This window comes from Colius striatus, chromosome 1 (assembly GCF_028858725.1).
Source record: "Colius striatus isolate bColStr4 chromosome 1, bColStr4.1.hap1, whole genome shotgun sequence".
Lineage (NCBI taxonomy): Eukaryota > Metazoa > Chordata > Aves > Coliiformes > Coliidae > Colius > Colius striatus.
Window position 1 is genome coordinate 70259015 of NC_084759.1, and position 71700 is coordinate 70330714.

A 71700-nucleotide genomic window follows, 5' to 3' on the forward strand; every position below is an offset into this window, starting at 1 on the left:
GGATGATGAGGACTATAATTTCCTTCAGGCAATTTGTTCAAGTACTACCTTTAAATTAGATTTAAAAAAAAAAAAGAAAAAAAGTCTTCTAGATGTGACTCCTCTTTACTCAGTCTGGAGCCTAGGACTCCCGAGTTACCCACCCTGAACACAGAGAATGAGCTTTTTCCTATATAAGCCGCATGAACGCTCTTCTCCAGGCTAGACAAACTCAGTCTCTTTAAACTACAAAGACTGAACAAATACTACTACAAATCAAACACTCCTGCCAGTGAAACAATCTGTGAAATGAGTTATTTTGATGCTAATGACTTATAAATTCTTAAGAAAGAAATTACTATCTTACCTGAATTTTTTAACACACATTGGATTTCTTCAGTCTTTTCACCAAACGCATTTCTGCTGTAGAATGCCAACAAAAAACTTGTAACTGTAACACCTACTTCCTCTTTTCATTTCTTTTAATCACTGACAAAGATATGTTAGAATATTTGCTGAAAAAACTTTTTTTTTCCCCAATTTAAAAATCTGTTTTTGGTAGGTGCACTCATTACTCATGGAGCACTCTATGGCTGTTTCACTCACCTTGCATCACAAATGCTGGAGTCACCACCAGAGGTATTTTTCTAGAACTGACATATGGTTTTTTTTGCAATGCTGACATTCCAATGTATATTCACATTCTCTTTAAAGCAAGGAAAGCTGCAAGAATTTCTTAAAACATTAAGTGTAATCCAAGCAGAAAATGGACACAAGCATAAGGGAATCAATATGTTTGTCTCTGTATTCCAAGCCTGATCTATCTCAATCATTCATGAATTAATTTTCCATAGTGGAAAAAATAGGTAATCTGTTTCAATACTAGTGCTTATTTGAGATTAGCTATGTGAATCACACACAGAATCACAGAATCTTAAGAGTTGAAAGAGAACTCAAATGATCATCTAGTCCAATCCCCCTGCCAGAGCAGGACCAACTAAAGTAGGTCACACAGGAACTCATCTAGGTGAGTTTTGAATGTCTCCAAAAACAGGAGATTCAACAACTCATCTGTGCAGTCTATTCCAGTGCTCCATCACCCCCGCAATGAAGTTTTGCCTTGTATTTCTTTGGAATCTCTTATGTTCCAGTTTATACTCATTGCCCCTTGTCCTGTTAATGGACATCACTGAGAAGAGCCTGGCTCCATCCTCCTGGCACTCATCCTTTACATATTTGTAAACATTAATGAGATCACCCCTCAGTTTCCTCTTCAAACTGAAGAGTCCCAGCTCCCTCAATCTTTCACCAGAAGAGAGATGCCTTCATCTTTGTGGCCTTGTGTGGAACTCTCTCCAGCAACTCCCCGTCTTTCTTGAACTGAGGGGCCCAGAACTGGACACGATATTTCAGATGCAGTCTCAAAGGACAGAGTAGAGGAAGAGGAGAACCTCTCTTGACCTATACCCCAGGATGCCATTGGCCTTCTTGGTCATAAGGGCACATTACTGACTCATGCTCATCCTGCTGCCCACCAGGACCCCCAGGTCCCTTTCCCCTACACTGCTCTCTAATAGTTCAAAAACTGTACCAAGACTTATTCTCTGCAGCTGGCCAGAGAGACATCCAATGCAGAGTGGATCCAATATGACACAGAGCAGTGGTCCTGAAGCTTCTTTTATCATGCACCTCAATAGTAAAAAATTATTGAACACACTTCCCTCCACTATATATATGCTTATTTATAATTTATGTACAAATACTACTCTGCAAAGATATTAAACACATCATAAAACCTACCAAAAAAAAGGGATGAGATAAAGATGAATCAAGTACTATTAATTCATCTTAATGAAATAAGTACTAGTAATGAAATAAGTACTACTTAATGAAATAAGTACTATTTAAAAAATTGTATATTTATTTATTAAAAATACAAAGATGTTTTCTTTCTGCATCCCAGTTGATTGTCTAGCACATTCCTTGGAGTCTTGCACCCTGTTTTGCAGACAACTGACACAGACATCACTTTAGTTAATGCCAACACTGTCTGCAGGATCCTTAGAAAATCTCTGTTGTTTCTGTCAAATCCTGTCAAATTCTATGTGTCCAGATTTCAGCTGGGATAAAGTTAATTTACTTCCTAGCAGCTGGTAAAGTGCCATGTCCCTGAAAACAGCATTGGTAACATCAGGATATTTCGGTTATTGCTGAGCAGTGCTTGTACGGCATCAAGGTCATGTCTCCTTTTCACCTTGCCAGTGAGTGGGCTTGGGGTACACAAGAAGCTGGGAGGGACATGGCCAAGACAGCTGACTCCAACTAGCCAAAAGACTGTTCCATACCATATAATGTCATGCCCAGTATGGACATGGGGGGAATTTAGGGGAAGGGTCAGATCATTGCTTAGACAGTGTTCGGCAGGTGATGAGCAATTGCATTGTGCACCGCTTCTTTCTATTAGGTTTTATTTCTCTCTTTCTGTTATATTCTTGTTCATTAGTATTATTTCTATATTACGTTATATTATACTACATTTTATTATATTAATTATATTTAATGCATTGTTCTTATCTGAACCTTTGAGTTTTGGTGGTTTTTTTCCCCAAATCTCTTCTCCATCTTACAGGGGTTGTTGGAGGGCACAGGACAGAGAGAGTGGCTGTGTGCTACTTAGTTGCCGGCTGAGGTTAAAGTACAACACTATGCTAAGGTTTCTCCCTAAAAGATAGCCTTTGCATTTGTTTTCCTCTTACATTAAACCAGACAGCTTGTCAGCATTGGCAGTAACATCCCATGCTAATCTCTTTAGGTAAGAGTCATTCCTGACTGATGTAAATGTCTGACATTGAGAACAGAATGTCTTCAAGGTCTAGCTGGGATGCTGAAAGAAATTATTATCTCAGCTTTTCGTTTTACTTCTTGGCAGATTGATTGTTTAACATGTTCCTCTAAAATAACTTCATATCTTAAGCAGTAGAAGATAGCAGCAAAATAGATTGGGATAGTAATATATATAGCAGCTTTCACAACATTAGTAAAAATGAAAAAAAGAATAGACATCCACATTGGCTTTATTCATGCTAATAGGAAATACAAGAACTTAAAAGCATCAGAGGTGAGAAAATTCAGAAGTGAGAAGTAAGCTGGGGTTTTCCAAGAAGCAGAAGTCAGAAAGTGTGATGATTCAGATCAGCAGATATTCAGTCATACAGAATCACAGAATCTCAAGGGTTGGACAGGACCTCAAAAGATCGTCTAGTCCAACTAGCCTGTAAGAGCAGGACCACCTAGAGTAGGTCACACAGGAACTCATCCAGGTGGGTTTTGAATGTTCCCAGAGAAGGAGACTCTACAACTCATTTGGGCAGCCTGTTCCAATGCTCCATCACTCTCACGGTTCTTTCTACAGTATAGAAAACTTCATGTTAGTTTTAGTGTACTACTTCTAATAACAACTAAGTGTAATTGGTAAAATTTGTGGTAAGAATAAATTGCACTAAGGAATACAATTCTCATTTAATGAAAGAGGTACTTTGCTTGGAGATACTCCTTTCTCTCTTTCTTTGAGCTAGTGACTATGCTACAGTGCCCATGTCTAGCACTACTTAAGACCTTCTTTGATCTCTCCAGTTAAAGTGATATTTGATTTTTCCTCTGTTAGGCTGTTCTTTTGTTAATGATGTTCAAGGTGAAACTTCAGTTTTGAATATTAATATTTGTTTTCTTGCTTGGTTATTATCTATACAAGCTAAATTTTATACTATTGTTATGAATGAATCCTTTTTGTATTGCTTATATTTTATTACTCTTGACTTTTTTGTCTATCATATCAGACATAGCTCTTTCACTTGCTGTGAGAGCCTAGTTTTTAGATTATAAATGGAGGTCTCTAAAAAGAACAACACATTCCATGTACAGAAGCCTTCCTAAGAAGACACATTCTCTACACAAGCAATTTTATTTGCTTTAATGCATTGTCAAAATTTGCAGCCAGTTTCCTGTACAGAGAAGTGGTGAGAGTGAGTTGGAAAAGTAAAGAAAGAAAAGAAAGAAAAGAAAGAAAAGAAAGAAAAGAAAGAAGGAAAGAAAGATGGAAAGAAAGAAAGATGGAAAGAAAGAAAGAAAGAAAGAAAGAAAGAAAGAAAGAAAGAAAGAAAGAGAAAGAAAAAGAAAGGTAGTTAATCTTTATGCTAACTTTATGAGCTTTGTCTTTATGCTGTTTCTTAGATCTACTTTAAACTAGTGCACAATGTAACTAAAGTGATTCTGAATCTGGCAACAGTACAAGACCTAAAGTCAGGGACAGAAGTGTTGACCTCAATCACTCCATATATAGTTTAGTGCACTTTTTGTGTCAAGAGTTACAAATGATGTCTGCAGCTTTGGCTGCAGCAGATTAAATGTTGCATTTATCCCCAGCTCCTGCATAGTTAAATAAGCTGGGCTGTGCATGAGGACAGCAGATCTGTAAATGAATACCCTTTTTTTCCTGCCATTGCTTGTAGTATTTAATCTTCAGCAGAGAAGTTTAAGACAGGTGCATCTTATAACGTCTCAAGCTGGGGTAGCAACTTCTGCCTGACTCTGTCTGGAGAATTAGTTACCTTCTGCCCACTTCCAACCAGCAGCTCAGAGGAGAAGAAGGCATGGGGTAAGACTTACCATTACCACAGATAAAATCATTTGGGTCAACTGGCTGGGAGTGGATGACTGATGTTTGCTTTCTTGTGTGGGAGAGTGTTCATAAGAATGGCTTCAGAGATAGATCAGAGAACATGGTCATCTTTGATCAGCATCACTGATTCTGGGCCTGGATCCTGTCTAAAACAAAATATCTGAAAAAGAGATGGAGTTGATGTGAAAACAATTTAAAAGCACTATGTATGCATTGAAAATTTCCTCAAGGATTTCTTACAAGTAGTATCACATGGATTTGGACCTCAGTATCATAGAGGCTGTAGAATATCACTCACTGATTCAGGTTCCTGAGGTCAGTAACTGTTGTCTGAGCAACAGACCTTCTAGAAAGGCATTTGCAATGTATTTTGAATTGATTTTGGCAATTGGTCCCAAAACCAATTTCCTTTATTTTTAATCTTGTCAGTTTAAACAATAGTAAATGTTATTACATCTCTGGTGCCCAAAGCCTAGGCTGAAAGGTGGAGCTTCCTAGAAACCAAACATCTCAGGTTCATAACAGTGAACAGTCACTTCTGTTAAGAATATTCTGTTTTAACTATGTTATAAAAATGTGACCTTGATGATTTTGATTATGAGCTTATTTCCCTTTAGGCTGAAATAAGAAATGAGCTTAGGACTCCCACCTCATGAGAAGGATCCCAAGGGAAAAATCAACTGCTTGATCCTTGGGATAGAGGTCTTCAGCACTTGCCTTCTGCAGAGAGAAGAGACCCCAGATCTATATCTGACTTCAGTTTTGACTAATTTAGACTTCTTCCAACTAGCTTTTTAGAATCTCACTTAAGGTATTTAACTCCGTCCATGCACTTGTATGCTGATGTGGCCATACAGAGCAATGCTTTTGATGCTGTCAAGAAGCCAGTCAGGACTCAATAGCCAATGTGACTATTAAGCAGGTATTCTTTATTGCAGTGCTGGGGAACACAGGGGATTTCTCCACCAAACATGCCCACTTCAGCCTTTGAATTTTCAGTTTATATTTACAGTAAACATGAATATTCATTACATTTCCAGGAAAGGGCCCACTCATAGTCCCATCTTGGTCCACCCAAGTTATGTTTCCCTCGTGTTTCTTTCAGTGTCCTCTTGCTTCCTTCAGTGGTCATTAGGGATTGCTGTTGGATTAAGATCCATACCTTCCTCACAATGTATCTTTTACTCCTAGGTCCTTGGGTAGGATGAAAACTGGCCTAAAACCTCTGCCATTGCGGACAACAGTTTTGTTTAGGGCTAGGCAGGCCTTAACAGTGGTATACAATGTCCAAATGTTCAAGTAGGACTAACGTAATAGCTTTGCCATAATGATTTTGTTTAGGTACACATGAGAACAGCTTGACTCCATCCTCCTGACACCCACCCTTTACATATTTGTAAACATTAATGAGACCACCCCTCAGTCTCCTGCAAGCTGGAGAGCCCTATCTCCCTCAGCCTTTCAGCATAAGGGAGATACTCCACTCCATCATCTTAGCGGCCCTGTGCTGAACTTTCTGCAGAAGCTCCTTGTCCTTCCTGAACTGAGGGGCTCAGAACTGGACACAATATTCCAGATGTGGTCTCGCAAGGGCAGAGTAGAGAGGGAGGAGAACCTCTCTCAACCTACTGCCCACACCCCTTCTAATACACTCCAGGATGTCATTGGCCTTCTTGGCCACAAGAGCACATTGCTGGCTCATGCTCATCCTGCTGCCCACCGGGACCCCCAGGTCTCTTACCCCTACACTGCTCTGTAACAGTTCATTCCCCAACCAGTACTGGTACATGGGGTTATTCTTTCCCAGATGCAAGACTTTACGCTTACTCTTGTTTAATTTCATTAGCTTTCTGTCTGCCCAATTCTCCAGCCTGTCCAGGTCTTGAAAGGCAGCACAGCCTTCTGGTGTGTCAGCCATCTCCCCCAGTTTAGTATCAACACACTGCTGACAGTGCCCTCTGTTCCCTCATCAAGGTCATTAATGAATATTTTGAACAGTACCAGTCCCAACACTGACCCCTGAGGGAATGATAGTCATATGACTATATCTATCACTATCTATGATGTCTATGATAGTCATAGATAATGATTGACTTAGAATTTAAATTCAAATCCTCTTACAATAGTCTAACTCATAACATGCAATGAGCCATATATATGTAAAATATTTAAATATATAATTAAAAGGAAAGAAACATTAAAAAATCCAGCCCTTGGCTCAATAAGCAAAGGCTTTCTAAAACAGGTAGCAAGTGTTCTGCAATGCTAGCAAGTTTGAAGACAGAGGGAAAAGCATTTATTATACCATTTATGTTTACAAGCCCAGGGCAAAGTGAGCAACTGAAGAAGCGGCAAAAAGTCCTTAGGCTTTGCAGCTTTGCCCAGGTAGATTTATCTCCTACAAAGTCTTTTAAACAAAATAATCTGTCTAATTTCCTCTTTTTATAGGTCAAAGGATCTTGCAATCATGACATTTTCCCTTTCTAAATCATGTCTTATGACTCATAATTAGGTCCTTTTCCACTCATCCTGAATAACTTTTCCTTTGGTGCAAAGTTTACTTCATGTGGTTATTTCATACCAAATTGGAAGAGAGACAACAAATAGACTGTGGTGTGTGTAGATGAGAATGCCTTGTTAAATTAGAATGGATTGCTTGTTTTATAATTAAAATTATTTTATAAGAATCCTTCTGCTCTGTCCCCACTTGCATAAAAACATCCCTTTATCCTATCAATGGGATTATCATTATATCAGAGATTATTATTACTACCCAAAGGTATGAAATATTAGGTAACCTATAATAACTCCCTTCACCTTCTGGTTCCTCTTCCCATCATGCCTATAATGTTACTGCAAACAGAATAGGAAAGTTCATGCTAAATAGAAAACTAAACTTTCAAAAACTCCCCAAAGCAACTCAGAATAACAAGCCTGCAGTTCTTTCCTTTTTAAGTTGAGCTGGCCAATGTTAACTCAGACTGTAAAGGCAAACGGAGCCCTCAGTGTCCTGCAGCACTTGAGCACTGCCAGGGTGGCCTGGTTCCTTCAACTGTTGAGTCATCATTAAGCAAAACAAAGTAACAAATCAAGTCTGAGATAAATCCAATAAATCTTCTCTTCCTCTGTCCATTCAACTCTTGGTGTTACAAAGTAGCTTTGCATTGGGAAGAGGCCCACAGTTTTCAAAGGTGGGGTTCTGAACTGCTCTGTAAGATGCTATCCAAGAGGGCAGGCAATCAAATAAAAAGTTTTGTAGGAAAAATCAGACAGTTCATGACAACTTCTTGGGGATGGGAGTGGGAGAGTGAAGTGACCCACTTTGGTGAAACAGGATGACTACCTGCAAGAGGTACTGTGATCTTCTATGGTGTCTCTGGTCACAGAAGCTACCAAAGGCTGTTGGCATTGAGGAGAGGCCGCAAGAAACACTGCAGTGTTTGAGGAGTTTGTTTTGTACAAACACTGGAGTCACAGGCCCAGATGATCTTGGTCACAGTTGTCTGTACTGAGGGCCACCACTAGATCTGGTTAATCAGAAGCTGTGTCTTCCAGCATCTCCCACATCCAGCTGCAAGTTGATCACAGTATCAATGTCTGCAGTGGTCCCATGGGGATGTTCTTCCAAGCTGATGGAGGTTGTGCCAGCATGATGCTGTGCCAGGTGCAAGTTACTCAACAGCCTGGTGAACTACAGTGAGCTCAGTCTTAGCTGTGAATGCAGTCAAGCACCCCAGAAAAGAGAGAAGAGTTGTACACAGTAGGTGTGCCTCTGAATCCAAGCTCTACTTCATGACAGGGAATTTAGCTTGCCTTTCTGTATGTGGAAGTGGAAGCAAGGAGAAACACTTCATCCTTTTCTGGCATTCCAGGTTCTGGTAGATGATCAGCACCATTGTGGAACCTTCTCCTTTTTTAAGAAGATGCCACCATTCCTCTTTAACAGCTTTGACCACTAGATAGTTACATTGGCACTTTAGAAAACTGCTGAATCCTGTTTTAACTTAACACTTATGTGGAATCACCTATATATGAGAAATGCATCAAAGATCCTAACGAGAGCTAAAGAGAAAGCAGTCTATCAATTTGTTGTCAAAAATAAGTATTTAGTAGTCACTGCTTCTTCTTATTCTCCATAAACTGAAGGCTCGGGAGATATCTTCAGCTCACAGTTTTCATCCAGTTCTCTGTAGAGGTTAAATACAAGACTATCAGCAGTTGTTCAATTCACCTTTTCTGTCACACATTATTTTGGGAACACTTACCAGAATCTTTATTTATCTTGAATGCACGGCTTGAGCCAATTGTAAGGGTACAGCATGACTGAAACGTCAGGACTGCCTATGCCATGGTTCAGATAGGGCCCTTGGACAGAGGATCCACCAGTGGAGAACCCAGATGATGTTGTTCAGAGCAGTTAAGGCCCGCTGGGACACTCTGGGCCCTTGGAAAAGACCATTTGAATTTTGTAAATTGCTGTGTGAGGTTTTTTGCCCAATGGCCAAAGTTGCCTCTCATGTCTTTAGAATCTTCACAACAGTCTTTCATACAGGTTGGCATTGCCAATGGCTTCTCATGGGAAAACACAACTATTCCACAAATAAAAATAAGTGCAAGAAGCTTTGCCCTAAATTTAATCTCCCAGTTCTCCTAAAACCCTTGAGTTTGTCCTAACCCCTGTAGATTCCTTACAGGCAATTCAAGCAGAGACTGTCACTTGTATGTATTGTCACTTGTTAATCCCGATTCTCTTCCTGTAAAACAAGTGAGAATGATGTAGCTGCTTTCCCCAAAATTACGTCTGCTCTTAGTATATGTAGCCTCAGTTATCATTTATTTCTTCCCATCATTTAATGGAATGACCTGGAAAAGGAAGGTGCATGAGGATTTTTGCAACTTTTCATATTTTGATGACAGATTGAACTTTCATGCTACTTTGAAAATGGTCCAGTGTACACACTTCTAGTATCACATTTACCAGCCTGATCTGCCAGTTGCTAAAACAAAGGAAGCGCAGATAGGAAACTTTATCAAATAGCTATCATGAGTTGAGTGTTCCAAATTAACCCACAGCTAGAAGACTGCTGATGAAACATGCAGCCTTACCTCAATCCAGGAGCATGATGGAGGCTTTTCAAGTGTCTGCCTGATATCCACTGAAATGTGTTCCAGCAACAATACCTGAGTATCTGTTTGTCAGCTATTCAGCACCCTCATGGCAAGTTGAACACCCCAATCTTTTGGGAGCTTTCAGTCTCAGGCAGGAAGCTGCTTCCTATCCAATATTAGCCATATGTGGTACCTACATAACTTAAGAGTTTTGTTCTGACTTTTTTCATATCTAAATACTTCATATGGAGTCACTCTAGCTACTGACATATCTGAAGAGAGAAAAGTATTTGCAAATTCATCCTAGGGTGTCTTGTTGTCCCTAGACAAGAATACCTGAGGGCTTCCCCTACACAACTTAAAAGAGCTTAGGGAGCAATCTGTTAGCATAATATAGTTTGTATAAATACATGTAGATGAAGTGCTAACAGATATGATTTAGTGATGATCTTGGACGTGTTAGGTTAGTTTTTGGACTTGATGGTCTTTTCCAACCAAAATGATTCTATCAATGTGTGTACATATAGATAGATGTATAGACATAGAAGTATATATATATTATGGGCCATAAAGAAACTTTGATAAAAATTTGTCAGTTGTTTAGGGTACCTGATGATTATTTCAGATGTCTTAATCTGCATCTTAGTATAAACCCACTATCTGATCAACAGAAATCACTGTAAGACTTTTTTTAATGTGTAAAGCTCAAAATGATTAACCTCCTTGCAGCACATTCTGAGACATACTGACAGTATCTGAAAAGAGCAATGCTACGTGCAAATCAAATGTGATCCGGCTCCATCATCCTCCCTTTGTTTAGCTGTTCCAATTTCACAATAAAACCATAGAAAATGAGGAAGAGGCAAGAGAAAAAACCCCACAATAATAGCAAAAAGTCAGCACAGCATTCTGCCGCTGATTCCCCTGACCCTACTGCTGTGTGTATTGGGAAACAAGGTGGGGCTACTGGCATTACTGCTAAGACATGAAATTGGTGCCATAGTCACACGAGATCTACCAAAACATCTCTGATCTTTCTGGACTGGGTGAAATATGTGGGGGAGGCAGGTTATAACTACAGAGGGGATCTTGTCTGCTTAAAAGCTCTTCAGAAAGTCTTGAGTCTACAATTGTAACAGTGCAGTTTCAACTCTTAAAAACAAATCTTTGGGGTATTGACATTTGCACTAGTATGGCTTCTTGTGGAATTCTTCCATTTGTCAAAAGGGAAATATACTACCGAGGAAGGTTACTGGTCTTAACCCATTGCTTTTCTCTGCTTCAGAAATAGATGAAAAGACAGATCAACAGCTCTTGCATGTCACTCCACAAATTGCTAAGAAAAAAATTGGCTTTAAAAAGTGTACATGAAACCATAAGATGCTTTTATGTTATGGTATCAATCCATAACATGTAATATTTTGGAGGAGATACTTGATTTTCAAGTGTTGATTTGAATCACTTTCAAACATTTCTCCCTAAGCAGTTAAAAAGAAAAGTAGAAAAAGCTCTCAATCTTTTAGGTTTGAGTTTATTTTAAGTGAAATCTGTCAGTTTGTGAAAGCATGTCATGGAGGCCTGTATAAAAACTGAAATAATCAGTAATGCAACTGACAATGTGGTACTATATTTAAAGCACACATCTTGCTAGCGATGACAGTACAATGTGTCTTTGCAATTTAAATCTGATTTTTATCTTTTATAGGCTGTAGCACACTGTGGTTTGACTCGACAGTTCATAAATCAGTAGCGCTACAGATGCTAATTCCTCTTTGGAAAAAGCAAACGGCAGAAATTTTGCCATTTATGTTTAGTGTACAATAGATGGCAGTGGACACAGTACACTGAGATAAAGTAGAAAGGGTCTGCTGTGTTGTGTGCTCCTAATCTGTCTTAATTTGCTGACATAAGGATGAGCTAGGGAGAGTGAAACTATCTCTTTATATTGTCATGTTACACTGCTTTAAACAGAATACAACAATTAGGCCTGTAGGGAACCAGCCACAAGAAGCAATGATCAATTACATTTAATTGACATTGTCCCATGTCAGCACATGTATTTCTTCTAATGTTGTGCATTCTTTCCAAATTAGACAATGTGTCACACCCACACACTTCATTGACATACAGCATTCAGTGAGATTAAAAAACAAATAAAAATGAGTAAAGTTAATGAAAAGAAATGTAACTATTTGTGGAGCCATTTCTTACCATGGAAAATAAAGTAACATATTCCAGGTTCATTCCTCAGTTCCTACTCGCTTCAGGGAAAAGTTTTGCTCTGTGGGGAGAGACCATTTAGAGTCTGAAAATTACATTGGAATGGCTCTTCATGTAATGGTGGTGCTACTGCCTCCACCATTTATAAACTGTCTGACTGCACAGTAAATCATTTTACCTCAGACTGAAAGGGAATAAAGAGATGTCTCCTGTTCAGTGACAACAGAAAACAGAAATCATATTGAAAGCAACCACTGCTTGCCACATACTCTAATTATTTCTAAACAGATATGTACTAGGACTGTCTCTGGACACTATACAGTAGAAAAGATTCAGGTGAGCATTCCCCGACAGATAAAGCTACATTTTAAACTTAAAAGAGATTTTCTTCTTATTTGGTGTATTTTGGAGAGGAAGGATGATGGAAAGAAAGGAAATGGAAATATACTGGGCTGTTGGTTTATTTTATGTAAACACACACATAATGTCTTGCATGCATCACTGCAATGACTATTAAGGTCAAGAAAATGGTTTCAGGAAGAGCAGAAAAATTACACGGATAAGACTGTGCGTAGTTGCGAGAATTGTATCCTTTTCCAAGAAAGGAAGAATAGTCAGCATTCTGGCATTAATACAAACAAACCTTAGTATTTGACCTATTATAGAGTATTTTACTTATGAGTAGATCTATTATAAGTGAATAACAAGTGCTCCCTCTAGTGAACTTTTGTGTGATTCAGTGTCACTGAAGGTACAGACGAGAAAGTTCATGGGCAGAAGTGATATCTTTATTACACTGTCTGTTGAAGTCAGTAAAAAAGGTACAAGCTCTTACATACGCTGCATGGTTTTGAAGGTCGGTAGCACAATGTTTTTGGCAAAGTTGGGGAGAAATAATGTCTCACAGTAAAATCCAGATTTACATACACCATTGCAATTAGATACTGTCCCTTACAGATGTTTACTTTGCTTGTTGATCCTTCCTCTTCATCGTAGGTGTGATACCCATGCTTCACTGACCTTCACTTCAGACTGAAACCCAAAGGGAGATATTTCATTTACTCATTTAGGTATCTCACTACAGTGACAAAATAAAAACGACACATCTGTCCAACGCAGAGGGCTGTGTTTGGGCAGAGACACTGCTTACCCTTGCCACACTGCACTATTGATGCCTGATTACATCTTTTAAAAGTTACACACATTACTAGTACTTTTTCTTGCCCACATATTTTACAATATTATTGAATGAAATGCTTGTAACAGTTCTTATGAGAAGCAGTTTATGAAAGCTGTCATGGTTGTTCCTGATGCCATGGCATGGGTAACCTCAATTTGGACATTTTACAGCTTTTCAAAACATTGATTCACTCTTTTAGTTTAAAATACAGAATATCTATTTCTGGCGAAGTCTCAGGTGGTGGGACTATTACAGGATTCAAAATCTTTGCCTTTCACTGTGTCCCACTGCACTGCTACTGAAACTCTCTGGAATATAACTAGATCTGCTTTGTGTGCTCTCAAGTGCAAGTTTGTAGGAGGTGTGGCACACTACGCAGCAGCTTTCAGGCTATAAAGCACAAACTATTCCAAACTGTTGCATGGTAGCACTAGTTCCTGATTCTGCCTTTATATTAGCACTTAACTAAACCATAAAAGAAAGTTAACAGCATCTGTGATGTGAAATAGCATCTCTGCACAACAGCTGCGGTCTCACTGAAGTTGCTGGATTGATGGTGACTTTCTACACCGAGTGTTTTCATTGATGCTTCAAAGTCAGTGTTTCCACACAATGGTTAGCAGCAGCCTGCCACCAAAGGTTACTACAGTCCTTGTTTCTCAAGTTGTGGGGGTCAATCCAAGGTAGGACCTGGTGCCTGTTTTAAAACATTGGAGCAGGGGTAGAATGATGCTATAGCAAGTCACTGGATTACAGCAGGATGTTGGAAGCAGCAGGAACAGCTAACAATAAGCAGCAGGAAATTGAGAGGGGTAGGTGAGGGCATGCCACTACAGTCCCAGTGTTGAAAATGGGGCTCTCTGCAGATGTGGGAGAACATATCTGGAGAGTGGCGGAACAGGGAATAGAGGCAGGCCTTCTGCTGTGCATATGTGTCGTCCTCTGCATCCTTCCTTTGTGGCGAACTCAAGTATGAGGAATCCATCAGTGGTAAAGCTACAGTGAGAAGCTCTGGTTGTGTTATCTGAAAAACAGTATAAGATCACATAAGAACTGTACTTGAGGATCTGCTGGCATATCAAATACTTTGCTTTATTTGTACAGAGGGCAGCACAGACATAAAAAGCCAACAAGCAGAAAATGGACAACTGCCTGCTGTGCCCACTATTGCAACTTAAAACTCTTTTTTTTCAGTGCTATAAACTAAGTACCAGTGTAGGACATTCAAGGCATATGCTTTGGTATACCTTAAATATTTATTGGTGAACAATTATGTGGAGACACCTCAGTACTTTCCATGTTTCCATTTCTTTTTCCCTTGCAGATGACAAGAAGAAGGGGAAATCTTTTCCAGTTCAGATGCCAGTTGATTAAACAATTCCTGCATATTGAGAACACTAAGAATAGCATCCTGCTAAAGACTCAGACCTCTGAAGTCCTGTGTCTGCATGCAGACAGGTATTTGTAAACTAGAAATAGGATTCAGCTTCCTGGCATAGGGACTTAGTATTAATACTAGTATATTTAGATACTGTAGAGTATTGGGGATGTCAGCTAAAGTGCAGTAGGTTCAACCCAGGATTTGAAAATACTCACATGTGCCTAAAGCAGCAGCAGAAAGCCAAGCATGACCCAGACCTCACAGCCCTTAAATATGACACCAAAGACTCAATTCACTTGTCGTAACTCATATGCCTACTGCCATCTGGGCTGCTGTAGGGTGTTCAACACAACCTCTGCTGACAGTGTAGTCAGGTTTCCTGTAGGTCAAGTGGTGTATTTTCCAGATCCATGTGTGTAGCTTGGATATCTTATAGCATGTCAGCACCAGTCACTCATATTCATGCAACTAAATTATATCTTGTTGATTCCTGGTGTAGTTTTATAGACATAGAGCTGGGATTTGTTTTCAAAAAAAGCACAAACTATTGGAAACATGGCAAGAAGCAAGAGGGAGGATATCTTCCTTGATAGCTGGTGACCTCAGACATGTCAGCCCTGTTCTCCACTCCGTAGAGTAAGTCTTGGTGAGGGTTCTCTACTCTTGTGCTCCAGGCTGTTAGAAGCAAACGGTGAGAGTTTCATTGGAATCATAGAATCATAGAATGGTAGGGAAGGGACCTTTAGAGATCATCTAGTCCAACCCCCCTGAAGAAGCAGGTTTATCTAGATCAGGTCGCATAGGAACATGTCTAGGTGGGTCTTGAAGACTTCCAAGAGAGAAGACTCCACAACCCCTCTGGGCAGCCTGTGCCACTGCTCTGTCACCCTCACAGTAAAATATTTTTTTCTTATATTTAAGTGGAACTTTTTGTATTCCAGCTTCATCCCATTACCCCTTGTCCTGTTGCTAGCTACTATAGAAAAAAGGGATGTCCCAACCTCCTGACACCCAGGTGGTTATCAAGAAACAGTTCAGAGATGGGCAATGAAGCTGGTGAAGGGTCTGGAGAACAAGTCTGATGAGGAGCAGCTGAGGGAGCTGGGGGTGTTTAGCCTGGAAGAGGCTGAGAAGAGACATGATCACTCTCTGCAACTGCCTGAAAGGTCGCTGTAGCAAGGTGGGGGTTGGTCTCTGCAGTAATGAACAACAGGACAAGGAATGGCCTCAAATTATACTGGGGGTGGTTTAGCTTGCATATTAGGAAGAACTTTTTCATCAAGATGGTTGTTACACAGTGGCACAGTGCCTAACTGCCCAGGAAGGTGGTGGAGTCACTATCCTTGGAGGTGTTTAAAAGCCATGTATATGAAGTGCTGAGGGACATGGTTTAGTGGTGGGCTTGGCAGTGTGAGCTGAGTGGTTGGACTCGATGATCCTAAAGGTCTTTTCCAACCACAGTGATTCTATAGTTCTGTGAAACACAGCCTGGTGTGTGTTCACACACCCAGTTCTGGGTGTCTGCACACGAACCACACCGTACAGTGTACGTGTCTGTGGGAAAGCGAGCCAGCTGAGTTTCACCGACAAGCGGTAGCAGCCACCTCCTCTCAAACCCGCGCTCCTCGCTCTCCCGCCCCGCCGCCAGGCGCCGCTGTGACGCCACGGGCCGCGGCTGGACCGCCGCGCGAAACGGAAGCGGAAGCGGCAAACGCAGGGCCGCGCCGAGCCAGGTCTGGCGGCGGCGCAGGCGGGTCACAGCGGAGCTGGAGTCGGCGGCCGCTGCGGGTGAGGCGGGCACCGGCAGGACCCGGCCTGCGGGGCGCAAGCGTTGACGGGGCGCCACTGCGCTCTGCCGGACGGCGAACGCGGAGGGTGCGGGGATCGACGGGTAACGGCGGCGGGGGGGGCCTTCCTGGCTGGCGTCTTCCCGGGGTTCCCCGACCTCTCCCCGTCCCCACGACTCGCCACCCGAGCTCCTCCCGGCGCGGCCACCCCCTGGCTTCCTTTCCCTTCCCGCGGGAGGCAGTGGTCGCAGGCTCCGGTGCGTCCAGGGCTTTGTACCGTCGAGGCTGCCCGGCGCTGCCGGCAGGGAGGGCCGTGAGGCTTCCGGCGCTTTCAGTAAAAGGCTGTTTTTCTCTCGTTGCAGACACCTTCCGAGTCCTTCGCCTGGATCCGCCTCGGCGCTATAGCGTTGCTGGGGCGTACTGGTTGTTAAGTAGACGTTCAAAGCGGTGTGGCATCGCTCTGCCAGTCCCTTCCCTCCTGAGAAAGGGTAGCTGCTTTCTGAGCCATCACATACCAGCCTCATGTATTGATTGTCATCAGCTGCTTGGCTTTTACGCTGAGGCCTTACTGAGGTTTAATTCTTTCTAGGCTCTAGCAGTTATAAAGTAATTTAAGATGTTTGTACTGCTCAGTTTTAACTCTGTAATTGGCTCTCGTATTAAGAGACGTTGTTTTAACTTGGGAATGGTTAAATGGTCAAAGAATTCAGTTATTTACGGATAAGGGCTGTTTTATTTGACTACTATTGGCCTGCAACTTAAACTTGCATCTTTTATTTTTTTTATCCTATGCCTTTTCTGTGTTATGGCTGCTGCAACTATAGTTCACGATACATCAGAAGCTGTAGAGCTCTGTGCTCCCTGTGGGTTGTACCTTAAACCCATTACAAAAATGACCATCAGTGTGGCACTTCCTCAGCTGAAACAACCAGGAAAATCCATTTCGAACTGGGAAGTGATGGAAAGATTGAAAGGGATGGTGCAAACTCATCAGTTTTCCACTCTGCGGATTTCTAAAAGTACGATGGACTTCATCCGGTTTGAAGGAGAGGTTGAAAACAAGAGTTTGGTTAAATCTTTCCTGGCCTGCCTCGATGGCAAAACAATAAAGCTGAGTGGCTTCTCTGACATTTTAAAGGTCCGTGCTGCAGAATATAAGATTGACTTTCCTACCAGACATGACTGGGACTCCTTTTTCCGTGATGCGAAAGATATGAATGAAACTTTGCCAGGGGAAAGGCCGGACACGATTCACTTGGAGGGCTTGCCGTGTAAGTGGTTTGCAGCAAAGGACTCTGGCTCGGAAAAGCCAAGTGAAGAGGTCCTTATAAAAGTTTTCCAGAACTTTGGAGAAATACGTAACGTGGACATACCCATGCTGGACCCTTACAGAGAAGAAATGACTGGCAGGAATTTCCACACCTTCAGTTTTGGAGGGCATTTAAACTTTGAAGCTTACGTGCAGTATCGAGAGTACGCGGGTTTCATTAAGGCCATGAACGCCCTGCGAGGGATGAAGCTGATGTATAAAGGTGACGATGGCAAAGCGGTGGCTTGCAATATCAAGGTGAGAAACTACAGGCTTTTTCACGGGAACCCCTGTGAAAGGCCAAGTGCAGGTGTTATTTCTGTAGTGCTCAAAGCCTAGACTTGTGTAGTGTTGTGGTGACAGCAGGTGGCATTAGCTGCACTACCGTTGTTTCATGGAGCAGCCATAATAGAATTTTTCAAGGAAAATGATGGAAGAAAAACATGTTGGTAGACTGTCTGACCAAAGGGAGTGGGATTCTGCCTTTTGTTTTTTCAGCAAGACAGTTCTAGAAACGAGAACTGCTGAATGGAAGGGCCAAGTATATGAATGTGACCTGCTAAATAGTTTTTAGAAAGTAAAATATATTTATAAATCATGTCATTTCACTCTAAAATTCTACTTCTGAACAAGCTCAGACATATTTCGTCAGAAGATTGGCTTCAAAGTGCGTTGTTCCCTCATGTGTTTGCTACAAATAGAAATACTGGGGGCAGATTTCACAGTCTCTGTATTTGATGCCTGCATCGATAATGAGATTTACCAGACAAGTGGCAGAACTGTGAGGTTTAATAGAATGTGGCCTGGGGAATACACAGTTAATTGTTAGTGTACCTCACTATTGTAGAGAAAAGCCTTACACAGTTTCCTGTGGATGCAGTATGCTTAATTGGTAATATTTGCATACTGAATTTTCCAGATCTTTTTTCTATAATCTCATTGTCTTAGAAAATGGAACTATGAGAGGAGAGAACAAGACAGTCTGTTCAGATGGTACTGTCTGTGAAAGCATGGCTAGAAGAAAACTTGCTCTGGTACGTTTGGAGATGGTCCGTGCATTTACACGTGGGTTGAGTGAAGTGTTTGCAGATCTGTCTTGGTCTGTTCAGTGGTCATTCATCAAATGAGAAAGTGTATTTTACGGTAAAGCTTGAGTATTGCTTTGTGTAATGTGGGAACATGCAGACACTTCTTCAAATTGTGGTTTAGTCAGTGTAAGTAAACTGCTGTAGTCTTGCTATCAGTTTGTCAGTTGGAGCATAGCAACTGTGTGTACCTTGACCCTCAGGGGTTTTCAAGGGGATGTGAAATTCAAACTGTCACTTACATGCAGGGGATCAGGGTTCCCAAATTTAGTGTGGCCATGCAAGTGGAAGCATGCCTTCCAGACAGCTGCCCTGGGGATTGATAGGAAAGGGAGTAGGCTGTGTTTGTGACTGGTTGTCAGGACAAATCTCTTTCTTTCAAGGTCACAACACCTTATGTGTTTCTACCTGTCTGTCCTTTTAGCTTGTTTGTGAAACATTGTTTCAGGTAGAGTCTGGGAGAATTAAACTACAGGATGTGTGCTCCTTGTTCTCCGCCCAATGCATGGTTCACCACAGTGAGGCCTGCAGGAATGTATTACAGACCCCTGCCTGCCTGCCTGCACAGAGGTGGTATCTAGAACCGGAGATGAGGGCCCCAGGACTGTGATGCCTGCTTGTGTCTTGTTCAGCACACAGCTGGACATGGCCAAGGTGTACCCATATGTCCTGGAAGACGAGCATTTTCCCAAGTCTTATTGCTCAGATGTTTGTATCTTCCTTTTTTTCTTCTGTCCCTGGTCTCAAACATGGAGCTTCAGCCCAGTGTACCTCAGTTGGAGAATCTTGGCATTAGAACCAGTGGGGAGGCACTTGCTTAAGCCAGGTACTGAGTGTTGTGGGACTGTTCCTTCTGCCAAATTTAAGGATCACAGTTTTAGACAGAAAGGGAGGCCTTGATTTAGGCCCATTTCTGCCTAGTGCTGTACAGTCCCTAACAGCGTATATGAATTGAAGGACTTATGTATGTTCCTATTCTGACAGGTGGAAAATATTGGAAAACCTGGACCTAGACCAGACTAGGATTTGTTTTGAATATCGGACACACACAAAAACTGGTACCTGTGGTAGTGTGTATTCAGTTCCCAGTTACCTCCTTATAGTAGTACTTTGGTGCTTGCTCTGGGCAGATAGAGAAATTCCCTGTGTTTTGATTTTATATTTGGTTTTATATTTCTGATTGTACTCACAGACTATGCTTTGGGTACCTTTGTGCCAGGTTAAAAATATCTGGGATTATGTAGGTTGTTGGGATATTTTTTTTTGTCTACTTGAAACTGTTTTCAATTGTATCCTGTAAAGGTTTCTTTTGACTCCACAAAACATCTCAGTGATGCATCAATTAAGAAACGTCAGCTTGAAAGGCAAAAGCTTCAAGAGCTTGAAAAACAGAGAGAGGAACAAAAACGCAAAGAGAAAGAAGCTGAGGAAAAACAAAAGGAGGAAGAAAGGTATTTATCCTTAACTTTTCAGTTATATTTTTAATGATCAGACCTAACAAAACTGTGGTTGCTTCTTCCTGTCAGCATCAATAGATACAAAATAAACATGTTTCCTTTCAAAATCCTAATCTTGTAGCTGAAGCAAAGTGCTTTAAAGCTGAAGGAGAATATTGCAGTCCTTTTGAGGAAATAGAGGTCAGCAATTATGAAATTTGAAGAAAGGTGTTTTAAATAGTTTGGTTGTTGTTGTTGTTGGGTTTTTTTTTACCTGAACTGTAATTCCAAGAGCTGGGAGCTTACACACACTGTAATCATTCTGAGGGCAAAATGTGCCTTTTAAATGGAGAATAAAAAGTCACAGAATGGTAGGGTTTGGAATGGACCTTTAGAGATCATCTAGTCCAACTCCCAGCACTTGTTCTGCTACTAAGTAACTTTGAGACTGTAAAGCTAATTTGTTCTTGACAACAGTATTTTTCCAGGAAAGAAGTGGGAAACAATCATATTTTAACAGGGACATTTAAAGAAAATGTATAGGGGTGCTAATGTCATAAGACGACTATTCAGAATATAAAGACAAATGGAGCAAATTGTTCTGAGGTTGTATGATGTCCATTTGCCTTGACCTATATAAATTATCGTTGCTTAATGTTTAGATATTAAGTGGTTTCTCAAACTGTAAGGTTATTTAGGCTATTGCTAATGCTCATGTTCAGTTCAAAGTATTAAGCCTACAAAATACTCAATTTTCTTAATTGACTTGGTAATTTTCTTCTCATGGCGATGATTCACTGCCCAGCTGCCTGCTGGCCTGTTATTGTCTCCAATCGAATTGGTTTAAAAATAAATGCATTCTTGTTATATCTGTGGTTTATGTTTGGATTCCAGCTTGGCTTTAAGCGTTGATAGGCTTGTGATTGTTTGCTGACACAACAAATGGTTCAAATGTTCAACCTTTTCTACTTCGGTTTTTCAGTAGTCAACACGACTGACTTAGAAACAAATTTGCTCAAAGCACAAAATACATATTTACATAGAGTAGGAGTTTAAAAATTTTACTCACCCTAGATAAGGTAAAAATATTGATCTCTTTTTAGGAAGCAGAGAGAGCTTGAAGAATATGAGAGAGAGAGAAAAAGAGAAGAAAAGTTGCGCAAAAGAGAGCAGAAACAGAAAGACCGTGAAGTTCGACGAAACAAAAAACAACTTGAAAAGCTTCAAGCTGAAGAACAGAAAAAACTGCAAGAGAAGATAAAGTTAGAAGAAAGGAAGCTCCTGTTAGCTCAGAGAAATCTTCAGTCCATTAGACTAATTGCAGAGCTGCTAAGCAGGGCAAAGGTAACTTCAGTATTTCTTTCAGAAGCTAATGAAGAACCCACCAGAACCCAAAGCCTTTTAGCAACCTCAGAGAGGGAATGGGGGAGCGCTGTTCATTAAACAACACATTTTGTGCCTTTCCAGATGCAATTCCTTAGATCAAAAATTCAAACAAATGGAATGAAACAGTATTTCTCCCCTGGTAATTAGGTACGTGTAGGTAAATAGAAGAGTGAACTTGAACTTGTAGTCCTGAATAGAATTTTTCATGTCAGCTAACTAGCAGGCTTGCCCTTAAGTCCAGTAAAAGAATATGTAAGCATGAGAAAGTGAGCTAAGCACAAAGCGTCCAAGATGCAAGACTCTGGTGTTATTTCTAACACCAGTGTTGATGCTGTTTTCCCATCTGGCTTTCAGCGCTTCCATTAACTATTCTTTGCTATTTTGGAGAAGGAGCTTTCAGTATTTGATGTTTGAAAATGTACAGAATTATTTTTCTGTAGGAAAAGTACTCCCAGATAAGTTTTCAAATGCTAAGTCCTGCCTCTTTATTGTTATTTTTCCCTAAAACAGGATGTCATTTGCTTGAGACTTGGACAAATGCATGTTAGAGTGTAGTGTGTGTGTGTTAAGTATTTTCTATACAAATGAAAACCTGTGACAAAGCACAGGTTATTTTTTCTTGAAACAGGCATACCTCAGGAATGATTTTGCACACAATACAGTGCTATGTGATCAGCTACATGCTAGGAGAAGGGAGAAAGACTTCTTGCAGACTTTGTAACCTTGCACTTGTGAAGTAGAAAGGTTGTCCGATAAAATAGCAGTGTGTTTCTTTCAGTCCCACAGTTTTGAGGGCTACACTAAGCTATTTGCCTGGGTCAGAATAAAAAAAATGTTGAAACCTTTTCTTTCAGTATAAGTTTCTGAAGCAGTTGACAAAATGACTACATAAGTGTGTGTTTAATTAGTTGCTGTTTTTTTATGGACACAGTGTAAAGTCATCTATGAACCACAGGTTGAAATCATCTTAAGAGACCCTTATGTTGTAAATTTGACTGAAACCTTTAAATGTTGACCCTGATGAATGTGTTTTAATATTTGAAGTTTCACATACTGTTCGAGCTTGTGTGTTACTGTTGTCATATCCAAGAGCCATAAAGACTAAGCTTTGGTTTTGCCTTGTGAAACATCTAGAAGAAATTAACACCCAGAAGAATTTGTGGACTAATGTTAATGTTTCACCTGACAACAGTTGTGTGTTTGGGTTTTTTGCTTGTTCAGCTTTGGGGTTTTTCCCACTCTTAGACGGGAAACAGCTATTTTATTTTGGGATAGTTCCATTTGTTAGATTTTATTTTCTTACCATATTACTGCTTTTACATTATGGTATAACTCAAAAGCACGAGCAGGTCTATAAATGATTTGATTTTTTTACTCTTACCTCCCCTTTGACTGTTTTTCAGACAGTGAAGCTTTTGGAGCAAGAACATAACGAAGAAAAGATTCGTCTTCAGCAGCTAGAGGAGAGACGAAAGCTCCAGGAGGCTGAACTCAAACGTGTGGAAGAGGAAAAAGAAAGAGCACTGGGACTGCAAAGAAAAGAAAAGGAACTGAGGGAGAAACTACTGAACAATCTTCTGAGCAAGAAAATGGATGCAGTTAATCAAAACAAAGAAGAAACTGAAGCATCTCAGCCTGACGTGCCAAAAATCCCCACTGGTGTTCCACACACTGTGTCATCCAGCTGCATCACCTCTACCTCAGGACAGGCTGTTACAGGTAAACTGGCTCCTGGCTCTGAGAGAGGAGCAGCGTCCACTGAAAGTGTAAACACTCAGTGCAAGTACTTGAACGGCAACGTTCATGACAAAGATCGTGTCAAAGAAGATCAGAAACTTCATAACACAAACTCTGAGAGGTGTTCTGAGAAAGGAAGTTCAGGGGTGCTTTCGTGCATTCCTGACAACGACCAGCAGCAGAAGAGCCTCTCTAGCTGTGACCACAACACCTGCAGGAAGGACTCACGTTGCGAGCAGGGCAAACGCAGTGCAGAGCCAAGGAGGAGGAAGAGCCGTTCATGCAGCAGTGTAAACACTGATGACAGTAAGAGTAAGCGAGAGAGGAGCAGACACAGGAGGGACGCGAGCTATCGGGATGAGAAGCGCAGGAAAGACAGGAGGTATTACAGACACTCAAGCAGAAGTTACAGCCCTCGACGAAGGAGTGTGAGCCCCAGACGTTCACGTTACGGAAGAACTCGCAGCAGTGAACGTCGACGAGACAGAAGAGAGAGAAGTCGTAGTCGCAGGAGCGTGAGCAGGGGACGAAGGCACCGCAGGAGATCACTGAGTAAGCAGCGGAGTACTTGGAGTGGGTAGCGGAGGCCTTGGCTCCTCGGAAAGGCTGTGCTTGGACAAAAGGGCCAGAAGGGTGTAAACGAGACCTCATCGGTGTGACTGCTAAAGGAAACACATGTGTTTCAGGCAATGCTTCACTTGTGTGAAATAAGAAAATAGATGCCTGATTTTTTTGATGTTCCTTTGTGCTTTGTTGTCCCTAGGTTTTTACCACAATAATGTATAACCACCTGTGCTTGTGCTCGAGTTCCTACAGTGCTGAAAGCCAACCTGTTTTCTTAATTTCAGTTTTCTAGACAGTTTTTGTTGGTTTAGTTTTTGTCTCTGTATCATCTAATTTGGCTTGAGAAGTACACGAGCAGTTGCAGGAACTCCAGACACAACAAGCTATTACATACAGGTTTGATTTTAAATGCTTTCTGGCACATTCGGTGAAATCACATTTAACAAAGTAGAGGTTTTACTGGTCAAGATGGTTGGCAAGACTTTCATGTAATTCTTAAAACTGTCTATAAAGATATGCAGGATATCTTTTAAACTTCTATGATTCCTTCATGTGTCTGTATGGTGCCAAGCTATGTGGCCCACGTTATTCTGACGTTTGTATAATAATACTTTCCACGTTAGAGAGGCACACTGATGTAGGAGGTAAGAAGCAGGGATAAACTGGTTGAACAGTTGCTCTGTTATATTGTTGACATGTTTGGCTTTGTAATTACTTCGGGTGGCACAGAGCCACTTGAAGCATTTCTTTTTCAGGTACTTATAGAGCTATCCGTTGTCTTTTGAAAAAGGGGCCTTCTTGCTAAATTATTTTTGCTTGTGGTTTTGGAAAGTAAGGCTGCAGTGTTTCTTGTTAAATCCATTTAAGAATACTTTTGCTTCTAAAATGCAGCTCAGGAATATTAAAAGCTATAACATTACAGTGAAAGAGTTTATTTTGCCTTTTTATGGTAAAATTAAAAAGAAAACTGTTTCCAGCAAACTGAAGTTGCTGTTTTCATATGTTGATGTGTTAACATATGCAGAAGTGTTGTGTGAGAACCCATTTGTTGAAGACAAAATCACTTGACATGTGAATAATGAAGTTCAGCCACTTCTCATAATGGTCTTGTTACATACCGTTATTCCAGCTGTTAATTCAGCAGGGCATGTACTCATCACCTACAGCTTTCAGACGCCATTTTCATCACTCTGATGCCATAAGTCAAAGTGCATCCCTTTCCTGGAGTGCCTGAGAAGGTCAGTGGTGCTACAGCTCGGCTGGATCCCTGGCTGGCTGATTTTGTCTGTGTTGTTTCAGTAAATCCATGCAGGGTTTGTTTTGTACTAGGTCATAGTGCTGAAAACTTGGTAGTTACTAGCTGCAGAAAGAAAAAGTAGACATTCTTTTCTCTTCTGGAAATTCATGTTTTTAAATATCTCCAACTAATGGTTTTATTCCTCAAGTTTTTGTGTTTTCTCTTGGGAGTGTCACTGTTGTCTTGGGGACTAAGACCTAGGCTGATTTATCTAATCATTTAAACACCACCAGTCTCTTGAATTCTGGGCAGTCGCTCTCTGCAGAGTGTTCATTTTTCTGCTGTCTTGGGCTAAAATCCAATCTAACACTGGCTGAAAGAATTTGATAAAGCTGGTGGGATGCCTGTTTGTGCTTTCACATCTTGTGATTTAACCCCATCCAGGAACTAAGCACCACATAGCCATTAGCTCACTCCACACTGCCACCCCCAGTGGGATGGGGGAGGAGAGTAGGGGGGAAAAAAAGCAAAGCTCATGAACCGTGATAAGAACAGGTTAGTAGCTAAAAAGAAATTAGATATAATAACAGCAACAATAATATTTAATAATAATATGATAGTAAGGAAAATAAATATAACAGAGAGAGCAGACAGAAATAAAACCCAAGGGACAAAAAGATCTCAAACCCAAGTGATGCCCAGTGCAATTGCTGACCAATGCCTGAGCAGTGATCTTCTCCCTGACAGCTCACCCCAGTTTTCGTACTGGATGTGACAACCTGTGATATGAAATAGCCCTCTGGCTAGTTGAGTTCAGCTGTCCTGGCCATGCTCCCTCGTGACTTGTTGTGTACCCCCAGCCTACTCACAGGCAGGACAGGGTGAGAAGCAGAAAAGGCCTTGAAGCTGTGCAAGCACTGCTCAGCAATAACTAAAGTATCTCTGTGTTACCAACACTGTTCTCAGCATAAACCCAAAACATAGCCCTGATGCATCTACTAGGAAGAAAATTAACTATCCTAGCCCAAACCTGGACCGAATGCAATTTTGCTTGGCCTGCTCTTAAATACTGACACCCCATCCACTTTTCTTTAAAAGACCATGTTCTATTTGCAATTCTGTGAGAAGTTTAATGTCTGTCAGCACCAATGTCTTCAGCCTCAGGACTAGATTCTTACTAGTATCTCTGCAGTATATTTCTATTGTGGATTTCTACAGGGATTGGTATGTTTGGTGGAGGTCTTGATGATGTATTGCTTAAGTAATTGAGATACTAGTTTAAAATGGTGCTCTCAGAAAGTCATCAAGCTGTGAATGCAGTGTCATCGGCAAGAGTGGAAGCAGTTAAAGCAGTGACAGTTGCCAAAAAATATTGGAGTTGTACTAGAGGAATCCAACAGATATTGTTAGTTGATAAGAAAAAAGACTGCTTGAAAAGATTTATTTTTTTCTCCAGAGAAGATGTCAAGAGCAGGTTTCATATCCCACCTTGCAGTGATTAAATCCCATAAGCTCCCTTGATGTTTATGGAAATTGTCGAGGCCAGAGAAGATAGTTGTGGGGAGGATGTTCAGTTGTCAAGCTTTGATACAACACACCGTATCTATCACTGGTGTCATCCAGTGTCCTGGAAGTCCAGTAGGAGGAAGTAACTCAGTTGTTTACATTACTTATATTTCTTTTCACAGCAGTTTCAGGAATAAAAGTGTGAAAGTGCTTTGAAGGTACTTGCAAATGGTTGCCTTCCAAAATGCAGAGGGAACGTGGAAAAAGTCCTCTTTTGGCCAACTGAACCCCTGAAAACCCCTGTTTTTGAATCTGAAGTTGCCCAGTAACTCCGTGCAGGGTTTTATCTAGTCTAACATTCAGCAGTACTGTTGTTTCAGGTATGTGTTTTGCATCAATGCTCTCCAAAATCTTTTCAATGCCGAATTCTCTCAAATGGGTATTGTATCATGTGTCCTTGTCCTGGGTCTAGCTGTGATAAAAGTTCATTTTCTTCCTAGCTGACGGGATAGTGCTGGGTTTTGGATTTGTGATAAACACACCAGTGCTTTACCTTTTGCAGTGTCTGCAGTGTCCAGACCTTCTCTGTTTCCTATTTTGTGTACACCCCACTGAATCGGTAGGCTGAGGTTAGGACAGAACACAGCTGGGACAGCTTACCCTGACTGACCAAAGGGATATCCTGTGCTATAATAATAATAATATCATGCTCGAAAATAAAAAACAGAGACTTTTGTCTTTCCAAAGTAGCCATTGCTCCAATACTGACTGGGCATCAGTTTGCTCGTGGTCTTCATTGCTAATAGGCTTTGAACTACAGGGAAAATTGAAGAGTTGTGACTGTAATCTTTTAATAAGGTTACAAATATAAATTATGCCATAGTCAATATAATTTATTCAGGTTTTTGTTATGGCTGAGATATGTACGTGTACTACTGCAGAAACCATATGCACTGCATATGCAAAAAATTTTAAGAATTTTTGATATTAAACAATTTCTGTCTTGATTGTGCATTGCTACCAAGTATCTTAAAGGGGTCTTGCTGTTTCAAGAGAAATAACCTGGGATGCCAGCAGGGTTTGTAATGGCTTGTAGAAGCCAAAGTACCAAAGTTACTAATATTTTTCCATATTCTTGAAGAATGCTGTGATGCTTATTGCTTAAATCTTACCTGATTGCTTGGATTTGCAAGAATGACTTTCAGGAACTGTCTAAAAGCAGATAAAATCAGTTGGGCTTTTTTTCTTCCTTTTCAGTGTCTGTATGATGAATGACTTTGAGTTCATATGAAAAGAGAAGTATTTTGCTGTGTAAAAAAATATCCTTTTGAAATGGACTCCAAACTTTAGTCTAATTAGTGAAGGAGTTCCAATAATCCACATTGCTTTTCTTGTTTAGTTATTAAATTTATAGTGCTTGAACCTCACCATAGTCATGGGGTCTGATATAAATGTTAAGGAAATTGAAGAGTGTGGGATTCAGCACCTAATACTTATCAAAGACATACCAAAGTAATAAATACTTCTGAAACCTTTAATTTATGTTGGTATGATATGAATAGAGTCTGACTTATGCTGCCTCTAATTTCTGACCCTTAGCTGCTAGAAATCCAGTCCAGTAAGAAGGCCAATGGCATCCTGGGATGTATCAAGAAGAGTGTTGCCAGCAGGTCGAAGGAGGTTCTGCTCCTCCTCTCCTCTGCCCTGGTGAAACCTCATCTGGAGTCCTGTGTCCAGTTCTGGGCTCCCCAACTCAATGAGACAAGGAACTTGTGGAGAAGTTCCAGCGCAGGGCCACAAAGATGGTCGGGGGATTGGAGCATCTTTCTTATGAGAAAAGGCAATGGGACCTGGGACTGTTCTCATCAACACTTATAAATACCTGAAGGGTGACTGTCAAAAGGATGAGGCGAGTCTTTTTTCTGTAGGGCCTAGTGACAGGACAAGGGGTAATGGGCACAAGCTGAGACACAAGAAGTTCCATGTGAACACGAGGAGAAACTTCTTTCCTGTGAAGGAAACCTGGCACAGGCTGCCCAGACAGGTTGTGGAGTCTCCTTCTCCAGAAGTTTTCAAAACCCTCCTGGATGTGTTCCCGTGTAACCTGATTGAGGTGAACCTGCTTTAGCAGGGGGTTTGACTAGGATATCTCTGGAGGCCCCTTCATTCTGTGATAGTGTGAAAGCTCACGTTCACTCTACTGGTATAATAGTGGAAAAATTTCCTCAATGAACAGAACTGGTGTGGTATAAATGTGGATATAAATCCCATTAAGCCATGGATTGAACGGCTCCACAGTACAGCATTATTGTGCCTACTGGGGCAATGGTGAGAGACCTCTGAACCCTGTTCAACTTACTAAGTCCCAGGAAATGTCCAGGGTTTTTTTTCTGATATTGTGTCTCCATTCTTGAGTTTTAAGTTGCACAAGTGAGACAGGAAGAAAGTTTTCTGAGTTTTGAGGATGCACCTGTCTTCTTGTGCTCAGCTCCAGGAGAGTTTTCACATCTGTCACCATGGACACAATAGCTCCCTTTTGTCCTTATAGATGTGCCGGGAGGATAGCATTGAGCCAGAGAGAACCCACCTTGCACTTGAGGATGTGTAGATTTCAGAAGTGTATTAATCATCTCATGATACCAGGCAGTCTGTCACCTCTCACCATTTGAGGATGAGGACCCTTCTCTTCACAGACTGCTTGCAGCAAGGTTTGGATTGAAAGGGGTGGAAAGATTGTGGCCCAAAGCTCCTGATCCTCTCCATGCTCTGCAGAAGCTGATGTGTACTGTCCCTGCCTTTGCTGTCACCTCACTGTGGCTGTCGGCACTAGCAGACTGCAGTGTTTTTTCCTGCAGCCCTTATTGCAAAGAACATGAATCTCAAAAGGGTAAGAAATCCAAGTTCCTGTTGCTACAGCCAGTGTCACCAAACAGTCCTGCCCTGATCCTTCAAGAATGTCTCCTCTTGTTTCTATCTGAGAGCTGATGACTCTCTGCATTTACCAGCATTTTGACCAGTAATTTTGTTTTTATCCCCTGTCCTGAGCCTAACTGGGGACTGTTTGTCATGATCCCCTGTTGGGTTCAATTTGGCAGAAGTTAAGCCCCCGTGCTTTACAGCTGACCTCAGACAATTCTGGGTGACTGGGGGCAGCTGAGCTTAACTTGCGAGTGATGTCCGATCAAACAGGTTATCATGATCAGGTTTGGTGCATTCTCAGGAACAGAATTAAGATTCAAATGGAATCAAGTGCTAAGCTACTTAATTTTACAATAAAAAATCAACAAGGAAAAGAGAAGGAAAGAAAAAGAGGAGAGAGAGAAAAGGCGTGATAGTCACCACTGCAAGTCCACAGCACCCCGGCAGTCTGCTTGTGTATCTGATGTTCAGTCTGGTCCAGTGTGAAGGTGAGAAGGAAGGAGAGCCCCGGCCACTCTGCTAGTCGAGCTGTTATATGGATTCATCTTGCTGGTGCATGCCTGGTGCCATCTCTGAAGAGTCCTGGAAAGTCCTTAAAAGTTCTTGGAAAGTTCCCCAAAACCTGGGAGTATTCTGGGAGGATCGCGGTCCATGGGCCTTGGGCCCAGGCGCATACACAGGGGACTTAGGCCGGCGAGATGTGTATCACCAACAATGTCTCTCATGAGTGGAGTTCTTGATATTTGGAGCAATGTGGTCTCAGTGGTTAACTATGCTGCCAGCCATGTTGAGGCATATCACTAGTACCTTACACTATTCAATAAAAACTACAGCTTCTCCTTGAGGGCAAAGCCAAGCCCTTCAGTATGGTTGTGGACCCTTCTGTCTGCTTGCTGCCTTAATTTTTTTGGTAATGTGTAAGTGATATTGCTGGAAGTAATTGGTATTAGTAAAGAGTGATTACCAAAGCTATGACAATATCCATCTTGGTTTTTTTCTGATTGGCTATCTTTGTAATCTATTCAAAAACCTAGAATAAAGTCATATGCATGATTAGGTATGTGTACGAAAAATATATATTGGACTATCTGGAAGCATCATTTTGAAAGCTGTTATAGAAAATGAGAATTTTTATAGTGGATCCCACAATTGTGAACCCAGGATTGTAACAGGGACTGCACTGCTATCAGCACAAACCCATGACAGTTGATCACTGACCAGTGCTACCTGGACATTACAACAGTGTCAGCCTCAGGGCAGTTCCTCAACATGTATAGGGTTGTGTTACAGGACTATTGTAACTGCTCATGTTTGATAGCAGAGGTAGAGATGTTAAATGCTATATAAGACAGTAATTAAATCAACAGGTTTGGCAGATGCCTTAATTCATGAATGGGTAGGCAAAACTGACTGTTGATGTCTTGTATTGCTATATAAGTTAAGGAGCTTCTTTTTTAAAAGGAAATCATACGCATTGCCAGTGTTTTGGTCTGGTATCCTGCCTTTGATGTTGATTATAATCTGAATACAACACCCATTTCATTATGCTTATGCTTCATTCTCTTGATCTGACTGTCCCCTGGCCCAATGAACTCATTACTTGCAGGGGATATCTTTTGCTGCCTCACGAGAAATTTGCAGAGTTGTTTCTAGTGTTTGTATAAAACAGCGATCTAGTTGCAGTTGATCCTGGTCGTGCAGAACGGATCACTTTAGGGTCTTACATTCCTACATGTGTATTATTGTTGTTGAAAGGAATTGTGCCTTTTTTTTTTGTCCTTACTTAATCATATAACAGGCTCTCAAGGCTTGTTTGAAATGGTATGCACCACCATCTTTTCTGCTTTAATCATAGCACAGAAAACAAATTTGTTCTGGTTCTCCCTCACATGCTGCTTCCCTGAATACATCTCTTACTGCCTTACAAAAAATGTCATAGAGGCAATAATCATGTTACTAGAGAAGTGTATCTGTTGTAAAGATGAGAATAATTAGAGTTATAAAGAAGAAAATGAGCATTTTGTTAAATCTGAATGTTTTATTTCAAAAAGGAAGTATGATACTGAGTACCTTGGTTCTTTAGGAGTCCTAAGAAAAACTTAATGCACTTTCAGGCTATCTGATATAAGTTCAGCATACTCTGAGGCTTAATGACAGTGAGGCACAGTTCTCTCCATACCTGCATTACTGAATGTCATTATTGTAGTCACATCCCTGAGATTTGTACTTGTTGCTTGTAAGTAAAGTTGCATGTGAAAATAGTGTAATCTGCCATTTCTCACTGACAAACACATTAATTTTACTATATCTGCTTTGTTCACAGATCATTTCTTACTTTCAAATGTTATGCAAAAATGATATAATTATTTTCATGTAGTATTTTTCTGTAGTGAATCATTTAGGCAAAGAAAAAATAATCACCAAAACAGACCTGTGGAGGTAAAGTAACAGCTTGAGCCTGTGGGTTGTCTAAATACTATGACAAAAGCCTTGATAGGGTTTTCAGAGAAAGGAAACCCTTGCAATTTCATCTTTGTGAATGCACCTGTAGCTTACAAGCTTAGACTTTAAGCCTCACTAACAATTTACTTGGAAAGGGCAACATAGTGTGTTGCTTTGTATCAATCTGGTATGGGTTATCTGCAATCCTCCTCCCCTACATCTTGCTAGTGGCAGTAATCCCATTAGGTGATTACATCTGGTGTCCTCAACAGACAGATTTAGTCATAATTGAAAAATACTTCAAGTGGGTTTAATTAAATGTGTGGTCATTTTATTACCAGAATGTCTTGTAACACATAGCTTTGCTTTAAGTGAAGGGAATTTATGGCCTATTAGAACACACTAATCTACAGTTGTACACTTAACTGTCTATTATTTAGTCAGAACTACAAGAATCAAGGGCTGAGCATTTTCCTACTCTTTAATGAATCTTTAATGCAGCTGTTCTGAATGTCACTGTACTATCTGATTACCAATCTGTGTTTGAGTCATTTGAAGAAAGTGGTCTATAAGCTGTGGAGCAGCAGCTAATTCTTCCTAGAGTTGTTTTGTTTAGCTTAATGTAAGAGAAATGTTTACTTCAGTGTGGTGGGCATTTGCTTCCAGTGTGGCTGATGGTCTGGATCTGAATAGCTATTATAATCCTAGGAATGGGGCAAATTAGCTTGGGCAAAACTGCACCAATATTTTTTTCAGTAGCAGACAGGTGAAACTGACCTTTAGCAGAGATGTGTTTTTATTATCCTACTGCTTTCTAAACTTTTGACTAACAATATTTATCTTTGACTAGTGATATTTTGTGATGCACAATTTATTTCTCTATTTTAGTCATAAGAAGGAGAAAGCTATTGAGGGAAAGAAGTTGCCTTGGTTATATGGATGGAGACTTAGTGAGAAGCTTTTGAGTTTTCACATAGAACTGTCTTTGGAATGGATATGAGGAACTGAACAAGCTCTAGCATGATCAGTGAGAATGGGTCTAGATTTGGGCAAGTGAATGAACTTTGCAGACTCACACTATAGCACACATGCAACTGCAAGTTCCTAAATAGAAACTGAGCTTTTGTGCTGTCCTAGAGGTGGAGATAGCAGAGGAAGATGCCCATTATGACTGTAGCTATGTTCTTGAAATCTCTTGCCCGGGCTTTTCCTTCAGAGAAATGTTGAATGCCAACTGCAGTCAGAGTTGCTCTACCAGAGGGATGTGTTAGGATCTCCAGCCTGCACAGTACAAAATAAACAGAATATTAATGTCTAAACTGTATTGAACATTGAAGTCTGGTGCCCTAGCAAGGTAACAGCACTATATTTAGAGGCTATGTTGGCCAGGATGGAGGTCTGTGTGTTTCTACAGTTTGATGTTTGTTGTATGTTTTGTATTTCCAGACCTAGTGTTCTAGTAGCACAAGACACTCAGAGGTGTTAGAACCTGGGGAAGAGCTACTAGTTCACAGTTGTGTACAGAGAGTAAAAAAGCTGATAAATGTGCATTTTGGTTTAACTAACTACTAAGCACTGCACAGTTGCTCACAAAAGAATGGGGAAGAGAATCAGGAAAAAAAAAGTAACTCATGAGGTGAGATAAGAACACATTAATAACTAAAATTAAATATATTAATAACATTAAATCGTATAATAATGACAACTGTGTTGAAGAGAAGTATCATTAAAAAAGAGCAAGAAATAAAGCCCATGAAAAAAAGAAGAAAACTCAAATTCAAGTGATGCCCAATGCAATTATTCATTTCCCACTGACCGATGCCTGAACAGTGATCCACCTGGTTGCATCCAACTTCCCCCAGTTTCTACACTGACATCCTGTGGTAAGGAATAGCCCTTTGGCTGGTTGGGGTCAGCTATGCTGGTCATGCTCCTCCCAGCTTGTTGTGTACCCCCAGCTCACTCTCTGGCAGGGCAGGGTGAGAAGCAGAAAAGGCCTGGATGCTGTGCAAGCACTGCTCAATAGCAAAAACATCTGTTATCAACATTTTCTTCAGCGTAAAACCAAAACACAGCCCTGTAGCAGCTACTAGGAGGAACATTAACTCTACCCTAGCTGAAACCAGGACATTGTGACATCTGCTTAACTAACTTTAACAACTAACTCTTCAAGTAGGCTGCTGTTTCACTACAGACAAAAAAAAAAGAAATACATCTTCTGGCTGATATGTAAGAACCTGAATGGAAAATACAGACTTCCAGAAGGATTATACAGTGCAACCTGTCAGTTCAGCAAGTTTCACTGAATCCACAAAAGAATTAGAAGGAAAATGTGAAAAACTTTATACTGGACTTTTTTAAATAAAATGAGGCAGGTTTAATGGTGAAGCAAAGAACAAACTGTTGTCAGCAGTGTTATAAATACAACCCTGCTTCCTAGGAAGGGAAGAGAATATTAAAATGATGCTTTGGGACAAAATTGTAAAGTGTAGTCTTTAAACATCCACCAAGATAATGTACACAAAATGTTGAGCTGTGTGTTGATCATTGTATTGCTCAAGTTTTGCCTGTTAAACTAATCACAGAAGCATGGGGAAAGCTACCATTGAAAAACTGCTGGTTTGTAATATTTTGCAACATTTTGCCATCAGTGTATGACCTAAGTCTCGTTTAATATCATTACCTGAATTGTCATCGAATATCTGATATAAAAACTGTGAGTCTTTTCTTCATGTAAAAAGTATTTTCTCACCTGACAGTTGCAGTGTCTGCCCAAAAAAGCAAGATGGGCAAGATAGCAGGCATTTACAAATTGGAACAATGGACAGTGAGGAAGAGAGATTTCAGGAAAGTAATCCAGGGCTTTAATTTTCAGATGAAAGAGCTATGATGTAGGTTCTGCGTGAAGTCAATATCCATGCCACATCTGGCCCTTGGCAGTGTTTCATTGTTTCTTCCCAAGGTCTTTCTACATTCCCCGGTCAGAGAAGGTCAGAGACTGGCAGCTAGCTGGAAAACATAGAACTTTTTGTCATCCCTCAGCACTTTGCTCTGCCAAAGCATGTCAAAGCACAAATAGGACACCCCTTCTGTGGTACTGCTATCAAGCAGGCATTGCTCTCAAATCCAGTATGTCGGGGGACCTGCAAAATATGGAGGTCTGAGGCCCTGAATACATGACATGGAGAGTGAGGCCAAACATGTCTCTGTTTCAGCATGGTGAAGGTAAGTGCTGGGCCTACTCTTGAATGAAGGATGAGTGGAATTACAGCCATGGGAGATGCCAGACTTGTCCAGGAGTATGCCAGGACTGCTTTGCACTGAGCAGGTGTTCCTTCACTCTTAAATCCCTGGGAATTTCCACATTTCACTTGAAGAGTAGTGTTGCCAAATTGTCTTCTTTCCTCTGGGGTCACATCATTGGGCTGACTGACATATGTAAGAATTTCTATTCTTGAGAGGACTTCCAGCATCAAAAAGCCAGCTCAATGGAACAGAGTTGCTTTTAGGCCTTAAATAAGACTGCTTTAGTTTATGAACTCCTGGTGCATTGCACAGAGTTCAGCTTCTTGATGCTGTTCTGTAGCCATGCCTGTTTTGCTTGTTACAAGCTTTCGAGTGCTTCTGAAGTACCAGCAGGTTAACCAGCTGCTGAGCTGTCAACACCAGCTTTAATCCATGTGGCTTCTTTAGCCCGTACTTGATGATGGAAGAGCCAAAGAAACAAGTGAATCCCATAGAAAGAACCATAGAAGCCAAAGAACTTAGCCAACATGTTTTGTAACCAGTGTATTTCTCAGAAACGATAAGATTAAGTGGATCAGGCAGTGTGCTCTGTGCCTGGTGGAAGGAAGCTTACTTAAATGAAGAGGACCAGAGGATCTGTGCCTCAGTGCAGAAAGAAGATGGGTTCCACAGAAGACCTTGACTATCCTCAAGTCATCTTGCAATACAACAGAGGATTTTTAGTCTCAAAGGTAAGAAATATAACTCACTCTTGGTTAGATGTCTAAAGTTATGCAGTCAGATGTATGCAAGGATCTCCCTTTAGGTTCTGAATGTCTTTAAAATGAAAGCCATCTTATGAAAGCATCCTGTCTATCTAGGCAGGAAGAGAATTTGAAAAGAAGAATGGATTTCAAGGTGGCCCGATCCCTCAGAATAGACTTTGATTTTGAGACCTAACGGACTTTTTGAGGCCTGGATGAGCAGATTTTATCCCTGTATGAGGCTTTAGAAAAAAACACAGGACTATATAGCTGTGGGCTTCCTGCCTGACTGCCTTAAATATGGAGTGTTCCTTCAGTGATGTGATTTCTTCTCACTTTTCAATTTTGCAATCTGAGGAAGAGAGCTAACTCCCTCCCTGTTAAATCATGTGAATAACAAGATTTTTTAAAATGCTTTCTCAAAGTATTTCCTTCCCTCTCCCATAGTTTGTATGTGTTACACAGAAGGCTGAGCTTGAGATCTGTGTGTTGCCTCTTTTGAGGTGAAAGAAAGAGTCTCGTTTACTGACTGTTTTATAAACAGCATTTGATTAAGGCATAAATGTGGAACTAATAATTCCACTTTCCTTGTTTGCCTCTCTCTGTGTTTAAGTACATGGGCATAAAATGTTAACATCCAGTGCAGTGGGGATTTTTTTCCTCATTTACTGCTTAGTTGCCTGTCCTAGTGTCCCTTGCTGCACCTCTGGCCAACATGGTAATCGAAGGAATGCTCTTTGGGTTGTGCAAATACTGCTGTGTCTTAAGGCTCCTGAAAGGCACAACTGACAGTAAAGACAGGAAAAATGGATAATGAAAAATGCCTTTGCTTGGTGGAACAGAGGAATGCCCATTGTTTTCCAAATTAACACTGGTTCAATGTCTCTGAGAAATTATCTCAGCTTTGGTTAAATCATGTTCTCACTGAGGGTAAAAGGACCTTCCTGAAGACTTCATAAAATTATTGTAGATACAGACAGTCAATTGAGTTGATGCCTTTAATACTATTTTAGGGATGTTCTTAAGTCCAGAGAAATAGTCTAATAGTTGTCACCTTGACTGTGTACAGCTAGAGAAGGATATTTTTCTTATATACAGTTATGTATATTTGTCTGAAGGCTGAGGGCTGCTCCTGAAGATATTGCACACTTTCTCCATGAAAATACAGGGCAATTCCCCTATGCTGCAAGCCACAGGAAAGTCTCCAGGGCTCACTGGAACATACATTAGATCCTTAGTTAAAGAACAAACATGAGAAAAAAGCCACCATTACCCAGTCTTGCCTTTGTGCTCTCCATGCAAGAAGCAAGAGAGACTGTGAGAATATGTTCTGAAGCTAAGGAAGAGGTAGGAACATTCATATCCAAAACCTGGTCTCTAAATGTGAACAAATGTGAGCTGAAACCACTGTCTGTCTTCACCAGAAAAAAAGAAAATGGATGAAAAAACATGCACTAGAAGCACACATATGATGTTGTAGGTGCATGGTGTTCAGGGAAACTTCAGTTTAATCATTGAACTTGTTTGATTAAATATGATTGTACATGAAAAAAAATACATTATGTGGATGTTTTCTCCAACAGGGAAGTTTTAGAAATGCAGTAAGCTTTGATGTTTTCACCTGATCCCTCACTCCTACCTTTCCTCATCTGCAGGTAATGTTCACTGCCTGTGAATTGGGAGTGTTTGATCTTCTGGAGTCAGGAGAGCCTCTGTCTTCAGATGCCATTGCTGTGCGCTTAGGTACCAGTACCACTGGGATGGAGAGGCTGCTGGATGCCTGTGTGGGATTGAAGCTCTTGGCAGTAAAGCTGACAGAAGAAGGAGGTAATAAAGGTAGAGGAAGGGGAACAAACTAAAATACTTCAGCTTCTGATGGTTTTGAAAGTGAGGCAAGATGTGTGGGGAGAGGTGATATTTAGTGTTGAGCCAGTTGCTGAAGCTGGAAGGAGGAGAGAAACACTTAGGAACAGCATTCCTTCTTCAACTGAAAGAGAAACAGCAAATGTTAACATGAGGCTTCATGCAGGTAAAGGGCTCCATATCTCTAAACTTCCTTGTCCAAGAACCTCAAGTGACCATGGAAAAGTTATTCAGGATCTGCGCAGAGTTGGTCTCAAGAAAACTCTTGAGGTGTGGGAATGATTTTAAACTTCATAAACAAAATGCCAGGGTGGATGGATAACAGCATGATTTAAAAACATGTTTTGTTTTTCTTTGGGATTTTACCACCATGTGAAGTATTTTGTTAGGCTGCTGATATAAACTGAGAGATCATTTAAGTACGTCTTTGCATCAGAGGCATTGTGTCTATGTGTTCAGAAGGGATTTGTGGCCATCAGACAGCTGGTCAGGACTAACCAGTGTCTTGGAAGTTGTGTCCCTTGTTCTGACTTGTGATGTCTTGCCCTGTTTTAGGGCTTAAAGTAGTTACACAATGAGTTTAAGGAAAGTAAGATCCATTTCCTTTATATTCCTTCTTTTATGCCAGTCTCGTGGATGGGTGATCCCACTGCTGATGCACTGGAGAAAGTGAGGCAGATTTCTCTGAGTCCTTCGGGCATTCGTCTGTCTACAGAAGGTCTTGTCCTAGTGAACTGAGAGAGGATAGATGTGGTTGGCATGCTGTTCTGGGGACTTGTCTCCCATTTTCTGACCTTTTTGATTAGAAAAAAGACTAGTCTGCAAGGGCTTCTCATTTAAAAATGATGGTAAATGATGACACTTGTAAGATATTCCTCTCATCACTCTCAAAAAGTGTTTGATTCTGGCCCAAATGTAGGTTAATAGCGTTTACCCACATTGAATAGGTCAACATACATTTCAGTAGCCCTCATCCACTGCTTATTGCAATGGAAGGACTGATTGCAGAACCAATGTGGTTGTGTCTTTGGTCATATAGACATCTTTTGGTGATAAATAGTATGCTGTACAATAGCCTTGGCAAGGTGGTATATCATATATGTTAGTAAATGTATTTATTTTATTTATTTATTTCTCTAGCCCTCTACAGAAACACAGAAATTTCCAACACCTACCTTACAAAATCAAGTCCCAAGTCTCAGTATCATATTATGATGTATTATTCCAATACAGTCTACTTGTGCTGGCACTACCTGGCAGATGCTGTGAGGTAAGGAAGAGTGTTGTGCACTGTCTGTTGCAAACTGCTTAGCGACACCTGTGTGGCTGATCTGAGAGATCTGTTTCTGGGGAAGGGCACAATCAGGATGCTATCTGGTTCTAAGAAAGAAAAACTGACAGATTGCTTTGTCTGTTAACATGGCTGAAGTATCTTCATGCATTTACTTGTTTTCCATTTCTTTATGGACTTACTTCCCTTTTTCTCCCGATGGTAGCAATGATCTTGGGATCAGATTTTTGTGCTATTGAGCTTCAGGAAAGTGCTTCATCATTATAGTGGCTCTTAATTGAGGAGATATCAATAAGGTAACTGATGACTAATGATGGCCAAGGATAATTCTGTTGTAATGATGTAGAGGAGTTGTTTAATATGGGGCTGGTGTGTCTCTTGTTCCAGTCCACACAATTGATGATGAAACGTGATATGTGTGATGGTGATAACTGCACCAGTCTTATACCTCTGCCTGAGGTGCCTTCCTACAAATCATAGAATGGTTTGGGTTAGAAGGGTCTTTAAAGGTCATGTAGTTACATCTCCCTGGTGTGGGCAGAGACACCTTCCACTAGACCAGGTTTCTCAAAGACCCATCTAACTTGGCCTTGAAAAGAACCAGTAATTTCTGTGAAAGATTTAATATATCAGCATATTTTGAGGTAGCAAACAAAGGTACCTTTATAGGCATTACAAACAGGCTGGCATATACTCGGTATCAAGTTGAGCACCTTCCACAGTCATGAACTAGTTAAAAGTATAGCCTGGGGGTGTGCTTGGGGTAAAAGAAAAAGAAATCCATACTCACATGCTTTTTTTGGTTGCTATTTGATTGCTCTCTGAACATGAGCCAGCAGTGTACTCAAATGGTTAAGAAGGCCAATACCATCCTGGCCCATATAAAAAATAATGTGCCCAGCAGGAACAAGGAAGTGATTGTTCTCTTGTACTCAGCACTGGTGAGGTCACACTTTGAATACTGTATCTGGTTCTGGGTCTCTCACTACAAGGACATTAGTGTGCTGCAGCATGTTCAGAGATGGGCAGCAAAGCTGGTGAAGGGTCTAGAGAACAAGTCTGATGAGAAGTGGTTGAGAGAGCTGAGGATATCTAGCTTAGAGAAGAGGAGGCTGAGAGGAGACATGATCACTCTAAAACTACCTGAATGGGAGCTGTAGTGAGGTGGGGGCCAATCTCTTCTCTCTAGTAATGAATAATAGAACACAAGGAAATGAGTTTAAGTTGCACTAGGGGAGGTTTAGGTTGGATATCAGGAAGGACATTTTCTCCAAGAGGGTTATTAACCATTGGAACAGGCTGCCCAGGGAGGTGGTGGAGTCACCATCCTTGGGGATATTCAAAAGAAGCAGAGATGAAGTACTGAGGGTTATGATTTAGTGATGGGCCTGGTAGTGTGACGTGACTGGTTGGGCTCTATGATTTTGGAGGTCTTTTCCAACTGTAACAATTCTATGATGTTGTGATTCTATTTTAGAGAAGGAAGGAATCAATATGAAAGAGCTTTTGGCGTTTCAGGTAAAGATCCTTTTGGAGCAATGCACAGGTAATCATATATTTGTAGACGTTTTATTCTTCTTATTGTATATTAATAATTTCAGTTATAGTTTAGGACAATTAAGTATGATGATGTGTGAATCTCACTAATGAGAACCATCATGCAGCATTTTCTGGGACATTGATATTTTTCAACAGAAGTATATAATTTCTGCTCTGAAAAACATGTCTCAGGTCTGTGGCACAGAGGCAATAGTGGCTGAAGGGAAAAATTTCTCTTGTAAGTCTGACAATTACCAATGTACTACACTGTTGGACATCACTATTCTTAATTCCCTATTTGAATGCATAGCTGTACTCTTCTGCTACAGTAAGTCTCAAGGTAAGTTTAGATGCAAAGTAAATGTATTCTATGTCAATAAAAACAGAGACTACTGTTAAAGCTAAAGCTTGTAATAACAGTTATATAATAGGAATCACCAAGGATATTGTAAAGTTTTATTCTCTATGTGTTATGTATGTTTGTGTTACTAGATCAGAAGAAGAAATGCTGAAATTCATGGCTGGCCAGAACTCAGTATGGAGTATATGTGGCAGAGATGTTCTTGCTGCATTTGACCTTTCACGTTTCAGGCAGATTTATGACCTGGGAGGTGAGTTGTCTGTAGATCTTCTTTAACAAGCCTCTAGATTGTCTTTTACAAGCTCTGAGAAGAAAAATAGCTCCCAAATTATATGATGGGTACCACAGTAGAAAGCAGGACATAGCAATAAAGGGAGCATTTTACTGGCTTGGTTAGGTTCAAAAGAGAAATGTGGAAGTGATGAGAGCCTTAGGAAGATGAACACTTTTCCCTACAGAGTATCATTTCTGTGAGTAATGGCTTACACCTTTGTCTATGTGGCAGTTTTGGTATTTTTTTCTCTTTTGGTGTCATACTCTTTCTCTTCTACTTCAGTCAGCATTTTTAGGATACTACCTGCAGCCTCTGACCATGAAGACCCCACTGTCCCACACTGCTGAGTGCTGCCAGTACTCATGGGAGCTGGCCAATTCACTCATAGGCTCCATCACTGCTTCCCCAGCATCTGCTTTACTGGCTCTGGTTTTCATTTCCCACCTTCCAGCATCCACAGTTGGATCTGGCTGAAGTGGTGCATAAGATCTGTAACAGCTACAGATAACCTCACAGGTCTGGGTGCTGGAGACCATAGTGCTTCCTGCAGAGCAGAAACAGTGGCTTCTTTTGTGCCTCAACTGCTCTTTCATTAGCACCTGGAGAGCAAATACACCTTGCCAGATTACATTGGGCTAAATGCATTGTTGCCTGCGTTGGTTCATGGGAGTGTTGCTGAAGAGGTTGGTTTTGTGTCATTGCTGATCTTCTTTTGCTCTCCCTGAAGGAGGTGGAGGAGCTTTGGCCCAGGTGTGTATTTCTTTGTACCCAAATTCCACAGTCACAATTTATGACCTACCAAAAGTCGTGGAAGTGGCCAAACAGCAATTTATTCCCCATGAGGAACGTCGGATTGCCTTCCATGAAGGTAAGTACGGACAGTGGTGTAGTGTTGTCACAGGTACGGCTTCTGAGCCACTTGTGTCTTCTCGGAGGTACCATACTGGCAGCTCAAGTCTCCATCTGCTCCTTATGCGGGCAGCGTGTCCCAGACCCTGTCCAGGTCTGCAGTTCATTGCTACCACAGAAAACCTTTTCAGCCATCCAGAAGCTCTTTACTCTTGAACTGAACTTTTTGTTTTTTTCAGGATAAGGACAGTTTAACAAAAAAACAAACAAACAAAACAAAAAAACCCCAACAAAACAGAAAAAAACCAAAACTAAAAAAACCCCACCATCAACAACAAAATATCCCAAACAAAAAAAACAGTCCTGCAATTCTGAAAACTTGACATGCCATGTTAAAAATCTTCATGACATTCCCTTTTCTCCTCTGCAGATCTCTTGGCAGATTTACGAGTTGCGAGGCCTGCTCTGAGCAAGGGCTTTTCTCTCTCTGGTCACAATTGATTGACTTTCAGTTCCTCAGATATTTCAGGTGTTAAACATAAGTGAGCTAGCTCATATTCCTTCTGCCTAGTCCATAGATCTTGCATGGTCTTTACATGATCTATGATGAAAATGAGTGTAGGGAGATCTAATTTTTAATATTTACAAAAGCCTTCAAAGTGTTGGAATGACTTAATATTACTTGAAGCTCAAATAAAGGAGAGAGGTCTTGAGGAATGGATTATATAAAAACAAGGATGGAGGAATACATGAAACATTATCTGTGCCAGTGGTGCAAAGAAATGGGAGTGCAAATGACAAAGTAAGACGAAGAGAGAAAAATCTGAATGCGGTACACCAGGTGCTGAACAAAAGGCATGATGATGAAGCTAGTGCTAGGAGGTGAGGTGTGTGTGTTTTTTCCTTGTGGATTTATCACGGAACTCTGTGATTACTGAAGGTCTTTGAAAATGTGCTTAGATAAGAGAAAATCTTTTCCTTTTTCAGTGACAGGAACCATGAGAAACTATTTTTTATTCTTAATGCTTTCTAAATCCTAATTCCTATATTTGGAAAAAACTTAGACTCAAATGCGTTGCATTTGCGACATCAAAGGCTCTTACCAATGAGCTGCAGCTTTTAAATATTTCAGAGACTGAACAAGAACAAAATCGCCTATGCAGGGTCTCAGGGAACTTTTACCTGCTAACTCTATTGCAGTCTGATGTGGGTGATGCACATGACAAGGCCAGAGTCTTTAGAAATGATCAGAACAAAAAATATTTTCTAAACTCAACCCTCTGAATTTAGGGGTTTTGTGTAATACACTTGTTTTTGCTTTATAGGAGACTTCTTTAACGATTCCATTCCAGAAGCTGAACTGTATATTTTATCAAAGATACTGCATGATTGGGATGATGACAAATGCAGCCAACTCTTGGCAAAAGTCTACAAGGCTTGCAGACCTGGTAGGTGTGAGCTCTTGATGAGCAGAGGGACTCTTGCCTATCAGGAATGTGAAGCACACTAGTCACCACGCTTAGTTTGAGTGGCAGAGTTTCAGTGCAAGGGTTTCTTGGTCTCCTCTATAGGGTCTCCTTTTTCAAGGCATTTAGGTGCAAAGACTCGGGGTTTGGCGTATCGCTGAGATAGGTGTATACATCACAGTAAAATGCTATTAAGCATCACATTAGACCTTTGAGCTTTGAAGACACTGCCTGCAGAGCTGGGTTCTCAGAAAAAGCAGTAAACTCCTGTGGATTTCAGCTGAGAGAAATAGAATTCCCATCCCAGCTATAACATCCCCTTCAGCCCTTGGCTCATCAGCACCTAGGGAGTCAAGCAGAGACATGCTCCAGTGCCTTTGCTCTTTCGTTGTCTTCCATGATGCTGAAATATGACTTAACATAGAGACTGCTTCTTCCTGAAACTAAAAGTTAGGATCTGGCCTAGTAACAGCTGAAAAATATCTTGTCTTCTCAGAGCTCAGTGTGTGTTCTGTTTCCCTTTGTTCAACCAGGTGGTGGAGTGCTGCTGGTTGAATCGCTTCTGAGTGAAGATAAAAGTGGTCCTTTAGAAACCCAACTGTATTCAGTGAATATGTTGGTCCAGACAGAAGGAAAAGAGCGAACAGCAACAGAGTATAGCAAGCTCCTTGAGGCAGCTGGCTTTGCAGAGATTGAAGTCAAGAGGACTGGAAAAATCTATGATGCTGTTTTAGGAAGGAAATAGTTCTCTCTTTTATGTACCTAACAAGATAGAATAAGTGGGGAAATATGATATTCTCTTCTTTGAGGAGAATCATCAACTTAGCTTTTAGTTAAGGCAGACAACTTTTTTGAAAGCTGATATATTTTCAAAAGAATCACTAATGACTTTTAAGGGTCAGACATGATGCCACATCAGAGCAACTAAACACCAACACACGACCACAGTGTGCTTTCACTGCTGGTGCAAAGCAGAACCTCCAGACATCTATAGCTTTGGCTGCTCATTCCTTATCTGTTAGCTGGCATTTGAGCATCCAGGTTTTGCGAGGATGCTTAAACATTCTTATCTTCTCTCTTATGCTATATGGCCAAGGTAATACTGGAGTATGTAGAAAGAAGATACTAAAATTCTGCATTCACCTTCAGAGACTAGACCTTTGAAACCAGAAGATAACATAATAAGAAGGCTTGTGCACTTTCCATAAGCCATATTTATGTATCTACTCAGTTCTGATTTTCCAATTATTCTTTTTTACCCCCCTGCCCTTTCTTTCATACTATGTTTTAACCTCCTTTTCCTTCAAGCCTCCTTTTTCTCTCATATGCCTTTGACCTTTGTCTGTCTCTTGGTCCTTCCTTCCTGATCCAAAGAACAAGTCAGTGCCAGAGAGTACACTCAAACTGCTCTGAGCTTAAGACTTGCCTTGACAAAGCAAAGTCATCTCATCAGAACCAATTCCTTTTTTCACTCCTTTTTTTTTCTTAATTACCAACACTGTGAAGACCTGAAAAATGTACTTTACCTCATGCAGACAAATTAAAATCCTGTTTGCTTTATGGTCTCCATGCTCCAACATGCATTCATCATGACCCTTTGTTATATATGGGGTCCTACAGCTGTGTTTTTTGTTTGTCATTGGATATTTTAATGTTAAAAAAGGTTGTATAGGAACAAAACAATAAGATTAATGTTTCCAAGTTGCTTATGTTTTGGATAACAAAAATAGTCCTCAAGTTCAGGCCCTTTCGTTTTCTGTTTGATGCAGATGCCTTCTGTGAACAGAGTACCATCTCTCTCTCTCATTGTGATTTTAGTCCTATAGGCTGAGATAAATTTTCTAGCTCTTATATGACTTAGGAGTAGCAAATGAAACATGGTTATGGCTGTGGTGAATTAGCCAAGAGCATGAGAAGAATTCACCTGACAGGAAGCATAGGCTGTGAGCTGAGACTAACTGTGCCCATTTGGGCTGGTTGGGTGCAGCTGCTCCCAAGGCTGCTCTGTCTGGTAGGACAGAAGCTTCTAGAAGGGTCTTGACATGGTGGCCTGGTGTATTGAGTTTGCCTGGCAAGGGTTTGGTTGCAGGGGGAACTATAGGAGTGGCTTCTGTGAGAAGCTGCTAGAAGATTCCACCGTGTCTCATAGAGCCAGTGCCAGCCAGCTCCAAGATGGATCCAAGGAAGAATTTCTTCACTGTAAGGGTGATGGGGCACTGGAATGGGCTGCCCAAATGGGTTGTGGAGTCTGCTTCTCTGGAGACATTCAAAACCCACCTGGACGAGTTCCTGTGTGACCTACTCTAAGTGGTCCTGCTCTGGCAGGATGGTTGGACTAGATGATCTTTTGAAGTCCCTTCCAGCCCTTAAGATTCTGTGATTACACGTGATGGAGCCTTGCTTTTCTGAAGATGGCTAAACACCTGCCTGCTCATGGGAAGTAGTGAATGAATTGCTTGTTTTACTTGCACGCATGTCTTTCACTTTACCTGTTAAATTGTCTTTATCTCAGTCCATGAGTTTTCTTCCTTTTACTGATGTGATTCTCTTCCCATTCCATCTGGGTGGAGTAAGCAAGTGATTATGTGGGACTCAGTTGCCTGCTGGGGTTAAACCATGACAACCTGTAAGGAAACCAAGTCCAGGGTGCTCCATAATGTCTCCCGAGGTGCATCAGTGAGAGATGTACCCAGACTTGCTCTAGATACTCACAAGCATGTATGCACTCCTGAGTGCCTCAATTATGACCATAGCCTCTAATTCCATGTGATCTCTATGCCTCACCAGGTCATCAGGCTCTCACCTCTGGTCTCTCCAGACCCAGTTGGATGTTCTACCAAGGCAATGACACCTCTGGCTGAGGCCTCATCATCTGCTTGAGGATTCATGTGTTTGGGCCAGCCATAGCCCTGTAGAATCTAGTATAGTAATATTAAATGCAACATTACTTCTGTTGGTTTTATTTATTTTTGTCTGTGATAGCAGTCTTTTATTTTTTAGTGGTAGCTAGTTCTGGGGTAATAATGACTCAATCGGCAAGGCTTCATTAGGCTGACTTAGGTGGATTCCTGGCTCTGCATGGAATAGCTATTTTTCCTGCCCATAAGAGGGCTTCCCTGTATCTCAGTGAGGACTGCCTTTGCTGGTGAAGGCTCACTGGCCTTACACTAATTTGTGTTGACTTCACAAGGCTCCAGCTCTGGCCTCATTATCTGGGTGAGTTATCTGACTGTTTTGAGAAACTACTAGCTTTTTGTCGTCCCACACTTAGATTTCTCCATTGTAACAAAGACTTTGAAAGTATGAGTGCAGACTGGAGCCTCAGCATAATTAAGAACTTGCTTACAGCCATTGGTCACTGAAGATACACAACCCTAAGCATTGGGAAAAAATTCTTACAATGTAGCAAACAAAAGAAACTGTAACTAGGCAAGAAAAATAGCAGAGGAGCAGAGTAAGGAACCTCTGCCAAGAAAAACAACAGCCCAGACTGCAGCTGGATGAGGTGGAAACTGGGGAGTGAGTGCCGCCTAAGGACACCTCACCAAAGGAGACCTCAAATGGCGGAGAGAAGGATGGGAAATTGACATAATGGAAATGCTGTTTCAAAAGCACTGCAGAACAGTGAGAGCCAGGCCCATGCCCACAGGCTACATGATGATTTCAGTCCTAGGTCTATCTCCCTCTACCTACCTGCTCCCAGAGCCTTCTTGAGGGACCTGGAACCTTCACACCAGTTTTCTTGGAATGAGTGTTGCTGTAAGTGTGTCTGTGGGGTTTTTTTCCCCACAAATTCTGCACATTGATCCCGTCTAACGTTCTAGCCCCTCAAAAAAAACCCAAAACAACTTAATTTTAACAACATTTGGAATGAAACTCCAGCAGGGTTATGGAGAATGTTCTACACTGGGAGAAGGGGGTAAAGCAAGAGAGAGGCAGTGGGGGATATCTTAGATCTCAGAAAGGAAGGTCCAAAATAAATATATTATTAAAATAACTATTTTTATAAGAAGAAGAAGAGGAATATAGATAGCACATAAGTCTCTTCAGATGCCAGACAACCATGTTCATGCAGTACACTATAGACCCCAGCTGTATTTTCCCACAGTGCATTGTACAGATCCTATCCATGGAGGAAAGCATCTGCTTTGGGGTCATTTGAGTTATTACATAATTTTCTTACAAGAAAATGGATATTCTTATGAGAACTTATTGTTGCACAGTTAGATAAAGGTAAGGCCATGCAGGTGGTGTAACTGCTGGCACTGAGTGGGAGCTACCCACAGTCTCCTCTACTGTGATGAGCTAGTTGGGCTCATCCTGCAGCAAATGCACATCAGCAGCACAACATCATCATGAAGACCACCCTGGACATGCATCACAGTGTACTGCCTCTGCTCAGCTTAGCTGGAATGTGGGTCACTATCTCCTAAATGTGTGATAGGCTCCAGTCAGGACAATATGTGCCACCCCTTGATCCACATACAAGTTACCTTTCTCAAAGATATTATGAGTTACAGATTACATTTATAGTATATAGGACTTCTCAAGCCCTGAGACCCAGTAGAGCAAACATGCTGTATCCAAAACCACTGAGCCCAGGAGCACAATGTCTTCTGCAAGGCAACCAGTAGAATGGTATCTAGAAGATCAGGGTGTTTCTGAAGAACTCAATGTTCTCACACCTTGCGGCTTCTGAAAAGGTGCAATGTCTGTATCTAGGCTTGCCAAAAGCAATCTGATTGTAACAGGATGAAACAGATTTCTTAAAATAGGAAATGTGTCTGTTATACATTAGTGCAATCAGACTATCAGGAGCTGACTGAAAGCTCATAAAACTCAATATTTCTCTCCAACATATCTAAGGTGCATTTTGGGAATGACTTAAGGTTTATGTTGTTAGAAAGGAACATATTTAGTCTTCATCCTGTGGCATATCTTGTAGCTTTAAAAGATGTAATGCTTTTTGAAATAGAATACAGTCTTCAATCAATAAACCTTTGGTGTGATAAATGAGGCAGTGCCAGTAGTACATGTTGCTGTTCTTCTTTCAGCATTTATAGCACAAAAGGAAGACTGCAGTTCCAGACTGTGATATGAATGCTAAGGATGCCATAGTGCGACAAAATTGCTCACCTCTTACTGCTTATTAAAAATATTCCTTTAAAAATAAAAGATCCCACATTGAAACAGTGAAATGTCAGTAGATTTAATTTTTAGTTGGATAGTAGATAATCTAATACTACTATACAAACATTTCTTTTAGATCTTTAGCTGTCAAAATTGGTGTTGGGCAAATCAAGTTCCCAACCAGAAGGAGGCCAAGACAACTCTTAGTGGAAGAAAACTCTCTAAGTATGGGTTGAAGATAAATCAGAGAGAGGAAAAGTTCAGGCCAAAGTGCTGCTTAGAGGTCCTGATCTGGCCACACTATACTGGAGCAATCGACTAAAGGAAGCTGGGAAGGGATTGTAGCATCTCATTGAAAGCATCAGCTACAGGGAAGTGCAGTGACTAAGTGTATACGATCCAGAGACAAAGGCAAGAAAAGAGAGCAATCAAACTGGGTAGGGGAAGAACAAGCCTGGTGAAATGGAGATAATGTGAGTTTAAATGTAATGGTTCTGTTTTGCAAGCTGCTAGTCAGCATCTCTGTCCAAGCTACGTATTGGATAACATAGATTGTGGTTTTTTCGTATTAAATTCTATCCACTGCTACCTTCTGTTTATTTTTGGTAAGACTTCCATCATCAAAAAGCCAGCCCAATGGAACAGAGTTACTTTCGAATAAGCCTCAAATAAGACTCTGCTTTGGTTTATGAACTCCTGGTGCATTGCACAGAGTTCAGCTTCTTGATGCTGTTCTCTAGCTGTGCCTGTTTTGCTTGTTACAAGCTTTCAAGTGCTTCTGAAGTACCAGCAGGTTAACCTGGCAACACCAGCTTTAATCCACGTGGCTTCTTTAGCCTGTACTTGATGATGGAAGAGCCAAAGAAATGTCTGAAACCCATAGAAAGACCCATAAAAGCCAAAGAACTTGACCAACATGTTTCGTAACCAGTGTATTTCTCAGAAATGATAAGATTAAGTGGATCAGGCAGTGTGCTCTGTGCCTGGTGGAAAGAAGCTTACTTAAATGAAGAGGACTAGAAAATCTGTGCCTCAGCACAGAAAGAAGATGGATTTCTCAAGTCATCTTGCAATATAACAGAGGATTTTTAGTCTCAAAGGCAAGAAACATAACTCACTCTTGGATAGATGTCTGAGACTGGAATTCTCAAGGGCCTCACAATGTCTCTGTGGAGAAAACAGATCATAATAAAGCATCCTAATATTACACTGGCTTTATACTCGGAATAGGCATAATAGAAGTTTAAAAGGAAAAAAAACCCTCTAAGGCAGACCCAACTCTCAGGATGGACCTAACATTTATTGAGATCCCTCTGACCTGTGGAGGCTTTGATGAGTAGACCTTATCTCTACATGAAAACTTAAAAACACAGGGGGTTTTAGCTAAGGGTTCGCTATCTCTCTGCCTTAAACATGGAGTATTCATTCAGTAATGTGATTTTTTTTCCCCCACTTTTCAATTTTGGAGTTTGAGAAAGAGAAGGATGACTTCAATTGCCATTTTCTTCCCCTCTCACACCGTGCAAAGACAATTTTTCAAATATCTTCTTCCCTCTGCAAATATATTATGCATCGGGCTGCATTTGATAACATTTGTATATTATGTCTCTTCAGATGGAAGGGACTGTGAATACAGAATATGTTATCATGACTTTCTTCCAGACAGTATATCATCAAGGCAGACAGGCAGTGGTTTCAATTTCCTTAATGTTTGCTGATGCTGTTTTCCTGTGAGTATGTGTGTTTGCATAAAATTCTTTTATTCAATTTCAGTTTCAACTTTCCTTATTGATGATCTATAGTGCTTTCAAATTTCTCATTTGTGTCATGTTTTTGAGAGGTACTCAGCCACTTTCCTACTGGAGATTAAAGAATCTTCTCTCTCCTGGATGTTCCCAAACCATTTTCCAGTGATTAGGTTGCTGACAATACTAAATTAGAAGAAACCATTGACATCCTCAAGGATGGAGAGGCCTTACAGAAATATCTGAATAGATAAGAGCACCAGGCAATCAGTAACCATATAAAATTTAATGGGGACAAATGCCACATTCTGCACTTGGGACAGTATAATTCTGGATGCAGTTATAGACTAGGTTTGATTTCAGCCCTGCAGAAAGGAGCCTGGGAGTTGTGGTTGACAGTAAGATCAATATGAGTCAACAATTTGTCAAAATGGCTTACTGTACCATGGGGTATATTAGGCACAGTATAGCTAACCTGTTAAAAGAAGTGATTGTCCCACTGTACTTGGTATTGGTGCAGTCTCACTTTGGGTACTGTGTATAGTTTTGGACTGCATAATATAAGAAGGATATAAAGTGTCCAAATTTAACTAATGCTGAAGTGTGGCAATTCATGTCTGGCCAGAACTCAATATGGCATAAATGTGGTAGAGATGTTCTTGATGCATTTTGCCTTTCCCCTTTCATGTAGATCTGTAACCCAGAACGTGAGGATAAGTAGATCTTTTTTAACAAATATGATATATGATGGGTACAGCAATGGAAATCAGGGCAGTAAAGGGAGTGTTTTACTCGATTGATTGGGTTCAAAAGAGAAATGTGAGTGATGAGGGCATTAAGAAGCTGAATGCTTTTCTCTACAGTCTCATTTTTGTGAGCAGTAGCCTGTACTCTTGTGTATTTGGCAGGTTTGTGAGGGCCCTCTGCTCACATCTTGCTGAGGTTCAGCCTTCTCCAAGGGAAGAGGGTCTGCAGTGACTTTGTACTGCAGGTTCAACTGATGTCTTTTTAATCTTCTATTTTTCAAGATAATAGAACATACAGAGTGGTTATGTAATGTCTCTACTGATGTTTCTACCTTCTGTATGAGACAATTACGTGAGCTCTTTAAAAGGCATTTTTTTTCTCTGAAAGTTTAAAACTTAAATGCTTTGTGGTTTGTTTTTTTTTTTTTAAATAACCACTCTGAGAAGGAAACATCATAACACTCTAATGTTAGACAAGTGTATACATCACAGTAAAAATGCCGTTAAGCATCACATTGGACACTCGAGCTTTGAAGACAATGACTGTAGAGCTGGGTTCTCAGAAAAAGCAGTAAACTCCCGTGGATTTCAGCTGAGAGAAATAGAATTCCCATGCCAGCCATAACATTCCCTTCAGCCCTGGCTCATCAGCATCTAGGGAGCCAAGTAGAGATGTGCTCCATTGAGTTTACTCTTTCATTGACTCCCGTGATGCTGAAATATCACTTTACTTAGAGACTGCTTCTTCCTGAAACTAAAGGTTAGGATCTGGCCCAGTAACAGCTGAAAAATATCTTGTCTTCTCAGAGCTCAGTGTGTGTTCTGTTTCCCTTTGTTCAACCAGGTGGTGGAGTGCTGCTGGTTGAATCGCTTCTGAGTGAAGATAAAAGTGGTCCTTTAGAAACCCAACTGTATTCAGTGAATATGTTGGTCCAGAGAGAAGAAAAAGAGCAACAGAGTATAGCAAGCTCCTTGAGGCAGCTGGCTTTGCAGAGACTGAAGTCAAGAGGAACGGAAAACCCTGTGATGCTGTTTTAGCAAGGAAATAATTCCCTCTTCTTTCTCTGCCCTCTTGTGTACAGAAATGGGGAAATGAGATAAACCATCAACTTATCTTTTAGCTAAGACAGTCAACTGTTTTGTAAGCTGATACATTGCCAGCAGGGTCACTGACTACTGGACATGTATCGATTGCATGACTGAGTATGGAAAAAAAAAATTAAACTGACTCCACAAGGAATTACCCATGAAAAAAAAAAGTCAATGAGAGGTTATTCTTGCTGATCTGTTCTTCTTCAGGGTATTCAGTTTCTTCTTCAGGGTATTTTTCTCCTTTCTCCCCAAGTTTAACAGGCTGCTTGAGAAATTTGAATTTATATTATGCTTCCTGCAAAATTGTTCACTGTAGTGAGCTCCATTTTTCTCACGTTTCCTGGGGACTGCTGTAGCACAAAGTAAATTCTAACTCTTTGCAACTAGTCACTTTGGAATCTGTAATTCTTTGCCAAAGGTTAGGAATGAAGGAACAGCCAGCGATAGTTGATGTATGAAATGAAAAAAAAAGCCCTAACAAATGAAATATCTCCCCTTCCTTTGCTCCAATCTGTGACAAACATTGATGCAGGTTATAGAGCAGTACTCACAAAAGACTCGTACACTTACAGGGTCAGCAGTATGATTTGTTATTAGAGAAATAAACATTCCTCCCATACCTTCCTTAGCATTTAAACACTGGAGTTCTGAATATGAATAGTCTACATATACCATATTTCAGGGGACAACTTGCTCCTAAAGAGAGTTTTTCTGTAACCAGATTCTGGACAGGTGGCCTTTTACTGTGAATCATCTCATCCATGGAAAATGTGTTGCATACAAAGAGCTTCATGGTTAAGCAAATGGTCTTGGAGGAATGAAAGTTCAGTCTAGCTTTTGTTGTGATAATTTTTGGGGATGGAATCTTTGGTGGTAAGTGGTAAAGACAGTATCCAGGAACAGATTCATGGAGAAGCCAAGACACTGGGAATGTTCAGGGGACCAGGGGTACAGAGTGTGAAAAACGATGCTTTATTTCCTTTATAATACAAATTAACTTATGAAAAAGAGAACTTCATAGCCTAGTCTGCTGACCATTGGGATATCAGTGGTGCTTCTGCACTGGTAACACTTTTGAAAGCCCAGGGAATAAAAGCTTTGAGGCAGAGGGAAGTAGTGGAGGATCTAATTATCACAGGATCTCTCTACCACTCACCAGCTGCTATTTCTTTGAAACAGTTGGTGAAGTACCACTCACAATAGCCCAGATGCCTGGCACAGAAAGAATTTGGAGAAGATGGTGGGAAATCAATGTCTGTGTATGTGACTTGAATGCTAGTTGAGCCTACAGCAAGTGGTTCAGTTTCTTAGCAGAGTGCAAGAAGAGTGCAACTAGTATAAGAAGTAGGGATTTCTTTTTCTTTGTCAAGGCCTATTCTCCAAAGCTCAGAAGAAAAAAGAAAAACTCACCCACCTTGATTTTGACGTAGCACACTTCTGAGTGGACAGTCCTGCAAAATTAACATTCATCAGGCTTTCCTTTAGCTAGAGAGATGAGTGTTTTGACATATTTTCTCATTTCTAGCTGGAGCTTTATTCAAGGAAAATGTCTTCTGTCAAAGCCTAGATCTAACTTTTTAGTACAGCTGTGAACCCTTGTTTCTGCAACAAGGAAAGCTGGAAGGATTAGGACTTTGGGAGTTGATAAACTCGTCTCTTCTGTACAGCTGCAAAGTACAAAGATGATTGAATGACACTCTTTTTAGATATAGGCTATAAAGACTATTCCCCAAGCAATCTCTCAGAAGTGTTGTCTACCTTTCATCTCAGGGTCTTTGGATGGAATAGGACTCAATGCACAGCGTGCAGATGTTCTTCAGTCATCACTTAAGTCTGGTTGAATAGAGCATTATCAGGTTCTGTATTTAGAAGGTTATGCCTATATGCAGCTGCAAATAAGGTATGGAGATCAGAAACTGAGTCTTTCAGTGTTTCTACAGTGGATATTTTGAAATGGCCAAGGAGAGGTCTGAGTCCTCTAAAGGGTAGCATGACAACAGCAGGTTGTTAGTTTTGTGTCTCTATATAGCCACATTCTGTATAGCTGTCTCTATCTATCTGCATGTATTCATCAATATCTATTTACAAGAAATATTGAGTCGTGAGTTTTAAATTGATATATTTTCCTGCTTGTGAAGGAAAGTACTGCATTTATTTTATTCCAGGATCTAGGTGAGAAATACTGCACTCAGTACTTCCAGACATGAGGTAATGTGCTTATCTAGAACATGGTGTAAAGTAAAGTGTGCTTGGCTGGGGTGGGTTGACCCTGGTCAGCAACCAAGCAGCTCACTGCACTTTCACTCCCTGTCTCAGTAGGGTGGAACAAACAGTTCAATGTATAAAGGCAAGAAAGAGCTTGTAGGTCTTGATAAAGGCAGTCTAACAAATGAAAGAAAGAGACAGGAAATAAAAGGAAAACAATGGTGCAAAGGCCATCACTTACCACATCCCATAAGCACACAGATACCAAATAATTCTCTGAGCAGTAACTGTCTTTGAAAGACTACCCCTAGTTCTTACTGCTGAGTATGAAGTTTTGTGGTGTGAGGTACTTCTCTGGTCAGTTTGGATCAGCTGTACCTGCTGTGTCCTCTCCTGGTCTCTTGCTCACCCCCAGTCTACTTGGTAAGGAGATAGAGTGAGAAACAGAGAAGGCCTTGATACTGTGCAAGCACTGCTTAGCAACAGCTAAAACATCTCTATGTTATCAACAATGTTTTGGTAACAAATCCAAACCATAGCACTTTATGGACTGCTGTAAACACATTTAACTCCATTGCAAATAGACCCAGTACAATGGTAAGAAGAAGACTTAAGTTAGATGCATGTTTTAACTACAGAATTGTCTGTCTTCAATAATGGGGATCTGACATACTAAACACAACTAGTGCCAGAATGTAAAAACAAACAAAAAGTATTGAATTGTTTTGAACCATGCAGAGAAGACAAAGTACACTCCTGTCCTTGCAGGAATCCTAAATCTCTTATTATACATGTATAGTTTACCTTGAAATCCTGTTATGATTCTGGATGTTTAAAATCTAAGAGTGCTAAATAGAATGCAAACATACTGTCATCAAATCCACTGGTTTTTGAAGTAATGACACAGTGTCAGTCATATAAAGCAAAGACTAGTTTATATTTGAGGTACATCTATTTTATGTATTTTATATGTGTCTAAACATGGAAAAATATAAAATCCAAATTACTACAGAAAACGTTTCCTATTGCAACTCTCTGTTCTCGTACATTTGTGTCTGGTTTATACCCTGTTACCAGGAGTTGTTTTCTGCGCTGATGTAGCCGCTACTTGAGTTGCCACTAGATGGTGCTGTTACGGCTCTTGTCAGAAATGGCATCAGCCGCTGTTTAAGATGAAAACCCCGTAAGGTCTACGAAGTCCTTTGCGATCGCAGCAAATTGCACAGTTGAGATATTAAGGGTGGAAATAAAAGTGGTTGAAGAGTCCCTGTATTCAGAACTCAGTAAATGCAATCCTGATTTCATCACACAGCTCTCAGTCTGGAGTCATGTGCGAAAGGAGCAAACACATCACCTTTCTGGGCAATGAGGACCGTAATATGGATTTGTCTTTCCTTACTGCCTCTAACATGAAATAGAGTGCAGGATCCTCTTTTCTTTTCTTTTCTTTTCTTTTCTTTTCTTTTCTTTTCTTTTCTTTTCTTTTCTTTTCTTTTCTTTTCTTTTCTTTTCTTTTCTTTTCTTTTCTTTTCTTTTCTTTTCTTTTCTTTTCTTTTCTTTTCTTTTCTTTTCTTTTCTTTCTTTTCTCTCTTCTCTTCTCTTCTCTTCTCTTCTCTTCTCTTCTCTTCTCTTCTCTTCTCTTCTCTTCTCTTCTCTTCTCTCTCTCTCTCTCTCTTCTCTTCTCTTCTCTTCTCTTCTCTTCTCTTCTCTTCTCTTCTCTTCTCTTCTCTTCTCTTCTCTTCTCTTCTCTTCTCGTTGCTCTGAGAATAAAAGTATCCTTGCTAATGCGAGCCAGGTTATATTGTGGTGTTTGTGCCTCTCTGTCAATGCCGCTGGGGAGACAGATCCCAGCATGGGGCCTCAGGGTGCTTAGCCTATTTTCTTCACTGCCCCACGTTGGCCATGGAGGTACCCCAAGAGTTGACCGCTCTCATGGCCATGGGTGCTGGCCATGGTATGGTTCACTGCCCATCTTGGTGTGGATCATTGTCTGTCCCCAGTCATGGTGACCTGTGTAGGCCTTGATGTTCCCCGTGGCAGCTGCCAGCACAAACCATTTGACAGCAGCCCTCGCATCCCACACCTCTGTCCCCCATGTAGGGCCTGCTTTTGCTGCCTCCCTACAGGAGCTGATGCCTCCAATGCTATTCCCAAGTTCCCCAGGCCTGTGGTGGCTCCCTCGAGGAGCTGCCTCAGCAGCCACCCATGACTGCAGTCACCATTTTGTCAGTTTCTCAAGGTCCACTTGCATGGCAATACCTCCAGCTGGGGCCTCGTTATGGGCCATAAATAGGTTATCAATGCCCAGGGCACTTCAACAAAGGTGTTAAAGCAGTGTGCGTGGAGGCTATGACCTGCCCATAGTTTGTGACTGAAAGCAGCAGAGGCAAGTAATGCAATCTACTTGGATTTATCATAAAGTCAGGAGTGAAGCCAAAAGTAGGACTGACCACCAACAAAAATGCGCTGTCACACTAGTCACTAGAATGATTTTACTAGTATATGTAATTGCCATGGTGTAGCTTTGATATCCAACAAGTTTTTCTGTTGATCCAGTCATATCAGAGTTCCCCTCCTGTGTCATCAACTTGTTTAGTATAGACAGTGGCCGATGTGATGCAATTGGAATCTTTGACAAGTATCTCTTCTACAGTACTTCCTGCACCCATATTCATCTGTGACAAGCAGACAGCCCACACCCTTTGTTCCTGTCTTTGTATTCATGTTCTGCATACATCTACACTTTATGTACTAAACTTTGTCTCCCACAGTAGTTGAGGTCATGTTCCTGCATTACACAACAGCATGTGAATAGATATGAACCAGAGCTTTTTGACTTTTGTACAATTTCTGCGGTCTTTTGAAGGCAAAAAGCATTACTGGAAGTGGAGACTGTGAAGGAACTATGTTTTCCCCTGACCCAGACTGATGCCAATTCTGGTGATTTGACCAGCTAAGCACCACCCAGCTGCTTGCCACCACAGCGGCACAGGGGAGGTAATATGAAGAGCAAAAGTGAGAAAACCCCTGATTTGAGACAAAGATAGCTTAATAAGTTAAGGAAAGAGGAAGAAAAAACCCAAAAAAAGTCATGCAAAGGCAACCAGTCACCACATCCCATAATTAGATTGTTTCCCAGTCAGTCTCCAAGCAATAATTAGCTTCCTCAAAACACCGACCCCTCAGTCAGTATTGCTGAACATGACATTATGTGACATGCAATATCCCTTTGGTCAATGTGGGTCAGCTGTCCATCCTACTCCCTGTGGGGGCAAATTGGGAAAGCTTGAGGCTGTGCAAACGCTGCTCAGAAATAGCTAAAACACTGATGTGTTACCAACATCATTTTAGTGACAAAACCAAGATACAACACCATACAGGCAGCTGTGAAGAAAATTAACCCCATCCCAGGCAGATTCAGTAAACCACTTTAAAAGAAATTTCCATTGAGATTCAAGGTCATGTTTTGGTATTGCCAAGTAAAGTAAACTTCTGATAGATGACTGCTTTGTATCTGTGAAGGAAAAGACTTTTCTACTTTCTTTCATTGTTGATCCATCATCTTGGCTGTTAGATAAATGCAATCATGTGAAGACACTGTTTTCAACTGAGTATATGATGTTCATGTTAAAATCTGGGCTCCTGAAGTGATGTCATTGTCTAAGAATATCTTTCTTAATTTCAAAATACATTTTAATCCACATATTCAAGGGAGAAGTCCTGATCTAGATGCATGCTAATGAGTGACAAATTAATGCTAAACAAAGTAGAAAAAGAAATCTTAAGATTCTTCTAAAGCAAGACTTTTGTTGAATCTAATTAATGACTTTCAAAGTGTGGGTTTGCAAACACCCCTTGTGTGTCTACCTTTTCAGGATGAGATATTATATTTATGTAAATGCACTATAAAGCTAGTACCTTTGTTTTAAAGATTCAGCTTGTCATGTCTTAAGGACTGAGATATCTGAGCATCTGGATGAACAACAGAGTGACTTCTAGTGCTAGTCCTACATAACTGCAGCTAGAACCTTGGAGGGTGATCATAGAATCATAGAATCATAGAAATCCTGTGATCTGACACAAGAAAACTACTGAAGCACACACACAAGATCTACTCCAGTATAAGTACCGGGAAGGAAGCCAATGTCAGATGTCTTACAAGTGATTATCATGAGGCAATTGAAATACAGACTTGAGCCTGGACATGCTGTAGTTTACTTTCTCAACTCCTTCATGGAAATAATACATCCAATCTGCACAGAGATGGCAGAGTGAAAACAAAATAGGGAGTGCAAGTATGGGTTTGATGGCAGAGTGAAAATGAGATAAAGAGTGGAAATATGAATTTGAAAGAATCTAGTCTATACGGCTTGTTTAGGGTTTGGGTTAGAGTTAGTGTCCAGCTTGAGAGAAAGCAAGCCTAAAGTTCCAGGTGGAGCGGGGCTGGAAATGGGCTGTCAAAGGAAGCGATTTGCTGCCAAGAAAACTTGCCTGCATGGGTTTTTTGGTCTAGATAATGGCTTGATAACTTTGCTGGAGGATCAACTCTAACTTAAATTTTTGTCTTCCAGCTGATGTGCAGACTACAAGGTTGGAGTTGCTTCTGGATATATTGATGAAGTTTTGTATTTCTGCTTTCTTTCCACCAGGGCAGATGGTGGAAATGTCTTGCTACTCTTTCCTAATCTACCTTGAAGGCTCAATCCAACAGACTGTTCTATGCTATAAGTAGACTTTTCAAATACGACACTTTTTTTCTGAATGGCTTATCTTGTCTATGAAATTTTTAACAGAGTTTTCAGATCTTAAAGATCTCTTCCAGCTGAAATGATTCCATGATTCTGTGATCTTTATTTATCTTTTGTGCCATTCTGCATTAAAATTATAAAATTTGCCTTTCATTTTGGACCAAGAAGCTGTTATTTACAGTGTTGTCAACCTTAAGTGCTCAAAGATTAGGAAGACCTGCATATCACGAGATACACTTTAAAATATTGTCATCTTTATTATTGTCATTTTTAACTTACTTTCAAATTTATGAGATTCTAAGACATGTTTTTCATGTTTATGAGCATCTCTGCACTGATACACATGCTAGGAGTCTCTCTGTCTCTCTCTTTTAATGAAAAATGAGATTTTATTTGCTTGTAATTCTCTGCCTATCAGGGAAAAAACCCTCCAATCAGGTAAAAAGGAATATAAAATTTAAGGGATAATGAAGCAGGAGTATACTGAGAGTTGTTTGAGGTGGACTTGTCTCATCTGAACCTCTGAAAGTGGTTCCTTAGGTTCCAAGCTTTTGGAACCATTTTTTGGGTGCCATTTTTCGAAAATAGTTTACATGTCTTGTTTTCCTACAGGGATTAGAAAGTGAACTGAGGGTGATTGGCTGAGACAGAGACATCAGATGATCTTATCTGTAATGCCTTTAATTCAAGAAGAGATGCCTTTTTGAAATTAATGTTCAGTTCAGTGAGTTGTTGAGCTTCAGTAACAGGCATCAAAGAATGCATAAGAAGTCTCTCTCAAGGCTGTTAGTTTTGTGGGATTAATCTCACTGGGCTCTTGTTATACTCAGAGGAGGCTGAAATAATCAGACACAGAAAGAATCTGCACTTATAGTCATCTACAGGAGTACCCCTCTCTCTTGATTGTAGAGTGAATACAGGGAAAAAGTTGCCTCAGCAGGGAAAAGTTGGTTGTCACATTCCAAGATAGGTGCAAAATCAAATTATCAGGTTGTAATGGTCCTTCTTATCCTTAAAAGCAATGGGGCACAATCCACTAGCCACTAAACCCTGAGTAGGATCTCACCCTGTAGACATCAACAGAATATCACTGAAGATGGGGCAAACAGTTTTGGAGAGTTCCTTTATAAGCTGCAGTCACTGTGAAGTGTTCCCTACCTGCGAGTTATGTGGCATGAAGGTGACTTTGCCAGGAGCTGCAGCCTGTGAGTAATGTGTTCCAAATGCTTGCTCTCTTTCCAGACAAAGTGAGGTGTTACAACCTTCAGCAGCCAGGCACAAACACAAATAATGAAAGGAGTCTGACCAAACAGCCAGCAGGGGTGTGTGGGGCTGACTCAGGTCTTTGTCGATTCCCCCACCAGTACCTTAAAAACAAAACAATTCCGAGAAATTATTTTACTTATTTGACTGCATTAGCAATATTAGCTTCAGATTAAAAAGTAGCCTGAAGGAAGTAGTGGTATCTGTGAATTAATTACCCTTTTAAGTGAATTAATTAGATGTCTAAATGCGAACCCTCTACAGTTTTTACCAAGGAAATATTAATTTACCCTTGAATGACGAGCACTGCAAAATCAGCCTATGTCATATGCTGGGAAAAAAATGTCATACATGTGTGCCTGCAAGCTCTCCCACTCTTCCCACAGGGGGGACACAGCATAGAGCCTAACTCATATCTTCCATGCTTGTAATTTCCATCCTCTTACATTCTTCCCAACTCTGAAACTGTTGTGATGTTTGCCACGTAAAGCCCACTGTAAATTGTCAGATATTCAGGGTCTGGAGCTGTCACTTCGTATGTCTGTAAAGCATCCTGCCTGCCTATGAATTACTGGAACTCAAAAGAAAGGGTTTGGTCTCAGGATGTGGCTAGCTGGAGTGAGTAAGGCACATGTTGTGTGCCCGAAATCCAGTGATTTCCTACCTAGGCACAGCAGCCTGGCTTAGTATAGCAGTAGTAACTCCTCAAATGTGTTGGGTAGATGTCAGTGAAAAGGGCACAGCCTAAATCCTAAAGACTTTTATGCTGTAAATAGGAAGGCTTGCAAAAACATGAAACAAGGTGTCTCTGTTTTCTAGGATGAACCTGGAGGGAGACAAGGAATTAAAGGCAGAAAAAAAGTGATAAAACCAAAGCATGCCCAAGGACTGCCACTTGCACATGATTCTGCTTTGTTCCCTGAGTCAGCAGATCAGCTAGTTGCAGCCAGTGTGGTACAGCTTTGTATATAAACTAATATTTAAACTTCATGAGTCAGAGAATTCCTGAGAATTCCTGTCTCAGTCAGTGGTAATTCTGCTCTTGTCATCAGCAAGTGCAAGAATGTGAGTCAATTTGTTATAGTAGGAAAAGGCTGATGACATGGACTTAGCACTGCTGCATCTTCTGGAAAACCTTTACAAGCTTTACAGAGCTCTGAGTTCTCTCTGTTCAGAGTTTAAGATAGAGGCATAGAGAAGTCATCAGTCTCATCAGAGACTCTCCCCATTTTTCTTGAAAAATGACACATTGTGAAGACTCATTCACCACATGAGGACACCCACACATGCTCAGCAGAACCAAGTTGCTGCTTTTGCTTATGAGAGTGTTGCTGTGTGAGGAGCAGGAGCAGCCACCCTTGCTAAGGTTTCTGGATGGTCTTTTTTTGTATAACAAGGGTTTTGCTCTATGCAGACAAATTAAAACCCTGTTTGCTGTATGGCTTTCATAGTCCACAAGGGATTTCTGATGACAACTTCTTATATCTGGAGTCTTTCAGCTGTACTTTTGCCTGCCATTAGATGTTTTAATGCAAATATTCCAGCAGTAGATATGATGACATCCTCCTAGTAAGCTTTAACTGTCCTTTAAGCAAATTGCAATCAGCATAACTAGTTTTAGTAGAACTTTGATTGAGAAATATGATCTGGGAGACTCTTACACATCATTGAATAATGTATTCTTCAAAGTCCCTCCTAAAAGCATTTTTGCTAATAAGCAATTAACTTTGAACTTTAGTTTTACACTTGGTCAATTTTCAGCTGTACCGAACTTCCAGCTGTGACACTGAAGAGTAATGCCAACCTTTGAACAAAAATAGTAGACTGGGCGTGGAAAGATCCTCTGTGAGACACACTTGACTGAATGCCTTGTTTCAGTGAGGGTGTCTTGTTTCCATAGGCAATGATGATGGCTAGACTCTTAGAGCTTAAAAAAACCCCCTCACATGATTTTCATAAAGGCTTTATTGCCCCTCTAAGCCCTTATAGGTGAAGATGATTAAATGTTTTAGTGTATTTGAGTGATGACTTGTGAGCATTCATTCTGTGTCATTTTGGTTTTCTTGACATCTAACTCAGTTCTCCCTAGACCAGTGGAATGGGAGAAGCAAATTGGCTTCTGTAGGTTTTTTCCCCTCCTACTAATGTTGAAAAGTGATAGGACAGAGATAGGTGGACTTTGGGTGATGACTACACAGTGAAGGTGGTACTCAAATTTGGACCTTGTGCTGGGGATGGAAGTCTGCTCCAATGGATGTGTCTGGCTTTTTTGGCTAGAGTCTTTTCCTTCTCTCTCATAACTTATCTCACACCAAGATCTCCTTGCCTTTGTATTTTTTTAAAGCCAGAGGAGGATCAACTCTTCCTGTGATCAATGCCTAGAAGGAACATCATGGTTGTTTTCTGTGAATGTATAAGCAACATGTTGTGCAACAGATCTGCTCAGGGCAACAAGGGACTGGAAGCAGTTACCCATTGAGGTTCATAGTATGTTGTAACTCTCTACTGAAACTCGTGAATCATTTTTTCTTTATACCAGTGGTGAATTTGACTGGTAAATACAGCTATACACTATAAAAATCAAGTTCGGGTATCATAAAGAAAACCTGTGCATTCTTACCCTGTATTTATTATTTTTAATAGGAAATTCCTCAAAATTCTCAGTAGTGAAACTACTGGAATCTGAGATTTTGCCACTTTTTGAGTGTCAAAAATTAATAATCAAACTTCAATCAACCATGGTGCAAACATAAACCAAATAAAGACATAGAATGAAAGCCTTCACTTTTCACTAGCAACATTGATTGCAAGTCCACTGCTTTATTTCTGCCTATTTCTCAGTTTTTGTTTTGACGTTCAATTCATGACATCAAAAATGTTTCCCATGCACTGGAGACTCATTCAGATTATGTTCAATTAGTAGCAAAGCTCAAAAATGTGATTCTATTTAAAGTAAAACCCTGTATCTATGAAGCAAGTGTATAAAGTGTTTTCACATTCTCCTTAAAGCAAAATGGAAATTTTAAACTTACATCAAAATTTCCTAACTTCTCAATGAAAAAAGAGTCACTGTCCAAATAAAATTCAGAAGCCAAACACTGGGTCAAAAAAACCATTTTCCCCACTTTCTTTACTTGCTCGTTGGCATCTAAAGCCTTAGAGACTAATACGACGTTCCACAGAGCTGGAGATGGCTCTTATCAACATCTCCTTCACTTTTCTTTGCAAACCTGGAAGGTAAAATGTCAGCATTTCCTATGGTTCATAATCTGAAAACTACTTTTATTTGCACAGTTAAGTAGAAATATAAAATCTGAGAAGGTAGTAGAAAGCATATGTGGCTCAGTTCTTTATGCTAGTCCTAGCTCACTATTTGAAGAAGATAATAAACCAGTCAAAGGAACAACACTGCTGTGCATTAAAAGATAAGGAAAGAAAATTAGACTTACAAAAGTGAAAGATTACTAAATATTAAACCATTTAAAAATGAATTTATCTTAACAAAAAACCCAAGTGTTAAAAATGGCCTAAGTATTTATGTTTGACTTTGATTGTCAAGTCATTGGTAAGAAAATCCTAGCAATGTTCTCTAGTAAAATAGCAGTTAATGAAGCTGCCATTGGGTGTAGCTATTGCGTTATTCTCTACCTAGATGATCATATAAGAAACAGAACTCCTTATTTTTGTAAGACAGCAAGGATAGAAAAGTGATTTCTCCATAATAATTTCGGGTTTGGCAGTGCTTAGAGGATGACAGAAATCACAGTAATTATTAGCATTGCCTACAGTGTGAAAAGAATCTACCATAAATCCATTCTTATAACCGATGCATATTTTAATCATTGAATTGTTTTAAAAAAATACATACAGTACATTTTGTACTTGAGTTTGAAGTTGCCATACTTGAGGAGATGTGTCTTTCCCTAGTTTGAATAAATTTGGTTTTGAAATAACAATGATCTGGAGGAGAGGAAAAAAATCCACTTTAAGCTAATGAAACCTTGAGAGTATGCAGAGATGTCTCATAGGCAGATTCCATGTGCCTAGCTGAACTTGTTGTTCTACTCCCACGTGATTAGTTGTTCTCATGGGAATAAAGGCAGTGAAATAAACAGTCCTCCATTCTCTCCCTCGTTCCTCAACATATGGGACAGTGAGATGTAGGTATTCGAATGCTTTTTAAAGTGTTAGCAGACAAGTAAGAAAGGTAAGAGGATCACAGGACTAGGCCAAAATAACACAGTGACCATTGCATCTTCTCAGATCTATTGAAAAGTTCAGGATTTCTAGACTGATGCTTACCTACAAATGTAAAAGGCTGACTTTGTGCTGCTTAGCAAACTTTGACTGTGTTATATAGACTGCATTAAAAATATAACTTTCAAGATAGAGGCATAATGCAACAATAAAATCACTGCGAGAGTGATAGAAGTAAGGACCTTCAGAGCTTCAGAGATTTAACTGTTAAGATGGCAGGGTGAAGGACATTCCTCCGTTGTCAAGGACTTGTCTATTCTTGCTCCTCTGCTGCAGTTCAAGACATATGTGACTTCCCAGGGGAAGAACAGAAGAGTCGCATTCTCTCTGATTTTCTTGTTGGTTATGGAAGCAAAGCTCATAGGATGGAAAATGTGATGATGTAGGTGATGTCTGGGGTTACTTTGTGATGTTTTCAGGCACTTTCATGTAAGTCTGTTGGTCTGCAGACCCTTCAGCACTTGTAACTATGGAGTATCAGCAAATTACCTCTGCCAGGATTCAGGGAAAAGTCAGATTCCAGTCTCGTTTGACTAGGAAGGAGCACAGGTGACAAAAGAGTATGGAAATCCTTCAACATAGTCAGTGATAATTACTAGTTGTGGTCTTAACCAGAAATATTCTGACAATAATTTTAAATGGGCACTTATCTGCTCAGCTATCCATCAGTTTATTTGTGTACCAAGTTTAATTCAATGCAAATAGCCAGTAATCCACAGTGAATTCTTTGATTATTTTCCAAAACATTTTTAGACAATCAACTAAAATATCCCTAAGACTCAGACACCTATTAATAGAGTAAAAGAATATTAAGAAGTTTGTACTGGTTCCAGAGAGTTATAGAAAATGTGTGTACAGATTCAAGAGTCACAAAGAGTGAAATAAGCCTGTTGTCCTTCTGAAAATATCAACTCTGTCCATGGATTTAATGAGGTATATTACAAGATGCTATGCCGGACATATGTGTGTTCCATATCAGAAGATTGATAATCAATGCACAGAAAACATCTGGTATTAATAAAAAGCAAAGTGGAGCTAGGAAGTTATTGGGGAATTATACTTAGTCCATTTAAGTCATTGGTAGGACAAAGAATCACTTTTCTGCCCTCATTTTGGCTCTTGCAATGAGTCTGTACCTACTTAAGCCTTCAATATGTCTACAGGCAAGTGTTAAGCAGGTAAGACTTCATCATGGTTCTTGTTTCCCTGCCTCAGAAGAGCTGGAAAGGGCCCGGTTCTCCTCATTCAACAGCAGCAACAAGTTATTGTGGATGGAGGGAACAGAATTGACTTATGCTTTTGTGACATTTGCAGGACTAGAATCTGTTGGTGATTTTTCATTGTATCTTCAGACAGAGCCTTCTCCCAGGGTTCTGGCAGTAATGACTTTTTCAGTTGCATTGCATTAAAAGGATATTACAGAGTTGTGGTGCTAAAAGTTAGATTGGAGGATAATGATGAAAGAAAAGAAAAAAAAAGGAAGTGTAGTGTTTCTAAGAACAGAGCATAACATGGGAACCACATTAAAGATAACAAGAATGAAAATTAAAAAGAGTTACTTGCGGTACTTAAATCCAGTACTTCACTATGAGAAAGGAGATGGGAGAATTATCAAAGACAAGTTTTCCTAAATTCTATGTAGCTATTCAAAAATGGTTTCCAAGCAACCAGAACATGTAAATATTCCCAGGAGTAAAAGGTGTTATGAACACTTGGAGGCAAGAAGAGAAAGATGAAACAGAGCTGGAGTCAGGCTGGCAAGATGCTGGAGTGGAGGGCTCCCCTCACACAACACCAGCACTGTAGATGATGAGGCAGAGGGTGAGCTGCTGTTGTATTAAGAAGATCCACTAAAAGAAGAAAAATGAAGGAGAGAAAACATACAGGGAATGTGAGAACCTAGATGAAAAACATATGCTTTGTATTGCTCTTTCAGAACTCTCATTAAAACAAATAAAGAAGAGTACATATCTAACTGCCTGCAGTTATCTTTATTTTGTGGAAGACTAACATTTACCATTGCCCTGTACTTTATTCTGACTGTTTAAGACATGTTTGTGTTAGCTTTGTGCAAATCCATAGTTCTTCACTTCTTATTTTGGCAAATATTTTGTTAATGGTTGGATTTCATTCCAAAGGAGAAAGATTACTAGTTGTTTAGGTATGTGGCAAAGGGTGTATAACTGAGTGAATTTGACAGAAAACAGAGAAGCTGGACAAAATGGTTGTAATATTGACAGACAGGGTAAACTGGCTTTATAGTGTATGGTTCTGTGTACTCTGAATTATTGATAAACAAGCCACTCATATCGTTATTGTGAAGAAAACTTGGATATGCATTTCCAAATGTATACATAAACTAAGAAATAACTCCTCTATTTTACACAATGGAACAAGTTTTGAGTTAAATTTGATATTTGCCATGGATGTACATATCTAAGCACATTTTCAACTGGTTTTACTGAGGAAGGTTCTCAATGGCAGGTTTCTCCAATACACCCTTTATGTTATATAAATCCTTACAATAAATAAATCAAGTAATGTGTGTCTCAACAGTGACGCACTGAGCATCATCCACATCAGACTAAGGACTATCTATTCTCGCACATTTTTAGGAATAAAATATCTCTGTGGCCTTCTCCCATAAATCATTTTTCTTTAATATAGATAGTTGCAGTTAGTAGTTACTAGAGGAAATAATGGTGTGATATGTAGCACACAGGCCACATAATTCTTTATCCTCGTTTCTTTAGGAAGTGAGGCTACAATTCAGACATTTGCTTTGATGGGAAATTGGGAACTTTGGGACATTTTTTTATGTTACCTTCTTTTGGAGTACGGTTTAGATCTGAGTAGTCACCATGAACCCTTCACATTTCAGTTCTTACAAAGAGGGGTAGGATCCAGAGGAAAATGTCTCCAAATCTCACACGTGTCATCTCTGTAAAATGTTTACTAATTACTTAGGCTAATGCAACAAAAGCTGAGACCAACAGGTTAGAAAAAAGATGAAATTCCTCTAAAGCATAAAGGCTTACACTTCGCATGATGCCCTGCTGATTATCTCAAGACATGTTCCCAACATGGGGAAAATTTAATAAAGTTTTTGGTTAATATTTTTCAGCAAAATATCATTTTCAACATTTGATAATAGGTAAGAGCTTTAGATTAAAAAATTCTCAAACACTAAGAAAAAAGAAGTAAGAAAAAAACAGAACTGAAAAGTCAGAAGGTTCCAATGGAGTTATAGTGGTTATACTAAAATTGACTGTCTTAGGGTTAGCAAAACTATCCACAGCTGAAAAAGACTGTAGACCTTGCTGAATACAGCTGCAGTTAGAAAGATCTAAGTGTATTCAATAGGGCAGGAGATAGATCAAATTCTTCATCTTCCAGATTTCTCCCTGAGGCAATATATCACTTCCATCTTTCTTGATAGGAGCAATAACAGGGCACATACACTACTACTTTGGTGTCCAGAAGACTTATGCTCTAGACTTTTCACCAGCTTCATTGCCCATCTTTGGACATACTCCATAAATGTCACTCTTACAGTGAGAGAATCAAAACTGAACACAGCACTCAAGGTATAGTCTCACCAGGCCCTAGTACAGGGGGATAATCCCTTCCCTGATCCTGTTGGCCACGCTATTTCTGAAACAAGCCAGGATGTCATTGACCTTCTTGGCCACCTGGACACACTGCTGGCTCATGTTCAGCTGTTTATTGACCAACACTCCCAGATCCTTTTCTTGCGGACCCTTTTCTAGTCACTCTGCCCCAAGCCTGTAGCATTGTTGTTGTGGGAGAGTTGTTGTGGCCCAAGTGCATCACGCAGCACTTGGCCTTGTTGAATCTCACACAATTTGCCTCGTCCCATCAATCCAGTCTGTCCAGAAGAGCTTTCCTTCCCTCAAGCGGATTGACACTTCCACCCAACTTACTGTCGTCTGCAAACTTACCCTCATCCAGAAAAGAACAAGACCCAATATTGAGCCCTGGGGAATATGACTGGTGTCTGGATTCGGCACCATTCACTACCATTCTCTGGGCCTGGCCATCCAGACAGTTTTTTTACCCAGTGAGGAGTAAAGTGAGATACAATCTGTAGCTATTTCTCTTTCTTTACTAACAAATTTTCCTATGAGTGATCAAGAACAGCTAATGGAAAACATAAATCACATCCTTCTTTGATGTATCTGTAATGTGTAGTTATACAATGATTTAATTACCAGAAAGCACTCCGAGTCTCCGAATAATCTCTAATTTTTATTTTGGAAGTCCAAAGTTTTTTCAGTAGATACTCTTGAATAAATGAGTGATGATAATCTGTGATTTACATGGGCTGTTAACCTGTTACTGTAGTGTCTGGTTTCCATCTCCATTTCCCATTAGTTCTTTACCTATGAATAGGAAACGTCAACTTATACAGATCCATCTTTACCTGTCCAATAAACTATCCTCTATTCTGGAAATGATGTACCATAAACATTTCACTAAAATGCTGCAGGAGTACAGAAGTGGCTGAGTTGTGTACACGGTATCCTGCTTCTGGTACTTCAGTTACGTGCTCTAAATTGAAGATAATAATTTGTGAGAATAGCTAGAAACAATTCAGTGCTTTGAACTGAGTTAGAAAAAGATTTGGCTTTGTAAGAATAAAATGAACATAGATCTGATTCTCCAATCTGTCATCCAAATTGTTTTATCAGCATAACCTCACAGACCTGAGTGGAATTATACCAATACACAGCTAAGACAAGGGAGATGAGAGCTAGTGTCCTGTGAGCTTTGGGAAGTATGCTACAGTGTATTGCCTGATCTGTAGTGCTGAATTCAAACTACAACAGAGAAAGTACACATTACACTGCCTAATTCCACACCCTCATCCCCTGTTTCACTAAGGTTAGTAGTTTCGTCAGTCAATTTGGGGAAGGAGTATTTAAACTGAGGACAAATTGCAGAGGTCCTGTTTCTGTTGGGAGCAAATAAAATTATTTTTGACCTGATAAGAATAAATTAAGATTGAGAAGATGGTGGATTTATTTTGTTATTAGGCAAAAAAGCATTTTTAGTAGAAAAATCAGCTAGCTATGAAGAATAACAGGGTACCTAGGAAAAACAATGGAAATGAAATATTCAGGAGCAAAAAGCAATCAGATTGGGGGGGGGGGGGGGGGAAAGAAGAAAAAAGAAAAGCACCAAAAGAAGAGATCCTAGCACAAAGCTGGCATTTTTTTTTTTCTTAAAACCAGAAGTTTTGGATAAGAAACAATGTAAAATGGCCCAGTAGATGCAGATGTAGGGAAGGCCAAAGATCTCTGCAATGAAGCTGAATGCACAGGCTACAGAGGTGCTCTGCATAGATACTACAGTCTGCCCTAACAAATCTGATTGCAGGAGAAAGACTGCATATGGATATTCACAGAATACTGAATCAACACAATGGTGATACATGTTGTGAGGTTATCCCAGTGCGGTGTGAAGACTGTGGACCATGCACTCAATGCCAGGCTGCTATAGGGATGCAGGGTAGAGAGAGCTCTCTGTTCCTTTTAGTTACATTTTTTAAAAAGGTCATTGTTTCCTAAGACATTTGGGAAGAAGTGAGTTGTGGGCAGAAATAATTCAGCATTAGAAGGAAGATCCCAGAGAGAAACTATTTTTGTATGGGCAGATGGATTTGAAACTGCAGTTGGCTCAGTGCTGTTCCTATCTATAATAAGAAACTGTTGTTCTGTGTGATATCCTGGCCATATGCTAAAGCCAGAGGATAGTCTATTATAAAAGAGGGAAGAATAGTTTATATTTCTGAATTTTTTCATACACTCTGTAGCTCATACTTCTTCATCAGATAAGGAAAGCTCAGAGGATGAAAGTAGACATTCCTCTTGACTCCTGTCTTTATTGTAAGAATGGAACATTCTTTGTCTTTTCTGAAAACTATGCTTTTAAAACCAGACAAGAACAAACTGAACTTTCAGATTCAGAGATTTTAAATAACTCTGTGTCAGACCTGTACTCTATTTTGTGCCATGGTAGTGCAAGGGGGTACAAAGCACTTCACTTGTACTGAAAATGTGCAGGTGTCTGGGAAGAAAAGAAAAAATATGAGTGATTTTTCTTCATCCCATGATATCAGACCTTTTTGGATGTATTGTCCTAGTCAGCTATCACTCTCTTGCCCACTCTTCTGCTTTCCAAGAAACACTGTTGTGATTTACAGACTTTTTTTTTTCTTTTTTCCTTTGGAAGACAGAATCAATTCAGACCCACGAATGAGGTCAAGGAATAAGAGTTTTCGTACCTCGAGGAAAATAGCAGGACAAAAGTAAAAGCTGGATTTCAAAGTGTCAAGGGACGAGACCAGGAACACTCACAACCATGTCAACCTGCAGCAAAAGGTTTCTTATAACTAAGAAAGCAGAATAAGTAGATGGGAAAAACACCTTTAACTCATTAATTCTTTGGGAGAGACTTTCCATGGGACCAGGAAAATGGAATTATTATGTAAAAATGGGTATACAGATTCACTGAAAGAAAAATGAATAGTAACTGTAGGGACACTCAACAATTACCCCAGAAAACTCCCTACAGTCCTTCCAGATTCTAAAGGAGACTGGCTGCAAAAGAGGAATTGCTTATGCATCCTCAGTTCCTCAGAATAACAGTCTGTAAATAAGCCAAGGGGGAGATCACAAACTTGACATCTATTGACAGCTTGTTTGCAGTAGTGGACAATGTCCTCCTGGCTAAGGGCACTTGCAGAGCACCCTGGCCAATGTGAAATCTTGCAAAGAATCTAATAGAATACCTCTATTTCCATGAACTACAGCTGCTTTCATATTTTTAAAATTTCAGAGTTTATTGAGACTGAGTTATTTCTAGAAACTGCAGATACAGTAATTGGTAGACAGTACTGTTAAT

General features: G+C 40.4%; 3 protein-coding genes across 7 annotated transcripts in view; 2 read left to right on the forward strand and 1 right to left on the reverse strand.

Annotated features, from left to right (window-relative positions):
* The window catches only part of P2RY8 (P2Y receptor family member 8), a 57687-nt gene extending 57289 nt beyond the window's left edge, over positions 1 to 398 (reverse strand). Inside the window, exon 1 of the mRNA XM_061988529.1 lies at positions 347 to 398. The gene's annotated coding sequence lies outside the window, so the exon portion shown is untranslated. The remainder of the gene's footprint in view (positions 1 to 346) is intronic.
* A 15863-nt stretch (positions 399 to 16261) lies between these two features.
* On the forward strand, positions 16262 to 24837 carry AKAP17A (A-kinase anchoring protein 17A). 5 transcript variants are annotated; one of them, XM_061998493.1, is made up of 6 exons: positions 16275 to 16591; positions 16697 to 16907; positions 17159 to 17901; positions 20031 to 20179; positions 21268 to 21508; positions 22954 to 24837. In XM_061998493.1, exons 3-6 carry the CDS (start codon positions 17227 to 17229, stop codon positions 23866 to 23868), a joined length of 1980 nt encoding a protein of 659 aa, XP_061854477.1. In that variant the 5' UTR covers positions 16275 to 16591; positions 16697 to 16907; positions 17159 to 17226; the 3' UTR covers positions 23869 to 24837. The 5 variants fall into 5 exon arrangements, with proteins under 5 accessions (XP_061854468.1, XP_061854477.1, XP_061854440.1 ...); XM_061998484.1 differs by having other exon boundaries at positions 16262 to 16335; positions 16697 to 17901; XM_061998456.1 differs by having other exon boundaries at positions 16697 to 17901.
* Positions 24838 to 35860: 11023 nt separating this feature from the next.
* Positions 35861 to 44332, forward strand: ASMT (acetylserotonin O-methyltransferase). Its single transcript, XM_061988531.1, has 8 exons — positions 35861 to 35932; positions 37600 to 37771; positions 38948 to 39077; positions 40576 to 40644; positions 41130 to 41248; positions 42000 to 42140; positions 43447 to 43569; positions 44121 to 44332. Exons 1-8 carry the CDS (start codon positions 35861 to 35863, stop codon positions 44330 to 44332), a joined length of 1038 nt encoding a protein of 345 aa, XP_061844515.1.
* The last annotated feature ends 27368 nt before the right edge of the window (positions 44333 to 71700 follow it).

Excerpts from the sequence above, each read along its gene's own strand:
- AKAP17A (XM_061998484.1), top strand. The coding sequence starts at position 17,140 with ATGGCTGCTGCAACTATAGTTCACGATACATCAGAAGCTGTAGAGCTC. Across the intron at positions 17,902-20,030 it reads CGGTGGCTTGCAATATCAAG|GTTTCTTTTGACTCCACAAA; the intron begins GTGAGAAACTAC and ends TATCCTGTAAAG. Across the intron at positions 21,509-22,953 it reads AGCTGCTAAGCAGGGCAAAG|ACAGTGAAGCTTTTGGAGCA; the intron begins GTAACTTCAGTA and ends ACTGTTTTTCAG.
- ASMT (XM_061988531.1), top strand. The coding sequence starts at position 35,861 with ATGGGTTCCACAGAAGACCTTGACTATCCTCAAGTCATCTTGCAATAC. Across the intron at positions 41,249-41,999 it reads GCAGATTTATGACCTGGGAG|GAGGTGGAGGAGCTTTGGCC; the intron begins GTGAGTTGTCTG and ends CTCTCCCTGAAG. Across the intron at positions 43,570-44,120 it reads CTACAAGGCTTGCAGACCTG|GTGGTGGAGTGCTGCTGGTT; the intron begins GTAGGTGTGAGC and ends TTGTTCAACCAG.